At 46.8% G+C, this 72,089-nt stretch overlaps 1 protein-coding gene across 1 annotated transcript; it reads left to right on the plus strand.

The window, feature by feature from the left end:
* The first annotated feature begins 11,198 nt into the window (after positions 1-11,198).
* On the plus strand, positions 11,199-46,557 carry LOC141091781 (T-cell ecto-ADP-ribosyltransferase 2-like). The gene is made up of 4 exons (XM_073577500.1): positions 11,199-11,235; positions 12,340-12,421; positions 39,083-39,767; positions 44,946-46,557. The coding sequence occupies exons 2-4, from the start codon at positions 12,356-12,358 to the stop codon at positions 44,999-45,001; spliced, it is 807 nt and encodes a 268-aa protein (XP_073433601.1). The 5' UTR covers positions 11,199-11,235; positions 12,340-12,355; the 3' UTR covers positions 45,002-46,557.
* The last annotated feature ends 25,532 nt before the right edge of the window (positions 46,558-72,089 follow it).

A 72,089-nucleotide genomic window follows, 5' to 3' on the forward strand; every position in this document is an offset into this window, starting at 1 on the left:
GCCAACCGGACGGGGGCCTCTCATGCCGCCTGTAGCGAGGTGGCGCCTCCTGGGCCCGGTGATGACAGGGTTTCAGCTGTGGGAGAAAGCAGGGGGCAGTGTCCTGACCTCTGTCAAGGAATGGTCTGTCGTCGCAGCGGTCAGTGGAGGTCGTGGACCTGTCACAGCAGGGCAGGAATCAGCGGGGGTGGCTGGATGCGACCGTATGAGGGAAGCAAGCGGCCGCCGGTGAACGACTCTCAAGTCTCACGTGTCGGTGAGTCCGCAGTTTTCCTTTCACAGGCCCCTGTCGGTCTTTCCACAACACATCATCTGCTCCCTCGGCTCTCTCTGTCTCACCTGGCTTCCTGTCTGTTGTCCGGCTCCCTGTCAACTGCCACTTCAGCGTGCCCCCTGCTCCCTTTAAGCTTGCCCCACCCCCTGTTTCCCTGACAACTTCAGTCAAGTCTTTCCTTTTACTGTCCTCCAGTATCGTTCCCTCAAGAACCGTGAAGGCGGTCCCCTGGTACCTGCCCATTCAATGTCTGGGAGTCCTCCTCCCCACACTCCCCAACCCTGTAAGCTCGCCAGTCCTCGGGCGAGGGCCTTAGTCTATTGAGCTTGGTCTGTAGGGGTTTCAATGTTCGGTGCCATACGAATTGATCTTGCTCATATCGTTCGGGGGGTTTGCCGGCTGTTGACCGCTTGGAGCGCCTAAGTTCAACTGGGGTAGAATCGTCCGGGGAGATGGTGGACATCGGTGGGCTGGTTGGTGCGGGTGGGCTAATTGTGTCAGATGGTTCATTACTGCGTGGAGGGCCTCCGGGTCCTGGGAGACAATCTTCGTCGTCGTCCGGGTCCCAACATACGGAAGACGGTTCGGATGTCGACGGGGCAGGCTCCGGTTGCTTCGGGTCGGAGGAAGTACATAGGCATAACATATTACGATGCACAACACGACTGGGCAGTGTTTCATCCTCTTCAGGTTGTATTTCGTACACCGGTCCGTCTGGATGGATACGGCGTAAGACCCGATAAAGACTTTCTTCCCAACGCGGCTCCAGTTTGTTTTGGGGGTGTTGATCTAGCACAAGCACCCGGTCCCCGCTTTGGAGATGAGGAGGTGGGGTTGTATTCTTCCCTGGGTGCTCCCAGTCTCGGAGCTTGGTGTGTACAATTCAGTGAAGAGTTTGCAGCCGATGACGATGATTTCGGACCCAAGACGACACTCCAGTCCAGGGCTGAGGTTCTTCGGGGTCTAACTCCACCTCTGTGATCACTTTACCTTCTCGCCCAAACAACAGGGAATAGGGGGTATAGCCAGTCACTCGATGTACCCTATTGTTATAGACCCAGACTAATTCGGAAACATATTCGGGCCAACAGGCCTTCTTGTCACTCTCCAGAGTGCGCAACAGCTGAATCAATGTCCGATTAAATCGTTCACAAACCCCATTCCCTTGCGGGTGATACGGTGTGGTCCGGGATTTGTCAATTCCATAGAGGTGAGGTAGTTCTTCCATGACTTTTCCCAAAAAACATGCTCCCTGATCAGAATGTATTCGTTGCGGACAGCCGTATACTTGTATAAAGTTTCTACAAATTGCGGAGGCAGCTGACTCTGCGGTCTGATCCTGAGTGGGGGTGACCACAGCGAACTTAGTGAAATGATCTACCATAACGAGACAGTGTCCGTAGCCCTGGAATGTGGGCCCAATGGTCAAATAATCCACCGTCAGGAGCTCAAGGGGCGCTGAGGTCACAATAGTCTGTGTTGCGGCTCGCTGAGCGGGCGGTTTGGCTAATTCACACAACCGGCAGGTCCGGCATTTTTCGTCCACAGCAGCCGGCAAGCATGGGTGGTAAGCTTTCTGTTGCAGCCATTGCAAAGTTTTTTTTGTTCTGAAATGGGCCCCTTTTTAGTGAGCCTCCCGAGCAAATACGTGAAGTTGGGCTCCTGGCGTAACCACCTCCCAAACCGTCATCGAGGTTGTTTGTGATGTTATTTTATGATACAATAATCTCTTTCGGATAACCAACCTCTCCCATTGTCGCAGCATAAGCAACAGGTCCTGAGGCAAACTTTGCCGTTGAGAGTCAGAGGGTAATTGCCCAGCAGCGACCCATGTTCTGAGAAGACCAATCTCTTCGTCGTCTTGCTGCTGCTGTATCCATTTATTATTATTATTATTTATTATTATAGCGCCATTTATTCCATGGCGCTTTACATGTGAGGAGGGGTATAGATAATACATACAAGTACAGTAATCTTAAATAATACAAGTCACGACTGGTACAGGATGAGAGAGGACACTGCCCGCGAGGGCTCACAATCTACAATGGGATGGGTGAGGATACAGTAGGCAAGGGTAGAGCTGGTCGTGCAGCGGTTTGGTGGATCAGTGGTTACTGCAAGTTGTAGGCTTGTTGGAAGAGGTAGGTCTTCAAGTTCTTTTTGAAGGTTTCCATGGTAGGCGAGAGTCTGATATGTTGTGGTAGAGAGTTCCAGAGTAGATGGGATGCGCGGGAGAAATCTTGTATGCGATGGTGGGAAGAGGAGATAAGAGGGGAGTACAGAAGGAGATCTTGTGAGGATCGGAGATTTCGAGCAGGTAAGTACCGGAAGACTAGGTCACAGATGTACGGAGGACTCAGGTTGTGGATGGCTTTGTATGTCATGGTTAGGGTTTTGAACTGGAGTCTTTGGGTAATGGGGAGCCAGTGCAGGGATTGACAGAGGGGAGAGGCGGGGAATAGCGGGGGGACAGGTGGATTAGTCGGGCAGCAGAGTTAAGAATAGATTGGAGGGATGCGAAAGAGTTAGAAGGAGGTTGCAGTAGTCAAGGCGGGAGATGATGAGGGCATGGACTAGGGTTTTTGCAGATTCTTGGTTGAGGAATGTACGGATCCGTGAAATATTTTTGAGTTGAAGTCGGCAGGAAGCGGAAAGGGCTTGGATATGTGGTTTGAAGGAGAGATCAGTGTCAAGGATAACCCCGAAGCAGCGAGCTTGTGGGACTGGAGAGAGTGGGCAGCCGTTTACTTTAATGGATAGGTCTGTTGGGGGGGGTCACGTGAGATGGGCGAAAGATGATTAATTCTGTTTTGTCCATATTAAGTTTTAGAAATCTAGCGGAGAAGAAGGATGAAATAGCAGACAGACATTGAGGGATTCTGTTTAGTAGGGAGGTGATATCTGGTCCAGAGATGTAGATCTGTGTGTCATCAGCATAGAGATGATACTGAAAGCCATGAGATTCTATGAGCTGTCCGAGGCCGAAGGTGTAAACGGAGAAGAGCAGGGGCCCTAGGACTGAACCTTGTGGGACTCTGACGGATAGGGGGCGCAGTGAGGAGGTGGTGTGCGAATTGGAGCCTCTGAATTTCCGGTCTGCTACGTATGACGCAATCCAAGATAGGGCCAAGTCTGTGATACCAAGAGATGAGAGGGTCTGTAGTAATAGGGAATGGTCCACTGTGTCAAAGGCAGAGGACAGGTCCAGGAGGAGGAGGACAGAATAGTGTCGCTTGGCCTTGGCAGCTAGTAGGTCTATGGTGACCTTAGTTAGGGCAGTTTCAGTGGAGTGGTGTGGCCGGAAGCCGGATTGCAAGTGGTCAAGGAGGGAGCAAGAAGAGAGGTGGGAGGATAGTTCAAGATGGACGTGTTGTTCCAGTAGTTTTGAGGCATAGGGGAGAAGTGATATAGGGCGATAGCTAGATACAGAGGATGGGTCAAGAGAGGGCTTTTTGAGGATAGGTGTGATTGAGGCATGTTTAAAGCTTGAGGGGAAAACACCAGTTGTTAGTGATAGGTTGAAGAGATGGGTTAGGGTTGGGATGAAAACTGTGGTGAGGTTTGGGATGAAGTGGGATGGGATCGGGTCAAGTGCACAGGTAGTGAGATGTGATCTTGAGAGAAGAGTGGAGAGTCGATCTTCTGTAATGGTGGAGAAGTTGGTTTTGGGGGAGGAGGGCAGGGCAGGTAGGAGGATGGGCACTGGGGGTTGTTGACCAAAACTGTCTCTGATGTTATCAATTTTCTCCTTGAAAAATGAGGCAAAGTCTTCAGCTGAGATGAGTGGAGAGGGAGGAGGTGCTGGGGGGCGGAGGAGAGAATTGAAGGTGTTGAATAACTGTTTAGGGTTGTGAGACAGGGAGGATATGAGAGATGAGAAGTAGGTGTGTTTTGCTGCAGCAAGTGTGGCCTTGAAAGTAGTGAGGGACTGTTTGAATGTGATGAAGTCCTCTTTGGAGTGGGATTTTATTATTATCCCGGGATTGTTCCAGTATGCCCCTTGGGGTCTCAGATGAAGATATCGTTTATTGTCAGTTGTGAGCACGGTAGCAGTAAGAGCGAACGGGATTTCCTCCCCTTCCAATTCTTCGTCTCGATTTTGCCCTGGAGATGTATGTCGAATCCTGGAGAGGGCGTCTGCATGGACAGTCTCGGCCCCTCTTTTGTAGATAATCTTATAACTGTACTTCGCCACCCATCGTTGTTCCAGAGCCCCCAATTTGGTATTTTCCAGATGAGCCAGCGGGTTGTTGTCAGTTCGCACTACCACCTCGGAGCCCGCTAGGTACTCCGCGAATCTCTCTGTCATAGCCCACACCACTGTGAGGAGCTCGAGCTTAAAAGAGCTTTAATTGTCAGGGTTACGCTTAGAGTCATGGAGTGAGCAGCTTCCATATGCGATCACCCTCTCCCGGCCATCCTGAACCTGTGACAACACAGCCCCCAGCCCGTGAAGACTCCCGTCAGTGTGCAAGATGAACGGTTGAGAGAAATCCGCATAAGCCAACACTGGGGCATCCGAGAGTGCAGCCTTGAGGTCTTGGAAGGCCTCTTCCTGAGGCTCTGTCATAGCCCACACCACTGTGAGGAGCTCGAGCTTAAAAGAGCTGTAATTGTCAGGGTTACGCTTAGAGTCATGGAGTGAGCAGCTTCCATATGCGATCACCCTCTCCCGGCCATCCTGAACCTGTGACAACACAGCCCCCAGCCCGTGAAGACTCCCGTCAGTGTGCAAGATGAACGGTTGAGAGAAATCCGCATAAGCCAACACTGGGGCATCCGAGAGTGCAGCCTTGAGGTCTCGGAAGGCCTCTTCCTGAGGGTGTTGCCACTGGATTTTGCGTCCATTGGCCCCAGCGGGAGCCCCCTTCAGTAGGTCGTGCAGGGCTCGAGCTCGACATGCAAAATTCTTTATGAAGCGGCGGTAATATCCGGCTAACCCCAGAAAAGCCTGCACATCTTTCACCATCTCGGGGGTAGGCCATTCCTGGATAGCAGCAACCTTCTCCCGGGATGGCCTCACACCCTCTGCTGAAACGACATGACCCAGATACTCAATCTGAGAGCGAAATAGGTGGCATTTCTGAGGCTTCACCTTCAACCCGTACTTTTGCAACCGGCTGAGTACCTGTCCCAACCACTTCAGGTGGTCCTCGAAGGTGGCGGCATAGACAATGATGTCATCCAGGTAGATCAATGTGGCCTCAAAATTGAGATCTCCTAGACATCGCTCCATCAATCGCTGAAAGGTCCCGGGGGCATTGGCCAACCCAAAAGGCATCCGATTGAACTCAAACAGTCCCATGGGCAATATGAACACCGTCTTGGCCCTATCTTCTGACATGGGCACCTGCCAGTACCCACTGGCCAAGTCCAGGGTCGAAAAATATGCTGCCTTTCCCAAGGCGGACAGGGATTCTTCTATGCGGGACAGTGGGTATGAGTCCTTAATAGTGCAAGCATTCAGTTTACGATAATCCACACAGAATCGTAGTGTACCATCTTTCTTCAGGACCAACACGATTGGGGCCACCCAGGAGCTTTGACTTTCCCGTATCACCCCCTTTCGCATCATTTTGGCCAGCAATGTTTTCACCTCTTGATAGAGTTGTGGCGGAATCTATCGATATCATTCCCGGATAAGGGCCGCTCCTGCTGTGGGGATTTCATGAGTGATGGCGGTGGTACACCCAAAATCGTCCTCATGACTTACAAATACTTCATGGTACTGTCCCAGCAATGTTTTTATCTGTGCGAGTTGGGCTGCAGTTAACCCAGAAAGCTTGGCCCGCACCTGCCCCAAAATATTTCGGCCCTTCTCTTGGGCCGAGACTTCGTGGACCTGTAAGGTTCATATTGTTACTTCCCAAGGATCCTCAGGGTGTACTCGTAATTGAACCGCCGGAGCTGGAATCACTTCTTCTAAAGGCCTTACTAGTTTGGCCAGTACAGTCCGTGCTTTCAGAACGGTGTCTCGGTCTTCAAGGTTAACGCAGCGTACCAGGACGGCTCCTTTTTGCATGGTAGCCAGGGAACAGGCGATTAGTATGCCAGGAGGTAAGCGCTTCGAGTGACACAGCTCCACCTGCACCTCCACACCCTCCAAGGGTATTGGGGCTCGAATGGGCAGGGCCACCACAGTCTGTCCAGGAGGTAACACAAGCAGGGGAGTCGCTGGCGTGATGACCTTACCCAGAGCCTGGCGGTCCTGATGTACCCTTGCTCCCCGCACCAGCTGCTGGAATACCTGCCCTTGGGCTGTGCGAGAACCCAACTGCTTCAGTATCCTCTGTGTAGGTTCATTGAGCAGTAGGTTGCCGAACTCTCGTAGAACATTCATGCCTAGGGTAACGTGGTGTTGCTTATCAGCTTCTCCATGAGTCACTACCACCCCTCTGCGACCAAGGGATTTACCGCACAGCGTCACTTGCACCCACACCACCCCGGCAACTGGGACCGGCAGTTGGTTGGCAGCTACTAGTCTGATCACGGGCCCCCACTGAGGCTTTGCTGCTTCCGGGAAGTTCTGTTGAAAGTACATTGCGGGCATAGTTATTACTTGTGACCCCGTGTCCACCAGGCACCGGACGGCCCGGCCCTCCACTTCTGCCCCATCCACCGGACATTTTGCTGCCAAATCTTCGGGACTTCCACCACCCCTAGTTGTGGTTTTTGGCTCCGAGCGGCGTCCCCCCAGCCCGGAGCCCTTTAGTTTAATGGCCCCCGGGGTGGGTATCTCCCACACCGCGGACACTCTCGGGCAAAGTGGCCTGGTTCTCCACACTCAAAACACCGGGCCTGTGTAGACTGACCACGCCACGGGGAGCGCGATCCCCAAGAGCCGGGGTTAAAACTAGGTCGTCCAGTCCCGGTCTCGGTTCTTCTCTTTACTTCGGCCAACTCGCCCTTAATACTTTTCAGCTCTTGCTTCATCTCTTCCACCCACTAAGGCTCCTCGACTACACTCACGGAAGCCTCCACACCTCGGACTTTCCCCACAGGGACCGCCATCCCCTGCTCCTGCTCTCGAGCAAGTGCCTGACTCCTCACCTCTGAAAAATCTATTCGGGGATTCATCCTGATCTGTTCCCGCAGTGCCTGTTTGACTAATGGATCTCGCAAACCAGTCACCAGTAGGTCACGTAGGGTAAGGTCCTGCCCCTACCCCGTCCTTTCTTTCTATAGCCGTATGCAATTCTTGAAGGACATTCATATACTTTGTGATTGTCTCCCCCTCTATTTGCATCCGACTAAACAAACAGGTTCTTAACTCTTCCTCATTAGTAGGGTCCCCGTGGGTCTGTTCTACTATCTGAAACACTTTTTCAAAAGTGTTGCGGTGCCCCGGAGGTTTCAACATCACTGACCTCTGCGCCTCCCCGTCCAGTGCCATGAGTGCCACCTCGGCCTCCATATCAGGGGTCATTGGGTGCATCCAAAAGAGCCCCCGCATCCGCTCTATCCAGCTCCATAACATAGTATTGGAGCCAGAAAATCTAGGCAGGTTGTTCAGCATGGCCCCCAATGATATGCTGGTACGGGGACCCTCATCATTTGTAGAGTTTACAGCTCTACCCTGATCTGGGGCACCACTGTCTGTGCTCGGAGACTGCATCCTGCCAACTACGCCAAGTGTAGAGTTCAGCAGGTTCGCAGGATGCAGTGATGAGACACGAGATTGAGTATGGTTTGTGGAATAAACTTTTATAAACTGTAGCCGCTGGGGCTATCTTGAACAAACCAAAAGCTTTAACAAAAACTAGTCCACGCAGGGACTCAACAATCCTACCAACACTTTCTTATTGCAATGCGATTAACCCGGTTTGCCCGGGTGCTATAGGCCATGTATGACCAAACTACGGGTCCTTAGCTCCTATATTAAACTTATCCTTCCAGGGGGTCTGTTAGGATCACAAGCGTGGCTGCGTTGAGATCGCTGATGCGGCTGCCTTGACACCTCGATATTCCGGGACGGAACTGGGCTCGACAGGCCCTGAAGAAACAATGCCGGTGGGGTGAAACAGGCCCTGAGGAAACGATGCCAGTTGGGCCCCACCGGAAACGATGCCGGCGGGGCACAGCAGGCCCTGAAGAAACGATGACGGTGGGGCGCAACAGGCCCTGAAGAAACGATGCCGGTGGGGCGCAACAGGCCTTGAAGAAACGATGCCGGTGGGGCGCAACAGGCCCTGAAGAAACGATGCCGGTGGGGCGCAACAGGCCCTGAAGAAACGATGCCGGTGGGGCGCTGCAGGTGTCTCCTTGCGGCTCTTGTCCCACCGCAGAGTTATGACGCAGTCTCTAAATATAGTCGTTCACTAACCTCTGCCTGAGGCCCCTTAGCCAACCGGATGAGGGCCTCTCCTGCTGCCTGTAGCGAGGTGGCACCTCCTGGGCCCGGTGATATCAGGGCCGCAGCTGTGGGAGAAGGCAGGGGGGCAGTGTCCTGACCTCTGTCAAGGAATGGTCTGTCGTCGCAACAGTCAGTGGAGGTCGTGGACCTGTCACAACAGGGCGGGAAGCAGCGGGGGTGGCTGGGTGCGACCGTATGAGGGAAGCGGCCGCCGATGAACGACTCTCAAGTCTCACATGTCGGTGAGTCTGCAGTTTTCCTTTCACAGGCCCCTGTCGGTCTCTCCACAACACACCGTCCGCTCCCTCGGTTCTCTCTGTCTCACCCGGCTTCCTGTCTGTTGTCTGGCTCCCTGTCAACTGCCACTTCAGCGTGCCCCCTGCTCCCTTTAAGCTTGCCCCGCCCCCTGTTTCCCTGACAACTTCAGTCAAGTCTTTCCTTTTACTGTCCTCCCAGTATCATTCCCTCAAGAACCCTGAAGGCGGTCCCCTGGGTACCTGCCCATTCACTGGGAGTCCTCCTCCCTACACTAGTATGATTGGCCCTATCCTGATCCTGGTATGCATGGTTCCATCCTTATCCTTGCATGATTGGCTCCTGAATATTCATTTCTCTTAAGTATCAGCACACGTGACCGCCGGTAGCAGCAGGAAGCCGGTGGCTGACACTGCGCACTATTGAAGAGCAATGAATACTCACTGCTCTCTATGATGAACAGTCCCGGTGATTATTCTGGCAGCTGTGCTCTGCTTGTGAGCAGCACGTGACGTCCCTGCCATGCACTGCTTACAAGCATTAAGCAGCTGCAGGTAACAGAGCAGGACACTGTGAGGAAGCGGAGGAAGGTACGTGTAATTGTTTTTTTTTTAATCTTTTTTGATGGGGCCATGCATACCTGGAACGGGATGGGGCCAATCATACCAGGATAAGGATGGGGCCATGTGTACCAGGACTGGGATGGGGTCAAGCATACCAGAATAAGGATGGGACCAATCATATCTTGAATGGGATAGGGCCAACCATACCAGGATGCCAAAAAGAAATGCCCATGGGCGTGGAATGCAGTGAATATTCATTTCTCTTTAGCAGCTGGCACAAGAGTTAGCCACAGCCACCAGCTCCTGCCTCTGTGACTCGCTCTGCCGAAACCGCTCCCCCACCTCCCCACCACAGCCAGAGCCGGTACATCCGGACTATAAGATGCACTTCCCACTTTCCTCCATATTTTGAGTGGAAAAAAGTGCGTCTTATAGTCCGAAAAATATGATATACGTTAAATTTCTCAAAGTATCCCCATTTTACTCTCATGACAACTTTACACACAATTGACATTCTCTCTAGCAGCTTGATTAGGTAGTCACTTGGAATGGCTTTCCAACAGTCTCAGAGGAGTTCCCAGAGGTGCTGAGCACTTGTTTTCAGCTTTGCTTTCACTTCTCATTTTAACTTATCTCAGTTGGCTTTATGTGAGGTGATTGTGGAATCCCCACAATCCCCACATGTCCATCTGATGCAGCACTTCATCCCTTTCCTTTATGGTTACATAATCTACATAGCCTGGAGGTGTGTTTTGGTTCATTGTCCTGTCGCAATGCAGAATGCTGAGGCAGCCATTCTGGGCAAATGTGCCTTGAATTTGGAAAAAATCACCAACAATGTCATCATCAACGCTCCCCCAAACTTTCACATCCTCCTCTATGCTTCACTGTGGGCACTTCATAAGTAGAATCCAACTGCTCACCTTTTCTAATTCTCACAAAGACATGGTGGTTTGTACCAAAAATTCTGACCAAATGAGACCACAATACAGATTTCCACTGATCTAATGTCCAATCCTTGTGTTATTTGACTGAGTTGGAGTTGGTTGGAGTCCTCAGTAGTGACTTCTTTGCACCAATTACATCATCTTATGGACAGTTGATTTTGATGTGTCTCCTACTTTATGTCTGTGCTTCATTTATGATGGAGAGAATATTGTTTAACCAGCAGCCCCTACATTGGCATATTCAGCCCAGGAACTGGTTTGGATCTATCCATGCACTGCACCTTATCTGGCTTTCCTCTTTCATTAATGATTTTTCCTTTCCTCATGTTATTTTGATCATTTCTGAAGTCTCTTAGCTGAGGTGCTGTCAATTTGCAGTTTCTGAAGCTTATAAAACTGAAGAACTTATCCTCTGCCGCTTGAGAGAAAGCCAAGGGTCTCAAAAACTGTCATTAGCAGAGTATAGATAGAGGCTGAGGTGGGGGGGTTGAGGAATCTAAGTTTTAACACATGTTCTCGTTTGTGTCCCTTCATGGTTTTCTGCTTTCTGTTAGAATGTCTGAAAATATTTCTCCAGGGGCCAGTGAAAAACCATTAATTTAGTCAATTATAATGTTTACCAAATTGCAAACATCAATGGTGGTTATAATTTTTCAACAGAAATTGCTATTCTATCAGCTCTGTGGCTTTTTCACGATTTAATCACTTTTCTTCAGAAACTTATAACAGTTTTGTGTTGGGACATTGTCTGAATGAGGAAGTAAAATGATTTAAAAAGCGAATAGGCCTAGAACTAAAGTACCAGACCCAGAGAGAAGACCAGAGAATCAGAAATCCCATCAGGTGAGGCGGTTTATCTAAAAGCTTAGAAAAACTATGTAAGAATAGTCTTTACCTAAATATATGAACTATATAATTACTATTATTACTACTTACATTTTCTGCAAAATTATGGTCCTATTTTCAATGAGCTAGCTATTTGCAATTGATCTCTAACGATGCAGCGTAAAGTGACTGTAAAGTTTAGTAAGTTTCAGCAAATTTACAAAAAAAGTAAAAAAGAAGCACAGTCGTCATGAGATTTCTATAAATCTTATCCACTTTGCTGGAACTGTAAGATGTGGCGCTTTGGACGCAGTATCAAAAGCTAATCGTGGAAATATGGCCTAAAGCAATTTGCATTACTATCAAGATTAGTTATATGTTTATGCAAGGCTTTGGGTCTGTGAATAAATCGGACAGTACTCAGATGCCATTTTTGTGCTGCTTTTCAAAGACTGCTTGATAGAAGAAACTTGAGAAACCTCCATAATTTTTTATTGCATACTTGAAAAACTAATGAAACTCTGATGGTAAAGATGGACACACTAACCAAGAATTGTTGAATTTCTGATCAGAAACACTGATGAAACTCCAACCAGTTTTTTGCATATGAGAAAAATCACTGATGCCTTAGGCTGGGTGTCCATGATCATGAACTAGCAGTCCTGAGATTGAATGCTGGTAAAACTGCATGTGTTCACTGAACCATGCGGATTTACCGCATTCAATACATTTCTATTGATGCAATTTCTCTCGTGGAAATGCTAGAAATTGACATGCTGCGGTCTTGATAGATGCACCGCTTGTCAGTGTCCACGGGTGATCCGCAGGCGACTGTACAAGCATAGTGGACATGGCATTTCTAGTAATCCTTCCACTATGCTGTAACATCTGGATGCTGCCGGTTTGACACTACATAAATACACAGCATCATACCTGCAGCAGTTCCTGATCAAGGCCACGTACCCTTACTGAGCCCTTACTCCTCTATCCCTTTATAAAAAATATTTGAGGAAAAGCCATTTTACCTTATACAGACCTCAACATGGCTGTGCATGAATTAATATATACTATGAATCTAATAAAACTTTAAGAGAAACTTCTGACTGTACCATTCTTTTGCAGATATAAAGAATATAAAATGATTGAGTGGAAAATATTTGTGCTCATCTTCCTTACTTTTCACATGAAGATGCTTCTGGCACAGGTATTGTACCAAATAGGGTAAAGTGTGGTAGCACTTTCTGTAAGGCACAGTATATTTAATGTCACATCACAATGTAACAACTAATGCAGGAAAATGAGAGGAATATGTTAAAGAGGGAGAACTTTGTACTGACATATATACCAAAAAAAAAAAAAATCACTTTTTTTGATTACAATTAAGTAATGTTATCACACCTTCTAATCACACATACTAGATACTGTTTGTATACTAGGCTATAATTAACCAGTTGATATCTTTGGTGTCAATGCGTGTTGACCACCCTTTAGCAGTTTACTGGTTGTCTTTCCATAGGCCTTATTTTGTAGATACCAATCAAAGCATAACGGTTATTGAATCACAAAATTAATTATTTTAGAGAGGATTTGATTCAGCCATCTACACATTTCAATCAGAAATGTCAAAGTCACCATGATCCTTACATTTGCCCTTTTTTCTGCTTCCAGTGCATCAACTTCAAGAATTGACTATTCATTTACAGAATAATTTGTTCCACTCCTTGATAGGCGTAATCAGAGGTGGACCTAAGTTTTCTGGTATTAGGCTGGGTTCACATTTGCAGATGAGCGAGCTGCGGAGGGCTGTGGACTTGCTCCGTGAAGCTCCGTCCACTGCCACACCTCCTCCGTTCAGCTCCGCCTACGTCCGCATACTTCTGCATGCGGCCTGCGTACCCTATCTTTAACATTGGGTACGCAGGTCGTGTGAATGTATGCGGAGGCCTCCGCATGCGTCGTTTTGACGATGCGGCGACCCGCGTCAAACGCAACATGTTGGAATTTGATGTGACCGGAGGAGGTGGGCAGTGGGCAGAGCTTCATGGAGGAAGTCCGCAGCTCCTCCATATGCAAATGTGAAACTAGCCTAAGAGAAAAGAACTCAGTTTTGTGCCCCCCCCAATACCCAGCTTAAGGGATTTAGTAGTCAACAAGTGTCCGCTCATATGCGACTCACATACTTACAAATCCGTGCAGACTAGCTGATCTTCATAATTCTCTCCAATTTCAATTAAATACTTCAGCTCCACCTTCAAAAGCTGGAAGAGAAGCTAGTCACTGTAAGTATGAAATTCACATATGAATTGTCACATGATGACTGCTGGAACTGGCAAGCAGAGCTGAATCCTGACAGTGAATATATTACATGCTGTTAGGTTTGGACATGCTACATCGCTTACTTTGATAATAAAAGGGGTTGTCAAAGTTCGTGATGGAAGTCTGAAGTCACATACTCATATCTATGTTAGGTCACTTTCACATTTGCATTTAAGGCCGCAACGACGGCCTGCGCACGGCCGCCGCTAAGCCCCGCCCCTGCCGCGCCTTCTCCGGTAGCTCCGCCTACCAGCACATGACGCTGCATGCGTCCCGCGTCCCCTATCTTTAACATTGGGTACGCAGGTCATGCGAATGTATGCGGAGGCCTCCGCATGCGTCGTTTTGACGATGCGGCGACCCGCGTCAAACGCAACATGTTAGAATTTGATGTGACCGGAGGAGGTGGGCAGTGGGCAGAGCTTCATGGAGGAAGTCCGCAGCTCCTCCATATGCAAATGTGAAACTAGCCTAAGAGAAAAGAACTCAGTTTTGCGCCCCCCCAATACCCAGCTTAAGGGATTTAGTAGTCAGCAAGTGTCCACTAATATGCGACTCACATACTTAGAAATCCGTGCAGACTAGCTGATCTTCATAATTCTCTCCAATTTCAATTAAATACTTCAGCTCCAACTTCAAAAGCTGGAAGAGAAGCTAGTCACTGTAAGTATGAAATTCACATATGAATTGTCACATGATGACTGCTGGAACTGGCAAGCAGAGCTGAATCCTGACAGTGAGTATATTACATGCTGTTAGGTTTGGGCATGCTACATCACTTATTTTGATAATAAAAGGGGTTGTCCAAGTTTGTGATGGAAGTCTGAAGTCACATACTCATATCTATGTTAGGCCACTTTCACATTTGCATTTAACCCATTCAGACATCTTATCCAGATCATTTTGCAATATTGTTGTCATGATCCAGGACAGGGTTTGTTCCTATCCCGTCCTGGTCAGGGTAGGGTTAATTGTCTCTGCCTCTTTCTGATGTAGGGACGGCTATTTAGTTGTGAGATGACCTAGATTCTGTGTCGGTGATAGTTCCAGTCCCTCGGTTAGAGCATCTGACCTTGGTTACTCTGTGGGTAGTCACTTGTTTCTCTGTATGCTTGATCTCTGGTGTGTATGACCCGGTTTGTTCTCTGACTTGCGTTTCCATCCTCCCATTAGGTACTGTCCTGTCCTCTCTGGTTTTCCTGACTCCCCGGCCTGTTTTTGACTAGGCTTCCGTTTTCTCCCTGGACACTGTGCTCCCGTCTGGCTTCTGACCCCCAGGGTCCTCCCCAACTATTTTTTGTCTTACCCTCCGTTGCCACGTTCTGACCGGCCTCCGTCTACCCAACTTGCTGCTGATGCCGTCCTCATCGTCCCTGCAGGCGCCGCGTGGCTGGCGGGTCCTTCCCAACTTGCTTGCATGCCTCGATGCGACACCTGTGTCGCTTTCCAGCAGGTCTCCGCTCATGGAGAATGGCTGCCTTTCGCACTGCAGCGCCACCTAGGGAGATCTCCTGCGTGGTGATCGAGCACTGCATTACATTTGTAATGTCAAGGTGAGATTTTAGCATCCTACATAGTTTAGTGTTGTCAGCAAAAACTGACACTTTACTCTCAATCTCATCTACAAGGTCATTAATAAAGAGGTTAAAAATTATCTGTCCTAGCACAGATCCCTGCAATCCCCAGTGCTGACTATATCCCATTTAGAATATGTACCACAACTCTTTGCTTCCTGTCATTTAGCCAATTCCTTACCCATCTGCATATAGTTTCCCCCTTCCTTGCCTCTGTACCTTCAGTATAAGGCTGTTATTTGGTACAGTATCAAATGCCTTTGCAGAGTACAGATAAATCACATCAGCTGCATTACCAAAATCCAGATTTGCACTTACCTCCTCATAGAAACCTAACATGTTGGTTAGACACGATTTATTCTTCATGAATCCACACTGGTTGTCAGTTATTAACTACAATATATTTCTGAAGGTCTTTTATTTTAATGCCCTCCAAAATTTTGCACACTACTGATGTCAGGCTTACTGGATGGTAGTTAGTACAATAGAAAGGATTTGTAGACCCATAACATATAGGGAGATTAACCCCTTTCCGACATCGAGCGTAAATTTACGCCGATGTTGGACTCCCTCCCTTTGATGTGGGTTCCGGCGGTGAGCTCACATGTTTCCCGGCATACGTCAGCTGTTTTGAATCCCGATCCACCTGCGGCTATTAACCTGTTAAATGCCGCTGTCAAACTCTGACAGCAGCATTTAACTCACGCTTCTGGCCATCTTGCCGGAAATCCACCCACCAGTGACCCCCGTCATGTGATCGGTGGTCGGCGCTAATAGCAAGTCAGTAATTCTGCTACATACAGGTGATCTGATCATCGCCAATATGTAGGAGAGCTGATTGGGTTATGGCAGCTTCTAGTTTCCCATGGAGACTATTGAAGCATGCAAAAAGTAAATAAAAATGTTTTTAAAAATATAAAAAGTAAAAAAAAATATAAAAGTTCAAATCACCTCCTTTCGCCCCATTCAAAATAAAACAATAAAAAAAATCAAACATACACATATTTAGTATTGCTGGGTTCAGAATCGCCCGATATATCAATAAAAAATGGATTAACCTGATTGCTAGACAGCGTAGCTAGAAAAAAAGTAAAAACGCCAAAATTATGTTTTTTTGGTGGCTGCGACATTGCATTAAAATGCAATAACCGGTGATCAAAAGAACAGATCTGCACCAAAATGGTATCATTAAAAACGTCAGCTCGGCATGCAAAAAATAAGCCTGAGATCACGAAAACTGGAGATGCTACGGGTATTGGTGGAATATGACGCTTTTTTTTTTTTAACAAAGCTTAGGATTTTTTTTTCACCACTTAGAAAAAAAAGAGTTTAGGCATGTTTAGTGTCTATGAACTCGTAATGACCTGGAAAATCAAAATGGCAGGTCAGTTTTAAAATTTAGTGAACATGGTAAAAAGAAATCCCAAAAAACAAGTGTGGGATTGCACTTTTTTTTGTAATTTCACCGCACTTTGAATTTTTTTCCCATTTTCTAGATATGTTAAAACCAATGGTGTCGTTCAAAAGTGCAACTCGTCCTACAAAAAACAAGCCCTCAAATGGCCATACTGACTGAGAAAAAAGAGAGAATAGGAGCAAAAAATGAAAACGCAAAAACGAAAAAAGCTCCGGTCATGAAGGGGTTAATAATATGTGGAGGTAACCACTCAAAGAATCATTTACTACTAATACCACCACTTTGTTACAGTAGTAAAAATATTGAAATACTTAAAATAATCTTTATTATATAAATCACACAGTGAAAGAGAGCAGTACAAAAAGACCCTAAAAATCCCCTTACACAAATGAGCAGCAAGTAAAACCACACTGACCAGCACCCCAGCTGATGAAGCTACTGTATACGTGAAATCCACATTGGGGTGCTGGGCAGTGTGGTTCTATTTAAGGCTATGTACCCATGTATGCAGAAAATTCCTGACTGAAAACCAGACTCCTTCCCAGAAAACGCGCTTTTTTTCCGCCCCTTTTCAGCCTTTTTTTTGTGCGATTTTTGTGCGTTTTTATGCGTTTTTTTACGGAGCGTCCCCAGTCTCATAGAAATTAGTTAGGAATGTGTATTTTTCCATGACATTAATGAGCATGCTGCGTTTTTTACCGCAATGCGTTTTTTTTGCGGAAAAAAAATGCATCAATATGCACAAAAAGTGCAGAATTCATTAAAATGAATGGGATGCTTCTTTTAAGCGTTTTTAAGCGTTTTTGCTGGTAAAAATGCTTAAAAAACGCGGAAAAAACGCTTACGTGCGTACACACCCTTAAAATGGCACAGAGTCTGTATTTCTGAGCTTCATACATTGTATATTTTACTTGCTGCTCATTTGTGTAAGGGGATTACTGCCAATAAAGAATCCTGATCATAGCAAGCATAGTCCTATGATCTTCTTTTGCATATGCCATTGCTTTTTAATAGTCTAGCTTCGTCATCTATAATTATATGTGGCACAGATTGTCATAAATATTTAAGATATGTTATACATGCCTGCTTTTTCATATGTGTATGAACCACACTGCTCTAACCTTTTTTAAGGGTCTTTTTAGGGGCTTTTTGTACTGTTGTCTTTCACTGTGTGATTTTATTTTAAAGATTATTGGTTTAACTAATTATTTCAATATTTTTTCTACTATAGCAAAATGGAGGTATTATTCAGAAATTAGGTGTTAGTCAGAAATGATTACAGAATGGTAGTTGCCTGGATCCACCTTCTTACCTTTCTGGGTACCTCATGAGCCACCCTCCAATCTTGTGGCACCAACTCTGATATCATGCGGCCCAAGGAGCTGTCCGGGAGACGCTACTCCCTTCTTCATATAGTGAAATGTATTTGTGTCTAAAAATGTGAATACATTTGAAGACTGCTGCACTGGTACTGTCAGACCCGGCCCCAACGTGCAACGGCATGATGACATCAGCACACAACTGACCTCATTACACTGCTGCCAGCTCTGGGGCCGCCAAACTGGTGAGGACACGGTGGGCACTGGTAGGCGCTCCGTGGAAGAGCTGAAAATGAAACGAGCTTTAATTTAAATCAGAGAGATGGGAGAGGGTAGGTAAGGATTGGGGCTACTGTGAGTATACATTATGGAGCACCTTATGGGGCAATTGTAGGATTGTGAAAGGAGGCATAGTATAGTGAAGGGTGATAGTAACATTATGCAGAGAGGTATTGTGGGGGAGATATGGAAAGTGGCAGTATTGGATGATATTTTGGAATGGGGCAGTGTGTGGGGATGATATTATGAAAAGGGGCATCGTGGTAAAATATGGAAAGGGGCAGTTTGGGGTGATATTTTGGAAAGGGGCAGAGTGTGGGGGGTATTTTGCAGAGGGGCAGTGTGGTGGGGATATTTTATACAGGAAGTACAGTGAGGGGGCAATTATTTATACAGGGGAACAGTATTGGAGATATTTTTATTTATGGGGCAGTATAATGATACTTGTATTTTTAAGGCCAAAGAAGGAGAATGACTCCAATCAGAAAAGATGTCATCAATCAGGTATCTGAATGTAGATGTTTGTGATATGAACTATGTCTTATCAGTACTGTATGGTCCATAGTCTATTGATGAGGACACATTGGGTATAGTGATGAGCGAGTATACTCGTTGCATGCTCGGGTGGTCTGAGTATTTTGGCGTGCTCTGAGATTTAGTTTTCGTCGCCTCAGCTGCATGATTTGCGACTGCTAGACAGCTTGAATACATGTGTGGAATGCCTGGTTGTTAGGGAATTCCCACATGTATTCAGCTTGTCTACAAATCGCAAATCATGCAAGTGAGATGACGAAAACTAAATCTCCGAGCATGCCAATATACTCGGAGATCACCCGAGCATGCTCGGGGAGACCTGAGCAACGATGCTGCTTGCCCGTCACTAATTGGGAATTATAGGTTAGGTTCATGCGATACAATTGTGTATGGGGCTGACCTGACATTGCAATTGATCACTGTACCAATCTTGGTGTTATGTACATGTACTGACGAAGGTTGTGGTGCTGCATTCATATACTGATGGTGGTTCTGATTTTGTACACATGTAGCAATCCACAATGTGCTTCATGGCAATGTTAAAACTTAAAACTTCTCATAATTTAGAGATTTAAAATTAAGAGGACCATATGGCAAGTTTCTGCTTGCAATACTCAGTTTAAGATAGCGTGAGTTTTTGGAGCAGAAACTCTCCAAATCATCCTCAAATTCTCAGAACTTCTGGTGATGTAATAATGTATTGGCTATGGTTTGGGGAATGTATTAATGTAAGTACCCATGTAAATTTTTTGCAACCCTTACAATTCAGTATGGCAATGTGGCTCTTAGACCAAAAAATATGGTTCACACCTGGTGTACATGATCAAAAGCAATAACAGTACAGGAATACATCACCGGAACCACCAGCAATACAGAAATACATAACTAAAACCCTTTTTAGTACAGAAATACAGCATCACAACCTCCATCAGTAAAGAAATACATAACCAGAACCAGCATCAGTACTGGAATACGTCACCAAAACCACATCAGTTCAACAATACAGCACCAAAACCATCTTCAGCACAGAAATACATTACCAAACCACATCACCAAAACCAACAGCATAACAGGAATACATCTCCAAAATCATCATCAGTACAAAATTGCAACACCATAATCACCATCACTATAGACGATATATATAAAGGTTGCAGACAGAAAACCATTACAAATCATTAAAATTTTAGTGATATATGTGTACAGCCCATAGTTCTGATATGACACATTCTCTGCAAACTGTAAAATGTGAATAATTAGTCACCATATTCTGTATAAGTTTCTTCAGCTTTAAAAAAAAGTCATGATGCATCAAAGTTTTTATGGATCGTGAAAAAACTGTTGCATTTTTGCATTTTTATGGATTGTCAAGGAATTTCTGAATGGCTCGCTACCCTGGTAATCAATGTTATTCATCTCACCTGTTTGTGGTTCAAATGTTATGATAGATGAGTGTGATAGATGAGTGTATGAAGTTTCATGCACACATGGGATACAAAATTTGATAAAAAGCTATATTAATGTAGAATTCACATACACAAGCATAAATCACGCCTTTCTTCAACTAAATACTGAAAGGATAGTTGATTAATGTCTGATGGTTGGATGTCCCATGGCTGACTACCAGTCACTAGAATTGGTGTCTTAAGTTATCGGTACATCTTTAGTACATGATTCAAGTGGCCTGTACTCTAATGAGTACAGTAATCAAATGTCTCACTTTGATGTTGGAGCAGATGGTTACATGCGTGATCATTAGAGTTGAGCGAAACGGGTCGAAAAGTTTCAAAAGTCGCCGACTTTTGGCAAAGTCGGGTTTCATGAAACGAAACCCGACCCTAGGATGAGGTCGGCCACGAGGTCGGCGACTTACGCGCCAAAGTCGCGTTTCAAAAGTTTGTTTTGCGCTCTTTTTCAGCCAATCAGGATCCACGGACACTGTGGGCAACGTGATGACATAGGCAGGGGTCACCACCATCTTTCAGAAGGGCATGCAAGTGATTGGCTTGCTTTGGTGGGCGTCACAGGGGGTATAAAAGGGCGTGCACGCCGACCGCCATCTTACTTCTGCCGATCTCAGTATAGGGAGAGGTTGCTGCTGATTCTGTAGGGAGAGCGTTAGGCAGGGAAGAAGACAAAAAAACTGCTTCTGCTGCTAGCGATTTGGCCTGCACAACACACCAGTCACTGTGTGTGCAGTGCAAGGGGAGGCTATATTGTGGTGTATCAGTGGTGTTGGTTGTTGGGCTGCCTTCTAAGGCTTCCTGACATTCCTGCATTGCTGTTTACCCACTGCTCCGCAAACTGCTTTTTTAAAAGCAATCCCAATTTTTTTTTTTTGTCCTGCTGAGAAGAAAAAAAAACTGCTTCTGCTGCTAGCAATTTGGCCTGCACAACACACCAGTCACTGTGTGTGCAGTGCAAGGGGAGGCTATATTGTGGTGTATCAGTGGTGTTGGTTGTTGGGCTGCCTTTTAAGGCTTCCTGACAGGCTGGCATTGCTGTTTACCCACTGCTCTGCAAACTGCTTTTTTAAAAGCAATCCAATCTCCCTTATCCTCTAGTCACTTTTGTCACAGCTGTGCCATCGAGCCTGTCACATAGCGCTCAGATATCAGTGGGCCTCACACAATCCAAAAGTGTCCAGTGTCCAAAAGTGTGTGCAGAGATTCAAAATCTCCCTTATCCTCTAGTCACTTTGGTCACAGCTGTGCCATCGAGCCTGTCACATAGCGCTCAGATATTCATTGGGCCTCACACAATCCAAAAGTGTCCAGTGTCCAAAAGTGTGTGCAGAGATTCAAAATCTCCCTTATCCTCTAGTCACTTTGGTCACAGCTTTGCCATCGAGCCTGTCACATAGCGCTCAGATATTCATTGGGCCTCACACAATCCAAAAGTGTCCAGTGTCCAAAAGTGTGTGCAGAGATTCAAAATCTCCCTTATCCTCTAGTCACTTTGGTCACAGCTGTGCCATCGAGCCTGTCACATAGCGCTCAGATATTCATTGGGCCTCACACAATCCAAAAGTGTCCAGTGTCCAAAAGTGTGTGCAGAGATTCAAAATCTCCCTTATCCTCTAGTCACTTTGGTCACAGCTGTGCCATCGAGCCTGTCACATAGCGCTCAGATATTCATTGGGCCTCACACAATCCAAAAGTGTCCAGTGTCCAAAAGTGTGTGCAGAGATTCAAAATCTCCCTTATCCTCAGGTCACTTTGGTCACAGCTGTGCCATCGAGCCTGTCACATAGCGCTCAGATATTCATTGGGCCTCACACAATCCAAAAGTGTCCAGTGTCCAAAAGTGTGTGCAGAGATTCAAAATCTCCCTTATCCTCTAGTCACTTTGGTCACAGCTGTGCCATCGAGCCTGTCACATAGCGCTCAGATATTCATTGGGCCTCACACAATCCAAAAGTGTCCAGTGTCCAAAAGTGTGTGCAGAGATTCAAAATCTCCCTTATCCTCTAGTCACTTTGGTCACAGCTGTGCCATCGAGCCTGTCACATAGCGCTCAGATATTCATTGGGCCTCACACAATCCAAAAGTGTCCAGTGTCCAAAAGTGTGTGCAGAGATTCAAAATCTCCCTTATCCTCTAGTCACTTTGGTCACAGCTGTGCCATCGAGCCTGTCACATAGCGCTCAGATATTCATTGGGCCTCACACAATCCAAAAGTGTCCAGTGTCCAAAAGTGTGTGCAGAGATTCAAAATCTCTCTTATCCTCTAGTCACTTTGGTCACAGCTGTGCCATCGAGCCTGTCACATAGCGCTCAGATATTCATTGGGCCTCACACAATCCAAAAGTGTCCAGTGTCCAAAAGTGTGTGCAGAGATTCAAAATCTCCCTTATCCTCTAGTCACTTTGGTCACAGCTGTGCCATCGAGCCTGTCACATAGCGCTCAGATATTCATTGGGCCTCACACAATCCAAAAGTGTCCAGTGTCCAAAAGTGTGTGCAGAGATTCAAAATCTCCCTTATCCTCTAGTCACTTTGGTCACAGCTGTGCCATCGAGCCTGTCACATAGCGCTCAGATATTCATTGGGCCTCACACAATCCAAAAGTGTCCAGTGTCCAAAAGTGTGTGCAGAGATTCAAAATCTCTCTTATCCTCTAGTCACTTTGGTCACAGCTGTGCCATCGAGCCTGTCACATAGCGCTCAGATATTCATTGGGCCTCACACAATCCAAAAGTGTCCAGTGTCCAAAAGTGTGTGCAGAGATTCAAAATCTCCCTTATCCTCTAGTCACTTTGGTCACAGCTGTGCCATCGAGCCTGTCACATAGCGCTCAGATATTCATTGGGCCTCACACAATCCAAAAGTGTCCAGTGTCCAAAAGTGTGTGCAGAGATTCAAAATCTCTCTTATCCTCTAGTCACTTTGGTCACAGCTGTGCCATCGAGCCTGTCACATAGCGCTCAGATATTCATTGGGCCTCACACAATCCAAAAGTGTCCAGTGTCCAAAAAGTGATTCAAAATCTCCCTTATCCTCTAGTCACTTTGGTCACAGCTGTGCCATCGAGCCTGTCACATAGCGCTCAGATATTCATTGGGCCTCACACAATCCAAATGTGTCCAGTGTCCAAAAGTGTGTGCAGAGATTCAAAATCTCCCTTATCCTCTAGTCACTTTGGTCACAGCTGTGCCATCGAGCCTGTCACATAGCGCTCAGATATTCATTGGGCCTCACACAATCCAAAAGTGTCCAGTGTCCAAAAGTGTGTGCAGAGATTCAAAATCTCCCTTATCCTCTAGTCACTTTGGTCACAGCTGTGCCATCGAGCCTGTCACATAGCGCTCAGATATTCATTGGGCCTCACACAATCCAAAAGTGTCCAGTGTCCAAAAGTGTGTGCAGAGATTCAAAATCTCTCTTATCCTCTAGTCACTTTGGTCACAGCTGTGCCATCGAGCCTGTCACATAGCGCTCAGATATTCATTGGGCCTCACACAATCCAAAAGTGTCCAGTGTCCAAAAGTGTGTGCAGAGATTCAAAATGTCCCTTATCCTCTAGTCACTTTGGTCACAGCTGTGCCATCGAGCCTGTCACATAGCGCTCAGATATTCATTGGGCCTCACACAATCCAAAAGTGTCCAGTGTCCACAAGTGTCTGCAGAAATTCAAAATGTCCCCTGTCCTATAGACACCTTGTACCTTGTTTTACATTACTATATAGTTTGTTGGATTTTGTCTACATTTCTACCAGAAATGAGGAAGGCTGGTGGAAGAGGCCGTGGAATTGGGCGGGGGTTGGCAGCTGGTAATGATGGTGTTGGTGGTGGATCTGATGGTAGTGGCAAGAGCAAAATAGGACCGAATGCAGGAGGTGTTGAGCCTGCGTCATCGTCTGGCTATATAAGGCCTCGAACGCTTAGTTTTCTAGGAGTTGGCAAACCGCTTTTAAAGCCAGAGCATCAGGAAAAAGTTTTGTCTTACATTGCTGACTCAGCCTCCAGCTCTATCGCCTCCTCTTCTTCAGTTGTAAAAAGTAAAAGCACTGAGTCGTCATTGGAGGCTCATGTTCATGAACCACACCTTTCCTTGTGTCCTTCACCCCAACCAAGATTGAAGGATGACGCAGGCCATACTACTGATTACTCCATGGAGCTGTTTTCACATACCATGCCTGGATTATCAAGTGAAATGGTGAATTACCCAGGCCAAGATGAATCTGACATGGAGTGCACTGATGCACAGCCGCTGATGGATGATTCTGCTGGTACATTCACTCAGAGCACTACATTGTCCTCACAGTGTACAGAGCCAGATTCTGACCCTGATGAGACTCAGGTGCCCCTTCCCGCACAATATACCACCATACACGGTGACACAGAGGAAGGTGCACATGACATAGAAGAGGAGGTGATGGATGACCCAGTTGTTGACCCAGATTGGCATCCATTGGGGGAAGAGGGTGCTGCTTCCAATAGCTCAGATGAGGAGCATCCACAGCAGACATCGACATCGCAACAGCTGTTATCTGGCAGGCCCGGAGCACTCCAAAGACAGGTTCCAAACATCAAAAGAGTTGCTGGACAGCTTGTCCAGAGGGTCAAAAGATCACAGCGTGCTAGGCCGCAAAATGTCTGCCAAAGTAGGAAGAGTGCAGTGTGGAACTTTTTTGAACAAAATCCTCATGATCAGGCCAAGGTTATCTGTAAGAAGTGCGCAAAGACCTTTAGCCAAGGGAAAAATCTGAAAAATTTGAATACCAGTTGCATGCTTAGACATTTAACCAGCATGCACTTGCAAGCGTGGACACAACACCAAACCTCAAGTGCCACATGTGCAACTGATCACAACGAAGGTAGTCATCAACGCTACATTGTTTCCCCCACTGTAAGCCCACCGGTTAGCACAGCAGCAAATGTTGAGGTGTCGTTGCAAGGCCACAGCAGTCAGGGAATCCCACTGTTATATCAACGAAAGACTGATTCTAGGCCATCAGAAAGAACACCAACTCCATCACCATCATCAACCCTCTCTCAGTCCGCCCTGTCCACCGCTACTTCCACCATATGCAGCTCTCAAGTCCAGCTCACCCTCCCAGACACTATGAGTAGGTCAAGAAAGTACTCAGTCTCTCATCCACGTACACTGGGTTTGAACGCCCACATTGCCAAACTAATCTCGTTTGAGATGATGCCCTTTCGGTTGGTGGAAAGCACAGCTTTCCGCGAACTCATGGCCTATGCAGTACCACGCTATGACCTACCTAGTCGCCACTTCTTCTCTCGCAAAGCCATCCCAGCCCTCCACCATCATGTGAAAGACCGCATTGTCCATGCACTCAAGCAGTCAGTGAGCGGAAAGGTGCACCTCACAACTGATGCATGGTCCAGTCGGCATGGCCAGGGCCGTTACGTGTCCATCACTACGCACTGGGTTAATGTGGTGGATGCAGGTTCCACAGGGGACAGCGGTGGTGGGACAGTGCTGCCTAGCCCACGGTATAGGAAACAGTTGGCTGTAGGCGTTCGACCCTCCTCCTCCTCCTCCAGAAGTGAAAGCTCGTCCACAGAGCGCAGTCGTACGAGCACTCCATCTGCAGCTGCCACTGTTGCACACGATGTGTCCCCTTATCGAGCAGCTAGTGGAAAGCGTCAGCAGGCTGTGTTGCAGATGATGTGTTTGGGCAACAGACACACCGCCGAGGTGCTGGCCGAGTACTTGAAGCGACAAACTGAGTCATGGCTGGGCAGTGTACATCTTGAGGCAGGCAAGGTAGTTAGTGATAACGGCCGTAATTTTGTGGCAGCCATAGCCCTTTCAAAACTCAGCCATATACCTTGCTTGGCTCACACCTTGAACCTGGTGGTGCAGTGCTTCCTCAAAAATTATCCGGAGTTAACAGCCCTGCTCCAGAAGGTGCGAAGACTGTGCGCGCACATCCGCCGGTCGCCTGTACACTCCATTCGTATGCAGAAGCTGCAGCGATTGCTCCACCTTCCCAACCACCGCCTCATTATCGACATTGCAACAAGGTGGAACTCCACCCTGCACATGGTGGAGCGGCTGTGCGAGCAGAGGCAGGCCATAATGCATTTGTGGGAGGATACACGGCCAGGCACTTTGAGAGCAGACATGGAGTTGACAGGTGTGCAGTGGTCGAAGCTGAAAGACCTCTGTAAAGTCCTTCAGTGTTTTGAGGAATGCACACAGCTGGTAAGCGCAGACGACGCCATCCTAAGCATGAGCATCCCACTTATGCGTCTGCTCATGCAAACTTTGACGCACCTTAAGGAGCAGGCGTCTGCAGCCAATGTTGATGAGGAGGAAGAGGAGGAGGGAATCCTTGATGACATTCAGCCATTGTCTGCTCAGGGACCTCTCCTGGACGAGGTGGAGGAAGAAGAGGAGGAGGAGGAGGATGATGGGGATGATTACTTAGGGGAGGAGGATGCATCTCGTGGGGCAAGTGAAAATGTTGGCGTGGCAAGGTCTGGTACAGGGTTTGTGCATGACTGGAGGGATGTGGATTTGCCAGAAAGTGCTCCTCCAACCAGCACTCGCAGTGCATCATTGACACCGGGAACATTGGCCCACATGTCAGATTATGCCTTGCAGATCCTAAAAAGGGACCCACGCATTGCCAAAATGATGAACGATGACGACTACTGGTTGGCCAGCATCCTGGATCCACGCTATAAAGGCAAATTACAAAACATCATGCCACAGGATCACCTTGACCTAATATTGGCTAATAAACAAGCAACTCTGGTAAATCGGTTGCTTGAGGCATTCCCAGCACACAGCAGCTGTGATGGTTCTCACACGAGCCGTACGGGCCGGGGGCAGCTTGGCAGAGGTGTTCGTGGTGCACACAGCAGAAGTGGCGTTGGAGACAGGGGTTTCATGACAATGTTGTGGACTGATTTTTCAAGTACCGCTCACACAACTGGTAATACTGCATCGATGGAAAGTGACAGGAGACAGCAGTTGTCAACTATGGTTACAAACTACTTTTCCTCCCATATCGATGTTCTCCCACACAGGTCATTCCCCTTTGACTATTGGGCCGCTAAACTGGACACCTGGCCTGAATTGGCACAATATGCCTTACAGGAGCTCGCTTGCCCAGCTGCAAGTGTGCTATCGGAAAGAGTCTTCAGTGCAGCTGGATCAATCCTGACAGAAAAAAGGACCCGTCTGTCAACCCAAAATGTGGATGATCTAACCTTCATTAAAATGAACCACGCATGGGTTTCCAAGGATTTTGTCCCACCTTCCCCTGATGACACATAGGGTGACAGAAAAATGGCTTGCTTTGGTCCACCTCTTCCTGGGACTTGACCTATTTCACCTTTTGCATCAGCTGAATGTCCAACATCAACATATGCCACTTTCTAAAACTCCCTAACTGTGCTGCCTCCCCCCCCATGGCCGGGGTCACCACCTAGCGCACGACACCGTGCGAGTGCCGTTGCCCTGGACAGGTGGGTAGGCCGACTCTTGGGCGCGGGCACTGGTACAGGGTCCTTCATAGTGCAATCAAGTGTCTCTGACGGTGGTGGTGCACACCCGCCGTCAGACACACCGCCGTACTATGAGGGGCCCAGTGCCAGTACCGACGCCCACGAGTGGGCCCCCCTTGCTTGGGCAGGGCCCCAGCATTTGCAATCTTTACCTCTCCCTGCTCCTCCGCTGTGTAGTCTGGGCCGTCAAATCCATACTGTGCCTGACACCGTCTGAGCCTGCCTCCTGATGTATAGACATATATTTTGAATGTGTACGCTATCCATACATGTTATCCGGGGAAACGGTACCCTTTCTAACCTTTGTGCAATCACGTGCAATCCATACTGGGCCTAACACCGTCTGAGCCTGCCTCCTGAGACATATATTTTGAATGTGTACTCTATCCATACATGTTATCCGGGGAAACGGTACCCTTTCTAACCTTTGTGCAATCACGTGCAATCCATACTGGGCCTAACACCGTCTGAGCCTGCCTCCTGAGACATATATTTTGAATGTGTATGCTATCCATACATGTTATCCGGGGATACGGTACCCTTTCTAACCTTTGTGCAATCACGTGCAATCCATACTGGGCCTAACACCGTCTGAGCCTGCCTCCTGAGACATATATTTTGAATGTGTACGCTATCCATACATGTTATCCGGGGATACGGTACCCTTTCTGACCTTTGTGCAATCACGTGCAATCCATACTGGGCCTAACACCGTCTGAGCCTGCCTCCTGAGACATATATTTTGAATGTGTACGCTATCCATACATGTTATCCGGGGAAACGGTACCCTTTCTAACCTTTGTGCAATCACGTGCAATCCATACTGGGCCTAACACCGTCTGAGGCTGCCTCCTGAGACATATATTTTGAATGTGTACGCTATCCATACATGTTATCCGGGGATACGGTACCCTTTCTAACCTTTGTGCAATCACGTGCAATCCATACTGGGCCTAACACCGTCTGAGCCTGCCTCCTGAGACATATATTTTGAATGTGTACGCTATCCATACATGTTATCCGGGGATACGGTACCCTTTCTGACCTTTGTGCAATCACGTGCAATCCATACTGGGCCTAACACCGTCTGAGCCTGCCTCCTGAGACATATATTTTGAATGTGTACGCTATCCATACATGTTATCCGGGGAAACGGTACCCTTTCTAACCTTTGTGCAATCACGTGCAATCCATACTGGGCCTAACACCGTCTGAGCCTGCCTCCTGAAACATATATTTTGAATGTGTACGCTATCCATACATGTTATCCGGGGATACGGTACCCTTTCTAACCTTTGTGCAATCACGTGCAATCCATACTGGGCCTAACACCGTCTGAGCCTACCTCCTGAGACATATATTTTGAATGTGTACGCTATCCATACATGTTATCCGGGGAAACGGTACCCTTTCTAACCTTTGTGCAATCACGTGCAATCCATACTGGGCCTAACACTGTATGAGCCTGCCTCCTGAGACATATATTTTGAATGTGTACGCTATCCATACATGTTATCCGGGGATACGGTACCCTTTCTAACCTTTGTGCAATCACGTGCAATCCATACTGGGCCTAACACCGTCTGAGCCTGCCTCCTGAGACATATATTTTGAATGTGTACGCTATCCATACATGTTATCCGGGGATACGGTACCCTTTCTAACCTTTGTGCAATCACGTGCAATCCATACTGGGCCTAACACCGTCTGAGCCTGCCTCCTGAGACATATATTTTGAATGTGTATGCTATCCATACATGTTATCCGGGGAAACGGTACCCTTTCTAACCTTTGTGCAATCACGTGCAATCCATACTGGGCCTAACACCGTCTGAGCCTGCCTCCTGAGACATATATTTTGAATGTGTACGCTATCCATACATGTTATCCGGGGATACGGTACCCTTTCTAACCTTTGTGCAATCACGTGCAATCCATACTGGGCCTAACACCGTCTGAGCCTGCCTCCTGAGACATATATTTTGAATGTGTACGCTATCCATACATGTTATCCGGGGATACGGTACCCTTTCTAACCTTTGTGCAATCACGTGCAATCCATACTGGGCCTAACACCGTCTGAGCCTGCCTCCTGAGACATATATTTTGAATGTGTACGCTATCCATACATGTTATCCGGGGATACGGTACCCTTTCTGACCTTTGTGCAATCACGTGCAATCCATACTGGGCCTAACACCGTCTGAGCCTGCCTCCTGAGACATATATTTTGAATGTGTACGCTATCCATACATGTTATCCGGGGAAACGGTACCCTTTCTAACCTTTGTGCAATCACGTGCAATCCATACTGGGCCTAACACCGTCTGAGCCTGCCTCCTGAAACATATATTTTGAATGTGTACGCTATCCATACATGTTATCCGGGGATACGGTACCCTTTCTAACCTTTGTGCAATCACGTGCAATCCATACTGGGCCTAACACCTTCTGAGCCTGCCTCCTGAGACATATATTTTGAATGTGTACGCTATCCATACATGTTATCCGGGGAAACGGTACCCTTTCTAACCTTTGTGCAATCACGTGCAATCCATACTGGGCCTAACACTGTATGAGCCTGCCTCCTGAGACATATATTTTGAATGTGTACGCTATCCATACATGTTATCCGGGGATACGGTACCCTTTCTAACCTTTGTGCAATCACGTGCAATCCATACTGTGTCTAACACCGTCTGAGCCTGCCTCCTGAGACATATATTTTGAATGTGTACGCTATCCATACATGTTATCCGGGGATACGGTACCCTTTCTAACCTTTGTGCAATCACGTGCAATCCATACTGGGCCTAACACCGTCTGAGCCTGCCTCCTGAGACATATATTTTGAATGTGTACGCTATCCATACATGTTATCCGGGGAAACGGTACCCTTTCTAACCTTTGTGCAATCACGTGCAATCCATACTGGGCCTAACACCGTCTGAGCCTGCCTCCTGAGACATATATTTTGAATGTGTACGCTATCCATACATGTTATCCGGGGATACGGTACCCTTTCTAACCTTTGTGCAATCACGTGCAATCCATACTGGGCCTAACACCGTCTGAGGCTGCCTCCTGAGACATATATTTTGAATGTGTACGCTATCCATACATGTTATCTGGGGATACGGTACCCTTTCTCACCTTTGTGAAATCACGTGTAATCCATACTTGGCGTGAGAACGGCTGGCGAGCTGTTAAGCAAGCTACAGCACCTGTGGTTTGCACACGTAAGTTTTTCATTTTTTCAGGAATGACGGTTAGGCCTAATTCCGGAACTGCGGTTGACCTGCACTTACTGGGAAATCATTGTTCGCGGGTAATAATTGTAATCAGTGATCCCCATCACTAACGTTGTTCAGCGGGTTATCTGCACCTGTAAGCGACAAACGCTGGCCTTTTCAGTGTAGCGCACATGCAGCCACGGACATGTAAGGGCATGACACACCAGTTATTGGCCAATCTCATGTGCCAGAGCCTCACGTGTCCCTCTAGTAAGCCGGACTCGGATCGCGGGGCATGACGGAGTCTCGTTCGTTAACGGAATTAAGCTTGCAATGTGTGCATCTGTTCTGTAGCTGGCATGGTTGAGGTTTCCCAGGTGGAGTCGAATTTAACCGTAGGCTCCACTCCTGGTGGTGCCCTTCTGGACATTCCTTTAAGGTTCAGCTTTGCAACCATACTGCCCACGTAAAACAAACACTTTGCCTTCATGAACGCTGTTTGGAGGGTCATGACTCGTGGGAATAACGCCGCCCAATCAGTTAACCTGCTAGAGAGATCCTTCGTTGCTCCCAAGCATGACATCACACTCCCTAGGAAGAAGGTAATGCCACTGTGGCGACCGTACTCCTGGGGGCGACACAAGTGCACTGATGCCCAGCCACTGCTCGATGAATCTGCTGGTACATTGACCCAGACCACTACATTCCCCTCGCACGCTACACGACCTGAATCTGACCCTGATGAAACTCAGGTTACCCTTCCCATATACAGTTCCATCTTACACGGTGACAAAGAGGAAGCTGCAGATGAAAGTGCAGGTTCGGCCCACCCGCCATCAGACACACCACCGTACTATCAGGGGCCCTGTGCCAGTGCCGTCGCCAACGAGTGGGCCCCCCCTGCTTGCCCAGGATCACAGCACTTGCAAAGTTGAAATACTGTGCAGTGAGATGGAAGATGGGGACGACGAGGAATCCTGACAAGTACAGGGATTCCCTAGCGAGGAGACTTATTTGATTGTTTTCAATGTTGGGACAGCAATTTTTGGGGAGCACTATACTCTGGAGAATGATAGATGGGGCCCACCATACACTGGAACATTCCAAAGGTGGACATCAGACACTGGAGCAGCATTTACAGGGCCCATTATACACTAGAGCATTAGAAATGGGGCCCATTATGTTTGGAGCATTATTTGGGACCATAAGACAGTGGAGCTTCATGCATGGGTACCAACATATACTGTAGCATTATGTGGAGCTCATCATATACTGTTTCAAACATTATATGGGACCAATGATTCTGTATGGAGAAATAGATGGGCCTCGTCATGAGATGTAAAAAGTGAGGTATTTTTCATTGTACTATACCGCTATTTCTCTGCCGTATCGCAGCATGATGAGTTGTGGTATGTGTTAAAGGGGCGCTCTTTCGCCCAGGGCACATGAAAACCTGCAACCAGCCCTCCCCCCCACAACTTTAGCCAAATAACCCCCATTTTTCAGTGCGTAACTTGTATTATGAAGTTAATTAAGGTTGACAAGCTTAAGTAAGAAGAATTGATGCTTTTGGCATTCAAATGGGCACTGTAGGTGTGTTTCCTGTCCTCCTCTCACTGCCGACTTTTATTCCCCATTGACTTACATTGGGTTTCGTGTTTCGGGACGACCCCGACTTTTCCCTATAATCGGACGATCTTGCTCGACCCGACTTTTGGAAAAGTCGGGTTTCACGAAACGAAACGCGACCCTAAAAAACCAAAAGTCGCTCAACTCTAGTGATCATTACTCCATTTAATCTGCTCTTCAATGTGATTACTGTATTTGTAAAGAATGGGGTTCACATTGTAATGATTGTTGGGTCCCAGTCAGGGCTGCCACTAGGAATTTCTGGGCCCCATACTGGCAACATTTTTGGGGTCCCCTTGAGACTCTGCCCAGGCTACACCCCAGCCCAGCCTACACCCCTCGAACTGTCCACAGTCCCACCGCTATCTCTTGGAAAAACTTCACTTCTCACCAATCACACATTAACAGTTCCACCAGATCACACATATAGCCAGCAGCTTTTGTTTTGGCCAAAAGATTTTTTAAGCCGCCACCACAACAAGGTAGACTCTTTTGACCAGGCCCTACTCTATTCTAAACATTTGTTAAAATATCCAATACAATTTAGGTATGTTTTTATTTATTTTTCAATTTTTAAAATGAATATCACAAACAAGGGTCAAATACCACTGCACCATGACTAGACATCATATTACCACCACATAGTGACCTATATTATCACATACAAGGAACAAATACTGCCACACCATGTCCAGACCACATATTGCCACCACAGTGACCGAATAATATCACATACAAGGGACAAATACCACCGTACCATGTCCAGATCATATATTACCATCACATGGTGATCAATAATACCATATACAAGGTACAAATACCACTACACCATGGCCAGACAACATATTACCACCGCATAGTGACCAAATAATAGAACAGACAAGGAACAAATACCGCCACACCATGGCCAGACAACATATTACCATCTCATAGACTGAATACTACACTGATCATTAATAAAAAAAAACACAATACTAATATCACCATAAGTGTCATTATACACAGGATATCTGTACTTAGTATGCAGTGTCTGTGTAGAGGTAATACAATGATTACCGGTGACATTATACAAAGGAGCTATGTATACAGTATTAGTGTACATGTAATACAGTGATCAACAGTGACATTATACACACGATCGCTGTATATATTGTACAGGTTATACAGTGATGTGATCAATGACATTATACACAGGAGCTCTGTATATAGTGTCAGTGTAAAGGTAATACAGTGATCACTGGTGACATAGTACACAGGACCGCTGTATATAATAATAACAATAATAATAATAATAATAAATTTTACTTCTATAGCGCTGACATTTTCCACAGCACTTTACATTTCAGAGGGGACTTGTACAGACAATAGACATTACAGCATAACAATAATCACATAGATCATAACAGATACCAAGAGGAATGAGGGCCCTGCTCACAATTTTACAATCTATGAGGAAAAAAGGTAGACACGAAAGGTGGGTGGTAACAATTGCCCTGGTTGTATGGACCAGCCATAATGTTAAGTGTGTAACAGTACAGACACAGAGGGCTAATGGAAGCATGTGGGAACATGATGCGGGGAACCTGGTTATGGTAAAAACTTTTGGCTGTGCCACACAGGGATAGATTAGGTTAATGTGCTAAGGCAGTAGGCCTTTCTGAATAAATGCGTTTTCAGGGCACACTTAAAATTGTGGGGATTGGGGACTTATTGTATTGACTTGGGAAGTGCATTCCAAAGAATTGGCGCAGCACGTGTATAGTCTTGGAGACGGGAGTGGGAAGTTCTGATTATTGAGGATGCTAACCTTAGGTCATCAGCAGAACGGAGGGCGCGGGTAGGGTGATATACTGAAACAAGGGAGGAGATATAGGGTGGTGCTGAGCCATGGAGAGCTTTGTGGGTGAGGGTAATAAGTTTGTACTGGATTCTGGAGTGGATGGGTAGCCAGTGTAATGACTTGCACAAGGTAGAGGCGTCGGTGTAACGATTGGCGAGGAATATGATCCTGGCTGCAGCATTCAAGACAGATTGAAGGGGGGAGAGTTTGGTAAGAAGGAGACTGATTAGAAGAGAGTTACAATAGTCGAGACAAGAATGAATAAGAGAAACAGTAAGAGTTTTTGCGGAGTCAAAAGTAAGAAAAGGTCGAATTCTTGAAATGTTTTTGAGGTGCAGATAACAAGAGCGAGCCAGTGATGCGATGTGCTGGGCAAAGGAAAGCTCAGAGTCAAGTATGACCCCAAGACAGCAGGCATGTTGCTAGGGTGTAATAGTGGAACCACACACGGAAATGGCAATGTCGGGTATAGGTACATTAGTAGAGGGAGGAAACACAAGGAGTTCAGTCTTTGACAGGTTCAGTTTCAGTTATAGTGAGGACATGATGTTAGACACAGCGTTTAGACAATCGCTGGTGTTTTCTAGAAAGGCAGGCGTGATGTCAGGAGAAGAAGCATATAATTGGGTGTCATCAGCATAGAGATGGTACTGGAAACCAAATCTACTGATTGTTTGACCAATAGGGGCAGTGTACAAAGAGAAGAGGAGGGGGCATAAGACTGATCCTTGAGGAACCCCAACAGTAAGGGGAAGATGAGAGGAGGAGGAACCAGCAAAAGATACAGTAAAGGTCAGAGAGATAGGAGATGAACCAGGAGAGAACAGTGTCCTAGAGGCCAATGGAACAGAGCATAGTGAGGGGGAGCTGATGATCCACAGTGTCGAATGCTGCAGAGATCCAAGAGAATTAGCATGGAGTAATGACCATTTGATTTAGCTGTTAGTAGATCATTAGAGACTTTAGTGAGGGCAGTTTCAGTAGAGTGTAAAGAGCGGAAACCGGATTGGAGAGGGTCGAGAAGAGAGTTATCTGAGAGATAGCGGATAAGACGGGAGTGGACCAGGCGTTCCAGGAGTTTAGAGATGAAGGGAAGATTAGAGTCAGGTCTATAGTTAGCGGCACAGCTTTGGTCAAGGGATGGTTTTTTAAGTAGTGGATGTATGTTGGCATGCTTAAATGAGGAGGGAAAGATACCAGAAGAGAGATGTTAAATATTTTAGTTAGGTGAGCGGTGACAGCAAGGGAAAGGGACTGGAGTAGATGTGACGTCACTGGTGCAAATGGTTGGGTGAGAAGATGCAAGGAGCCTGCTTAATTCTTCTTCTGTGACTGGTTCAAAATCAGAGAGTGAGCTAGATGCAGTGAGGGAGGGAGGACAGTGCATGGTATGAGGTGATTGGAAGATAATTTCCTGTCAGATCTGGTCAATTTTTACTTTGAAGTAATTCGACAGATTGTCAGCTCGAAGCTCCGTGGTTGGGGCCTGTACACTTGGGTTGAGTAGAGAATGAAAAGTGTCAAAGAGACGTTTAGGGTTATTGGACAGTGAGGTGATGAGGGTGTTGAAATAGGTTTGTTTTGAGAGGTGAAGGGCAGTGTTGCATGTTCTAAGCATAAACTTATATTGTAATGGATGAAATCTTCATGTAGATTGGATTTTCTCCACAGACGTTCAGCGCACCTGGAGCACCGCTGCAGGAAACGTGTTTGCAGGGGTTGCCACGGTTGTCGCCGTCTGTGCCTAGTTGATCTATGTATAGGAGGTGCAAATTCATCCAGGGCACTTTGAAGTGTTTCATTGTAATGCTTCAATGCAGAATCAGGACATGAGAGGGAGGAGATAGGGGCCAATGAAGACTGCAAGTTCTTCATAAGTTTCTGCGTGTTAATGGCCTGTATGTTTCTATAAGTATGGACAGTGGGGGTGATCTGAGCGGCCTGGCAGTTCTTGATAGAGAATGAAAGAAGGTTGTGGTCAGAGAGCGGGAGAGGGGAGTTTGTATATAGTATACAGTGTATAGTGTCAGTGTACAGGTAACACACTGACTAATCAGTGATGTCTCAAAGTGAAGTTCTTCATCTTCGCTTTTCATCTTCATCCAGCACAGATCTCCATCACTTCTTCCAGCCAGGGCTCATCTCTGCAGGAAAAACACAGTTATCTAGAGCATCGCTTGCAGAACACATTACTTAATTTTTTCCCAACTTCTAAACTACACCAGATGAAGAAAAAAAGGTGACATAGTGTTGATCTGCAAAGTAACAGGACCACCTCCCCCATTTAAAACAGTATCCTCAAAAACAAAATAAATACATCACAGCAGTAATAATATCCCTTAATTAGCCCCTATGGTAATATCCCCCATCATGGCCCCTCTGTGTCTCATTCCTGGCTCCAGCCATATGTTCTCCCATCCTGGCCCCATATGTTCTCCCTTCCTGCCCTCATGAGTATCCGCCCTATGTGATGTTCCATCCTGCCCCATATGATCTCCCCATTCTGCCCCATCTGTCTCCATCCTGCCTCATCTGTCCCATGATACTGCTCCATCTGTCCCATGATCCTTTCCCATCTGTCCCATGATCCTGCCACATCTGTCTCCATCGCATCCATCCTACCTCATGATCCTGCCCCATGTGTCTCCATCCTGCCCCATCTGTCTTCATCCTGCCCCATCTTTCCCATGATCCTGTCCCATCTGTCCAATGATCCTGCCCCATCTGTCTCCATTGTATCTATCCTGCCTCATGATCCTGCCCCATGTGTGTTCATCCTGCCCCATGATCCTGCCTCATCTGTCCCCATCTTTCCCCATGATCCTGCCAAAACTGTCTCCATCCTGCCCCACCTGTCTCCATTATGCCTGATGATCCTGCCCCATCTATCCCCATCCAGCCCCCTGTGTCTCTATCCTGCCCACGTGTCTCCATCCTGCTCCCTGTGTCTCCATCCTGCTTCCCGTGTCTCCATTCTGCCTCATGATCCTGCCCCATCTGTCCCCATCCTGCCCCCGTGTCTCTATCCTGTCCTCGTGTCTCCATCCTGTTCCCCATACCCCCATCCTGCTCCACCTGTCTCCATTCTGCTCCCAGTGTCTCCATTCTGCCCTGAGTCTCCATTCTGCCCCATGTCTCCATCCTGACCTGTGTCTCCATTCTGCCCCGTGTCTTCATTCTGCCCCTTGTCTCCATTCTCCCCATGTCTCCATTCTGCACAATGTATTTACATACTGCCACCATGCCTCCTATCCTGCCCCATGTCTCCCATCCTGACCCCGTGTCTCCATTTTGCCCATGTGTCTCCCATTCTGCCCCATCTCTCTTTTCTGCCCCATGTCTCCCATCCTGCCCCCCATGTCTCCATTCTGCCCCATGTCTCCATTCTGCCCCATTTTGCCAACGTGTCTCCATCCTGCACCGTGTCTCCATCCTGCACCATGTCTCAATTCTGCTACATGTCTCAATTCTGCCCCCATGTCTCCATCCTGCCCCCGTTTCTCCCATCCTGTCCCCATGTCTCCATTTTGCCCCCATGTCTCCATTCTGCACCATGCCTTCATTTCTGCACCGGCAGAATCCTGCCACTGGGGTCCGATGAGCAGAAGAGATGGAGCCTGATGTAGGTCCTCTCTGCTCATCAGGCCCATACGCCAGTCAGGGCAGTAATGCACTGATGGTGTTTCTGGTCCCAGTGGTGGGGTAACAATATTCAGACTTATACTGTGGGAAAGTAATAATATTCTATTGTGGGATAATCCTTTTAAAGGGAATGAGATATTCAGCTAATCATAGTATAAAAAGGATTACACCTTATAAAGTAAAGGCCACCATAAACATTATGTAAAAGTTTAGTAGAGTATAAGGGATATGAAACCATTAAACAAGTGGGAGTGTCCTCAGAAAAGGACCTAAATTATGTAGAAGAACCTTTGGCACAATAAGTAAATTTACAGTAAATGTGATTTATTTATAGCAGGCACACTTTAGCATGAACAAAAAAAGACCAACTTTTTGGCCTATATTGGCCTTTGTAAATGATTATCTTTGTTATGAGAATGTGGAGCCTGGAGGACGCCTGCATGTGGGTGGCATGTGTATTATTGTTATTGAAGGTGGTTCGGCTAAAGAAAGACCAACCATCTAATGTGTATGATGACATCAAAACTGTCCCTGACATTTCCTGGAATTTAAGAATCGGGCGTTTGGACTCCAATCGCTTGATTATTTTCTTTGGCAGTGAGATAAGCCACTGCCAGATAATTCTAGCAGCAGATCTCTCATACAGAGCATAAGTACACTTGGCTGAGATGGGTGCTCCGATGTAGTGGCTAGTTAGGAGAGAGAACTGTCTGTTGGGCAAAAGTTTGGCCAACAAAAATCTCATGGGTATGTCCAGCTGATGTTTTCCTATGGGAATATAGTGGCAGCTTTACAGCCTTAAGAGGGGTATCCCAGTTTGGTTGATCTCATGGTTGTTGTGAATATTAGCATGATCTATTGTTATTAACCAGCATAGGCAGGGTACTTCTTTTACCCCCATTCTTATTTACTTTATTATTTTATTTCTCTTGTAGACCTTTATTCATTTTTATTTTATTTTATTACCATAACATTTCTATAAAACAAGATTGTTCTATGTTATAAACACAGATCCTAAGATACATCTGAGACCTGTCAGCAGAGGTAGATACTCATATTGAAAAATTAAAGATCCCTTTTTCTTCTATCTATCAGATAACACTGAATGACAGTCCTAAGATGTTTGATGATCAATATAAAAGTTGCAGACAGAAAATGAATAAGGTCATCCCAGACATATTAAAATCTGAAATGCAATCCAATGAGGAATTTAAAAAATCCTGGGAGGATGCAACGAATCGTTGGAAAGTAATCAAACCAACTATGAAGCTTTCAAAACATTTTAAAAATGAATATGGAATTGCAGTGATTGTTTATACAAGTAATATGTTTACGGCTTTCAATAAAGCAACAAGAGATGTCGGTGATTCATTAACAAATTACAAGAACGTATACCATTTCAAGGCCATGCACTACTACTTGACTATGGCTGTGGACTTATTAGGCGACAAGAAAAAATCAACTCTGGTATATAGAGGCGTGAAAAGCATACATTTTGTACCTTCTAACAGTTCAAGTGGTCTCATTCGATTTGGCCAGTTTACCTCAAGCTCTAAAGATATAAATGTAGCGAAAGGATTTGGCAACGAGTCATTCTTCAAAATGCAAACACGTTATGGCGTTAACATAATGAAATTCTCAAAGTTTCCCAATGAAAAAGAGGTATTAATCCCTGGATATGAGTTATTCAAGGTAAAATCGTTCAAAGAAAAAACTCACAAATTCACCCTAATGAGTACCGGAAAAACTAAAAATCTCTTTAACTGTGCCTATTTTAAAGGTAAGATATATGAGGATAACCTCATACTCATTTTAATGTTTCTGTAGATGTTAAATGCATATTTTTTGTGTGGGATGAGCTGTAATTTTTCTTGGTATCATTATGGATGACATATGAGTTTTTGATTGTATGGCAGCTTGCACTTCTGAGTTTCATTTTACAGGCTTGCTCACATGAGCGTATATATCAGACGAGTGCTATACAATATTTTATGAATAGACTCAATGTTATTCTATGGGTCAGTGCTGATGGCAGTGAAAAATATTGGAGCATACTGTGATTTCACGTTGAAATCTGATGCCACTCACACATTCAAATCTGAGTGTAGTCTTATATCAATGGACTCACACAATGGAGAAAATGGAGAAGTTTTGTTATACAGCTTGCCCTAGTCCAAGAGAATCGGATCACATTATGCTGACACTCTGATCAAACTCTGATCAGAGTTTGATCAGAGTGTCATTAGCATAATCGACCCAATTCTCTCAGATCAGAGAATGTACGGTCGTATGTGTGAACCCTAAAGCTGAGAATCTCAACTTCAAAATGATCACTAAATTACCGCTGTAGCTGCGATCTTGGCTGAGATACAGATTCTAAATTGCTCCCACTTCCCCCTGACTTTAGCTAGTGTGAATGTGGAGTGGAAAGACTGTGGGACAGCTGACCGGCTGCAGGAACAAAAGAAAGATGAGGTGTGAGCTATTCCTATAACCTGTGGAGTAAAAAAAAAATTGAAAAATTAAACAAAAATAAAAAACTCTAACAAACGAAAATAACAATTTAAGAAGAAAAACAACAACATATATTTGTAATTGTTGGGACTGCAACTAACTGAACTATAAAATTAGCTTGTCGCTTGGCTCTCCATGTAAACATCATTAAAAATAGCTAGAATTGTTGTATTTTTTGTTACTTCGCATTAAAAATTTTATTCTAAAAAAGTGATAAACTATACATTTTTGAGATCACTGTGTCTGCAACAACCTAAACTATAAAAATGAGCAAGCTATTTATCCTACTCAGTGCACACCATAAAAAAACATAACAAAACAATTTCAAATTCGCTGCTTTAATGTCATGTTGTCTCACAAAAGATGAAATGAAATTGACCACATGCATCCAAAAGCAATAAAAACTTCAGCTTTTCCTTCAAACAATAAGACTTCATACAACTCATATCAACATAAAAATAACAAGACAATATAATAGGTGAAGGGAAAAAGGAAAAATATTCAGCTCACCAGTATTTTGCAGGTCTCTTCTGTTGAAGACGCATGGAGCCGCCTTGATCAGAGGCGTAGTCCACAATGAGGAAGGAAAAAAGGAGAAAGTGCCTCCAGCATGTGATCCAATAAAATAAATTTCATTATTCAAGACATGTTAAAATAGTAGTACTGGCTGTACATTCATGAAAAAAGGATAGGGTCCCCGTGACAACCAACGCGTTTCAACCTCTTGCGGTCTTAGTCATGGTATGATACCATGCCATAATTTTAACATGTCTTGACTAAATAAATTTATTTTATTGGAACACACACTGGTGGCATTTTCTCCTTTCTTTTTCTTCCTAAAAATAACAAGGTTATGTGTCTCATAATATGACAACAGAGATATATTTTTGTTTCTTACAAGGTATTTTTATTGTGGAAACATAATAAAACCTAACTAAAACTATATAAATTGAGTATCTTGTTATTGCACTTACCCACAGAATAAAATTAGCATCTCACTCACTAATGCTGAACAATGAATGTAAAAAAAAACATCCTAATTGGCAATAAAATGACATTTTATCTTTTGGCATCTACAGCGCATTAATTTCCCAAAGACACTTTGAAGTTGAGGGGAATGATTTCCAAAATGGGGTCACTTCTGGAGGTTTTCCCTGTATTGCAAATACAATACGATGATAGGAAGCCATTCCAGCAAAATCCGGGAACTACATCTCAATGAAAAACATGCAATTTTGTCAATTTTTATTTTCACTTGCAATAGTTCATAAGAAGCACCTGAAGAGTTTAAAAAACTTTCTACTTATTACTTTGAATACTATAAAGAGTGCATTTTTTAAAATCATCTGTTTTTTTGGGGGGGGCTTCTGCAGTAATACGAGTTACATTGGGAATTTATAGGCATCTCAGTGCTGAATCGATTCTTAAAAACATACGTTTCTGAAAGTTTCTTGAAAAATTGCTGAGAAACTTATAAACTAAATAGACTTTTAAAATGCAATGTCATCATAAAGTAGACATTTTGGAAAATATTAATTATATTATTAACTATTTCATGTTATATTACTATTTGTTTTCAAGGTAGACACTCTCAATTAGCGGCAAATTGCTTTGCTGCAAATCAAATTACGGGAAAAAATTTGGAGAAGTGTGATGAAGTTCTAAATACTACAGTCATATGTAAAAGTTTGGGCACCCCTATTAATGTTAACCTTTTTTCTTTAGAATAATTTTGGTTTTTGCAACAGCTATTTCAGTTTCATATATCTAATAACTGATGGACTCAGTTATATTTCTGGATTCAAATGAGGTTTATTGTACTAACAGAAAATGTGCAATCTGCATTTTAACAAAATTTGACTGGTGCAAAAGTATGGGCACCCTTATCGTTTTCTTGATTTGAACACTCCTAACTACTTTTTACTGACTTCCTGAAGCACTAAATTGGTTTTGTAACCTCATTGAGCTTTGAACTTCATAGCCAGGTGTATCAAATCATGAGAAAAGGTATTTAAGGTGGCCACTTGCAAGTAGTTCTCCTATTTGATTCTCCTGTGAAGAGTGGCATCATGGGCTCCTCAAAACAACTCTCAAATGATCTGAAAACAAAGATTATTCAACATAGCTTTTCAGGGGAAGGATACAAAAAGTTGTCTCAGAGATTTAACCTGTCAGTTTCCACTGTGAGGAACATAGTAAGGAAATGGAAGAACACAGGTACAGTTCTTATTAAGCCCAGAAGTGGCAGGCCAAGAAAAATATCAGAAAGGCAGAGAAGAATGGTCAGAACAGTCAAGGACAATCCAAAGACCACCTCCAAAGACCTGCAGCATCATCTTGCTGCAGATGGTGTCACTGTGAATCGGTCAACAATACAGCGCACTTTGCACAAGGAGAAGCTGTGTGGGAGAGTGATGCGAAAGAAGCCGTTTCTGCAAGCACGCCACAGAGTCGACTGAGGTATGCAAAAGCACATTTGGACAAGCCAGTTACATTTTGGAAGAAGGTCCTGTGGACTGATGAAACAAAGATTGAGTTGTTTGGTCATACAAAAAGGCGTTATGCATGGAGGCTAAAAAACACAGCATTCCAAGAAAAACACTTGCTACCCACAGTAAAATTTGGTGGAGGTTCCATCATGCTTTGGGGCTGTGTGGCCAATGCAGGCACCGGGAATCTTGTTAAAGTTGAGGGTCGCATGGATTCAACTCAGTATCAGCAGATTCTTGACAATAATGTGCAAGAATCAGTGACGAAGTTGAAGTTACACAGGGGATGGATATTTCAGCAAGACAATGATCTAAAACACCGCTCCAAATCTACTCGGGCATTCATGCAGAGGAACAATTACAATGTTCTGGAATGGCCATCCCAGTCCCCAGACCTGAATATCATTGAACATCTGTGGGATGATTTGAAGCGGGCTGTCCATGCTCGGCGACCATCAAACTTAACTGAACTGGAATTGTTTTGCAAACAGGAATGGTCACAAATACCTTCATCCAGGATCCAGGAACTGATTAATAGCTACAGGAAGCGACTAGAGGCTGTTATTTTTGCAAAAGGAGGATCTACAAAATATTAATGTCACTTTTATGTTGAGGTGCCCATACTTTTGCACCAGTCAAATTTTGTTAAAATGCAGATTGCACATTTTCATTTATTAGATATATGAAACTGAAATAGCTGTTGCAAAAACCATAATTGTTATAAAGAAAAAAGGTTAACATTAATAGGGGTGCCCAAACTTTTACATATGACTGTATTTTAAAAATAATAAAGAGTGCACTTTTTAAAATTATCTGTTTTTTGGGGTTTCTGCAGTAATATATCGGCAATTCATTGGCATCTCAGTGCTGAATCGATTCTTAACATACGTTTCTGAAAGTTTCTTGAAAAATTGCTGATAAACTTATAAATTAAATAGAGTTTTAAAATACAATGTCAACATAGAGTAGACATATGGAAAATATTAATTATTAACTATTTCATGTTATATTACCATTTATTTTCATGGTAGACACTTTCAATTAATCATTTTGCTGCAAATACAATTTTGGGAAAAAATTTAAAGAAGTTGGTAAAATTTTAATTTCAAAAGACTCGCTCATCTCTAGTTAAAATTTGATTCAAATGGACAAAAAATAAAGGGCTCTCCCCTAATCAAACAGAAAACCGATAAAGAACAAGGGAGTGATGGCTATGGGTGCACCAAATTCTTATTTTTATTGATTCAAAAAAGGTTAAAGAAATATTAAAATCACATTAAAAGAAAATGTCAAACACAGGCATAACCACACCGTGTACCACAACAATAATTGCAGCTAAATTGACATAGACAAGTAATGATAATAATAAAGTTAGAATTGCATAGGCACAGAAAAAGGGGTAATACATCAAAATTGAATAACAATATTGTGGATTAAGATCCTACAAAAAAAGGAAAAGCACCCTTTATAAAAAAAAAGTGTTACTGATAAATATAACCACTAAAGGAGAGGAGTAAGATCTAAAAGGCATATAAATAAATACCAGATAATATTAATAGAGCTCCCTAACATATCTCTCATTAGTGCAGAATGCAAAAATGAATATAGATGGACATAAAAATCACGTGAACCATGTCTATGTTGTCATATGAAAAAACAAAGTAGCTAAAAAGTGTAGTACAACATGTGTGGTGGTCAGAGAAGCACACCTGACGCGCATTTCGCATGCTGCCTTCTTCCAAGGGGTGCAAAAATTTAAATTTCAAAAGATTCACACATCTCTTGTTAAAATTTGTAAGCAAAAGACGTAGAATTGACTGTACATGAAACATTAATTAACGTCATCAGATTATCCTGTCAAATTGTGTTAATACTGAATAACACTTGAAATATGATGGTATATTTGATACAACCTTAATTGTAACTGACACTAACATTCTGTTTTTAATCTGCAGCACAAATGGATGAGCAACTGTATAATGTCACCTTGCCCATGCCGTTAGAGCAATAGTCTGTGACAAGATGAACGCCTGCAAAATGCATGACGAGAAAAGCATAAGAAGAATCCAAGCAAGCTTTCAGTGTACGCCTGCGCACTTGCTTTCTAATTTTGCATCCTTGTCATTTATGGGTTTTCTGGTTGCAAGCAAATAACTTTCCAATATACTTTGGAGGAATTTATTAATAGAGGTTTTTCAGAGCTGCATTTCTAATAAATTTGGTGCATCCTTGGCTGTACTTGCACGATAATTTTCATATAGCAAATTTTAGTGCAAATATAGCCTGGCCCATAATTTCCATCTTTTCTTTGCCGCTAGTGACACAAAGCCTTTGATAATGTCTTATCCAAATATTTTGATTTCTCATCAATTTTAAGATCTCTGCTTGATGTCAGGGAATGAGGACAGTCTCATTTCATCTGTTTTAGTACAGACCTACTTCTCTTAGCTAATAATAATAGTAATAACAATAATAATAATAATCTTTGAATAATAACCTGATAATTTGCTACAGTGTAGGGATTGTATGAACAAATTAATTCAGTAATGCAAATTATAGTGTATCTATAGTTATGCCTATGTGATAACTCTCAGGGCTAGGCTAGATATTTATTTTAGTGATATCAGCTACTAAAAGTTAATCTGATGGATATTAAAATGATCATGTTATGAGTAGGGATGAGCGGACCCATGGATGTTCGATGGGTTCGAGTGAATTTTATTCCAAAGCTCGGTTTCTACCTGACCTTAAACCTGAACCTATGTCTCTGTTTAGTGTTTGGGTTCACTCATCTCTAGTTATTAGACCAAATCTAGTTTATATTAGTATTAGGATTAAAAAGCGATTTCAATGTAAGTTTTCAAAGTAAATACATCAAAATTCATCAGGATTTCATTAATACAGATAGTATTGTGAAGTCAAGTTTACTGCACCACTCCAGTGGTTTTTTTTTTATTCAGCACTGGAAAGGTGCTACTAACGAAAGGTCCCTGCCCCTAGTATTATACTTACAAGACGTCGTCTTCGAGCTCTTCCTGGCGCAACTCTGGTCCCACGCCACTATCTTGTGACCACAACTTGTGAGTGGCCAGAAGTCAGAAGTAACAATCACAAGCTCTTAATGCAAGTCTATGAGAATCAGAACAAGGCTTACCTTCGGGTCCGAATAGGGATCTCCCACTTACCCAGAAACTGCTGAAGACCGACTGAAGTGGCGTAGATAAATGGTGAAGATGGTGGCTGGTAAGTATGTGTAGAGACAGGGAACTTACATTGGAAGCACCACTCCAGTACTGAAATAAAAAAGCTGGATTGGTGCTTTAAGTCTATGTTGTTTTTAGCCTATGGATAGTAGCAAGAAGGCTGTTCCAAGGCAGGACACAGAGACCCTAAAATGGTGTGGAATTAAATCAAAAAGTATTTTAGAAAGTTGCAGATTGGTACTTTAGGAATATTCCAAGTTTTTGTTTTACATAAAACTATAAAACTATTATAAATACGTGTAATACTTTGCCATGCTTTTTAGCACTTTGCAAAATCTTTTTTTTTTTAAATGTCACATTGTGATGCTATTAAAACATTTGCAATAAATATATGTTCTTATCATTCATTCTGGACCAGAAGAAAGTGAACTGAAAAGGACACTGAGGAGAATAATTCACGCATTAGCAAAACAATTAACAAATAAGGCCCAGATTCATCAAGACCAGCAGTTTTCTCTCCAGTCTTGATCAGGGGGCATGAAGGAGTCAGATGCTCTTGATTCATAAACAGATGCACGCCTCTTAATAAATCAGGAGCGTCTCACCATTGAGAAGCGCCTCTGTGTGCTACACCAGGAATCCAGTGTAATATTTCTGACATAAGTAACACCACAGCTTATCATGAATTAGATGAGCAGTGGCATCACATCTCTGCTGTGCCGACATCCTGCCCCAGTTCCACCTGTTTTGACAGAGCTGGGAGAATCTGGTTTAGGCTACTTTCACATTAGCGTTTTTTTGCGCAGCGCATCATGCATTTTTGCATGTGTTTGCGTTTTTTAGGCACATGCGTTTTAACCATTTTCTATCCATTTTAACTATTAAAATGCATGCTTTTTCAAACCCAGGTGTACGCATGTTCAAGCGCACGCCTGCGTTCCCAAAGACTGTAATGCGTTATTTTGTCGCATTCCATGCGCAAGCTTTTTTTGACGCCTTTCAGCACACCAAAAAATGCAACTGGTTGCTTCTAGCGAGCCTAGGCGCACACCGTAAAAAACGCATGTGCACGAAAACGCATATGAACGCGTGCAAACGCAAGACCATGCGCACGCCATGTTAAACATAGGTGCGCATGAAGCAAGTGCATGGATGCGCACGAAGCGCTGCGCTAAAAATCCGCTAATGTGAAAGTAGCCTTTAAAACACCAAAAGTTACTACATTTTTGCAAAACTCTAAATTGCAAACATTTTTCAAAGAAATAGGAAGCACTGCTAATACCATCACTATGTAAACACCCATAAAAAATAGTTTAATTTAAAATGGAAAGTCAGAGACTTTTTTGTTGCAGAACAAGTTTTTTTTTCTCATGCAAAGACACAACCAGATAGTGGCTACTGTCACTTTAATGACAGTAATGACACTTTAAAGTTACAAACACTTGGTGGTAAATTGCACACACATGAGGTATATTGAACACACATATACCTCAGTCCTAAATAAGAAGGTCTCTTTATTAAAGAGAACCTGTCAGTAGGATTTAGCCCTATAGACTAAAGGCATGGCAATAATGGCACTGTAATGCTGAGTAATATGATACCTGATGTGATGGGATCCCCTCAGTGGCAGCCGAATACTCACCTTGTGAAGTTTTCAGAAAATGATGGCTCCTGTGCTCCAGTTTCCTTCATGTCAGAATATATGGGCAGGGTCTTCTTCTCATTCTCCGCACCCCACCAGTCTCCTCTGTTTCTTTTGTGTAGCAGTCTGTGTATGTTTTTTAACTATTTAAATAAATAAATTTAACCCCTTCCTTACATTGTACGTACTATTCTGTCCATGTGACCATTGACCTAAGTCCCATGGACGGAACGGTACTTCACACGCGATAGAAAAAAAGGGTCTTACCAGCTCACTTGAAAGCAGCCTGTTGTGTGTGGGAGCAAGGAATCACGTCGTCCAGCATGTAGTTACTCCAGAAAAAAAGAAAAAGATTCCAGCTGCTATAAGATCCATTTATTGAGTGAAAAGTAAGACAGAGTTCATATGATTGTCTCTATTTGCTTTTTTGATAAAGAACACAGTGTGGGTGTTCGAAACGCATAATAGAGACAATCATGTGAACTCTGTCTTACTTTTCACTCAATAAATGGATCTTATAGCAGCTGGAATCTTTTTCTTTTTTCTGGCATCACACGTGATCACAGCTGAGACCCGGCACTATGTGCCAGGGGCAGTAACGGATTGCCCCCAGCACATTAACCCCTGGCACGCTGCAATCAAACATGATCGCAGTGTAAGGGGGCACAGGGAAGAATTGTGCAGGGAGGGGACTCCCTGCGCGCTTCCCTAAGACCCTCGGAGCAGCGGCGGTGATCACGGAGGGAACTCCGCTGATCATGGCCAGGTATTAGCTGATTTTCACAGCTGACACCCAACACTATGTGCCAGGGGTGGTCACGGACCGACCCCGGCACATTAAACCCTGGCACACTGCAATCAAACATGATCGCAGTGTACTGGGGACACAGGGAAGAATCGTGCAGCGCCTCTGCAGCGCCTTTCAGATAGCTGATCTGACACAGTGCTGTGAAAAGTGTCAGATCAGCGATCTGACACTATATTGTAATGTCCCACACTAGAACAATATAATAAAGTAAAAAAAAAAAATCATGTGTACAAATAATTAATAAAAAATTCAAAAATAAATTAAAAAAAAATCCCCAATAAATTATTTTTTTGGGAAATAAAAAAACAAACAATAAAAGTATACATATTTAGTATCGCTGCGTCCGTAACGACCTGCCCTATAAAACAGTCCCTCTAGTTAACCCCTTTAGTGAACCCCTTCAAAAAAAAAAACAAGGCTAAAAACAATGCTCTATCACCATACCGCGTAACACAAAGTGCAATTACACGCGATCAAAAAGACAAATATGAATAAACATGGTACTGCTGAAAATGTCATCTTGTCCCGCAAAACACGAGCCTCCATACAGCATCATCAGCGAAAAAGTAAAAAAAAGTTATAGCTCACACAATAAAGCATAAAAAATTGCTTTTATTGTATAAAAACGCCAAAACATAAAAAAATATAAATGAGGTATCCCTGTAATCGTACTGACCTGAAGAATAAAACTGCTTTATCAATTTTACCACACATGGAACAGTGTAAACGCCCCCCCAAAAGAAATTCATGAAATGCTGGTTTTTGTTCATTCTGCATCCCAAAAATTGGAATAAAAAGCGATCCAAAAATGTTACGTGCCCGAAAATGGTACCAATAAAAACATCAACTTGTCCCACAAAAAATAAGACCTTGACTGAGTCTGTGGGTCAAAATATGAAAAAATTATAGTTCTCAAAATGTGTTGATGCAAAAACTATTTTTACAATAAAAAGCACCTTTTAGCGTGACAGCTGCCAAACATAAAAACCCGCCTCAAATAGTAAATCAAACCCCCCTTAGTTACGAAAAATAGTAAAATTAAAAAAAAGTATTTATTTCCATTTTCTTATTGGGATTAGGGTTAGGGTTAGGGCTGAGATTATGGTTAGGGGTGTGTTGGGGTTAGGGTTGGAGTTAGAATTGTGGGGTTTCCACTGTTTAGGCACATCAGGGGCTCTCCAATTGCAACATGGTGTCTGATCTCAATTCCATCCAATTCTGTGTTGAAAAAGACAAAGGATGCTCCTTCCCTTCCAAGCTCTGCCATGCGCCCAAACAGTGTTTTACCCCAAATATGGGGTATCAGCCTACTCAGTTCAAATTGCACAACAACTTTTGGGGTCCAATTTCTCCTTTTAACCTTGGGAAATTGAAAAAATTTGGAGCAAAAATATCATTTTTGTGGAAAAAAATATTTTTTTATTTTATGGCTCTACGTTATAAACTTCTGTGAAGCACTTGGGGGTTCAAAGTGCTCACCACACATCTAGACAAGTTCCTTGGGAGGTCTACTTTCCAAAATGGGGTAACTTGTGGGGGGTTTCTACAGTTTAGGCACATCAGGGGCTCCCCAAACACGACATGACACCTGCAGACCATACCATCAAAGTCTGCATTCCAAAACGTCACTACTTTCCTTCCAAGCCAGAACGTGTGCCCATACAGTAGTTTTCTCCCACATAAGGGATATCAGCGTACTCAGGAAAAATTGCACAACAGCATTTGGGGTCCAATTTCTCATGTTACAATTGGGAAAATAAAAATATTAGGGACTAAAAGATCATGTTTGTGGAAAAAAAATATGATTTTTTTTTATTTTCACGCCTTGGCATTATAAACATCTGTGAAGCACTTGGAGCTTCAAAGTGCTCACCACACATCTAGATAAGTTCCTTGGGGGGTCTAGTTTCCAAAATGGGGTCACTTGGGGGAGATTTTCACTGTTTAGGCACATCAGGGGCTCTCCAAACGCGACATGACACCCGCAGACCATTCCATCAAAGTCTGCATTCCAAAACGTCACTACTTCCCTTCCGAGCCCCGACGTGTGCCCATACAGTAGTTTTCTCCCACATATGGTGTATCAGCGTACTCAGCACGAATTGAACAACAACTTTTGTGGTCCAATTTCTCCTGTTACCCTTGGGAAAATAAAAAAAATTGGGGACTAAAAGATCATGTTTGTGGAAAAAATATGACTTTTTATTTTCACACCTGGGCGTTATAAACTTCTGTGAAGCACTTTGGGGTTTAAAGTGCTCACCAAACATCTAGATAAGTTCATTGGGGGGTCTAGTTTCCATAATGGGGTCACTTGTGGGGGGTTTCCACTGTTTAGGCACATCAGGAGCTCTCCAAACGTGACATGGCGCCCCATCTCAATTCCAGCCAATTTTTCGTCAGTGCTCCTTCCCTTCCGAGCTCTGCCATGTGCCCAAATAACTTTTGGGCTCCTGTTTCCCTTGAGAAAATAAAAATTGGGGGTGAAAAGATCATTTTGTCATGTCCGCCATGTCTGTTATGTCGCAAGTTGCCTGGAGCAGTGTGCACGCGCGCCTTACCTCATGGCTGCACGCTGTTGCTGGGTAACCATCCGTCTCTGTCTGACTCTGCAATCCGCTGTACTCCTGAAACCCCTGATCATGTGACCTTTCCTATGTTCCAGCCCTGCTCTGGTTCTGCAATCCGCTGTATTCCTGGAAACCCCTGATCATGTGAGCTTTCCTATGTTCCAGCCCTGCTCTGGTTCTGCAATCCGCTGTATTGCTGGAACTTCTGATCATGTGACCTGCTCTATGGTTCTACCCAGGCTGTTCTAGCGATGCTCTCTATGATCCTGGAGGATCTGAACCCAAAGTCCCTCTCTGGTCTTGACCCGGAAATACTGGTGCTATGGTGCTATATCAGACCGCCCCTCCCTATGGTCAGGGCCTGAGTATTGTGTTGCTTCCCTGCATGGCTGCTTGGTCTGCTGGGTCGCTCCCTGTATTCTGTGCCCCTGCACTCTGCCCTGATGTGCGTCTTTGCACACGCTCCGTGCTTGTACTCCATCTCTTGTCCCGTGTCTTGTCTTATGTTTGTCCGTTGTGCCATGTTTCGTCCTTGTCCTGCTTGGACTTGTTGTCCTTCCATTGTTCTCTGCCTTGCCTGTTTCTGCCATGTCTTGCTTTTGCTATGCTCTGCCTTGTGTTCATTCCCATGTTCTCGGTCTTTGCTTGTTCTGCCTCGCTCTCTTCCTAAGGTGCTCTGTAGTGCCTCCTGGCACACGCACCATTCCTCCTCTCTTACCTTTTGTGCTCTCTTGCACATTTCTATGTCTAGTGCCATCTGCCTTGGCCCGGCTCTGGGCTTCGGCCTACGCTCCGCTGCTAGACCCTGTCCTCTGATGCTCTCTAGCACACTCCCTGACTAGTCCCAAGGCTCTGCCTTGGCCCGGCTCTTGGCTTCAGCCTACGCTCCGCTGCTAGCTCTGTTCTCTCTCTGACCTGACTCTGTGTTTCTAACTATGTTCCTCTCCGTGTTCCGTTCCCTGCCTTGTTTCTTGCTTTGCCTTGTCTTGTTGCTTCGTGTGCCCTTTGCATGCGCCTGGCCTTCCTAGCCTCCTGTTTGTGCCTCAGCCGTGCTCGCCCTAGTCGTGCCCTCCTGCTTGTGCCTCAGCCGTGCTCGTCGGTCAGTGACAGCTGTGTCGCCTGCTATGCCTCAGCCGGGTTAACTGGAGTCTTGCCCATCTGTCAGTGCTGCAGCCTGTCCAGCTAGCCAGTGCCCCAGCCATGCTCTCTGTGCTTCCTTGCACCTCACGCTGTTTCTGCACTGTGCTCTACGTGCTCTTTAAAGCACGCGCAGGTCCTCGCCTGCCCTTTGGCATACCTCCCCATGCTTCTGTAAAAGTACGCACAGGCTTTGCCATGTACCCTGTCGTGCCCTCTTGCACGCACTGGACCTAACCCTGCTCTCGAACCCTGACCCTGGCGTGTCTCTCTGCACGCGCAGGCCTCCATCATTGTACCTGTCCCTGGCGTGTCCCTCTATATGCGCAGGCCTCCGTCCTTGTACCTGTCCCTGGCGTGTCCCTCTACACACACAGGCCTCCGTCCTTGTACTTGTCCCTGGCGCGCCCTCTGCATGTGCAGGCTGCCATCCTTGAACCTGACCTTGGCGTGTCTCCTAGCACGCACCCTGCTTCGTATCCTGGTTCGTCTGCCGGATTCCTGAAGACTGCCGACCGCTGCCAGAGGTCCGGAGCCAGATGACTTCATCCTGATGCCTGGATCCTGTCAGACCTTGCCAGTCGTCCGATGCCTTCGCACCCGCCTTGGACCCTGGCGTGTCTTCTTGCATGCACTCTGCCTTGGACTCTGGCATGTCTCTGAGCACGCACCTTGTCTTGGACTCTAGCATGTCCTAGCACGCATCCCTCCTAGGAGCTTTGGTGTGACCCCTAACACGTACCCTGCCCTGGACTCCGGTATGTTTTCTGCACGTGTTATGTCTGCAACATTTGGCGTACCCTTGCACGCACTTTACCGTGTTTCTCCGTTTGTGCGCTGCATCTGATTCTCTGTTTTTGCCTTGTATCTGATTAAAGTGTGTAACCACGTTTGCTGAAGAATCCCTGTGACCTTGCTTATGTTTCATATCCTGTTCGCTCTGTTGCCAGGCACTCAATAGTGTCTCCCTGAGCCGGCCGTCTGGTCCAGCTGCCGTGGTGGCTCACCCCCTTGGTCTTGCCCCTGACACTCCCTGTACAGGGGATGGGTTCTCACTAGGTCAGCTCGCCCTAGGTGGGTGGGTGCCATGGTCCAGAGGGGCCACTCTAAGAAGAAAAACGGCTCAGCGCAAGCTGATGCTCGTCACACTTTTTTTTGAAAAATTATGATTTTTTCATTGTACGGCTGAACGTTATAAACTTTTGTGAAGCCCTTGGGGGTTCAAAGTTCTCACCACATATCTAGATAAGTTCCTTGGGGGGTCTAGTTTCCAAATGGGGTAACTTGTGGTGTGTTTCCACTGTTTAGGCACATCAGAGGCTCTCCAAATGTGACACGGTGTCCAATCTCAATTCCAGCCAATTTTGCACTGAAAAAGTCAAACGGCGCTCCTTCCTTTTCAAGCTCTGCCATGCGCCCAAACAGTGGTTTACCCCCACATATGGGGTATCAGCCTACTCAGCACAAATTGCACAACAACCTTTGGGGTCCAATTGCTCCTTTTACCCTTGGAAAAATAAAAAATTGGGGCAAAAGTATCATTTTTGTTGAAAAAAATATGATTTTTTTTAATTTTTATGGCTGTACGTTATAAACTTCTGTGAAGCATTTGGGGGTTCAAAGTGCTCACCTCACATCTAGATAAGTTCCTTGGGGGGTCTAGTTTCCAAAATAGGGTAACTTGTGGGGGGTTTCCACGGTTTAAGCACATCAGGGGCTCCCCAAACGCGACGTGACACCCGCAGACCATACCATCAAAGTCTGCATTCCAAAACGTCACTACTTTCCTTCCGAGACAGTAGTTTTCTCCCACATATGGGATATCAACATACTCAGGACAAATTGCACAACAGCATTTGGGGTCCAGTTTCTCATGTTACAATTGGGAAAATAAAAAATTGGGGACTAAAAGATCATATTTGTGGAAAAAATATGATTTTTTTTATTTTCACGCCCGGGCATTATAAACTTCTGTGAAGCACTTGGGGGTTCAAAGTGCTCACCACGCATCTAGATAAGTTCCTTGGGGGGGTCTAGTTTCCAAAATGGGGTAACTTGTGGTGTGTTTCCACTGTTTAGGCACATCAGTGGCTCTCCAAATGTAACATTGCATCCAATCTCAATTCCAGCCAATTTTGCATTGAAAAAGTCAACCGGCACTCCTTCCTTTCAAGCTCTGCCATGCGCCGACACAGTGGTTCCTCCCCACACATCAGGTATCAACGTACTCAGGACAAATTGCACAATAACCAATTTTTCCTGTTACCCTTGGTAAAATAAAAAAAATTGGACCTGAAGTAATTTTTTTGTGAAAAAAGTTAAATGTTCATTTTTTTAAAACATTCAAAAAATTCCTGTGAAACACCTGAAGGGGTAATGAACTTCTTGAATGTGGTTTTGAGTACCGTCAGGGGTGCAGTTTTTAGATTGGTATGACTTTTGGGTATTTTCTATCGTATAGACCCATCAAAGTGACTTCCAATGTGATGTGGTCCATAAAAAAATGGTGTTGTAAAAATGAGAAATCGCTTGTCAAATTTTAACCCTTATAACTTCCTGACAAAAAAAATTTTGGTTCCAAAATTGTGCTGATGTAAAGTAAACATGTGGTAAATGTTACTTATTAAGTTTTTGTGGGCCATATCTCTGTGATTTAAGGGCATAAAAATTAAAATTTGGAAATTTGCAAAATTTGCAAAATTTTCGCCAAATTTCAATTTTTTTCACAAATAAACGCAAGTTATATCAATGAACTTTTACCACTATCATGAAGCACAATATGTCACAAGAAAACATTGTCAGAATCACCAGGATCCATGGAAGCGTTCCAGAGTTATTACCTCATAAAGGGACAGTGGTCAGAATTGTAAAAATTGGCCCGGTCATTAACGTGCAAACCACCCTTGGGAGTAACGGAGTTAATAAATGGCGTGCGGTTCCCCCCCATTTTAATAACCCGGCTTGCTAAAGCAGACAGCTAGGACCTGGTATTCTCAGTCTGATAAGGGGCCATGGATATTGGCCCCCCCAGTCTAAAAATAGCAGCCCGCAGCTGCCCAGAAAAGGCGCATCTATAAGACACCCATCCATTACTAATCCTAGAGTTATATGGTAAGTGAAGACACAGTCAGAATAAAGTATTTTATTTGAAATAAAACAAAACACTTTTACTTTTTTATTTGAAAATAACAAACACAGTTATACTCACCTAATGCCTAATTCCACTGCATTCTGTTAATTCCTCCTAAACAAAAAGCATACTCCTTCTTCAATAACACTTCTCCAATCAATCAATCAAATTTATTATCGCCAAGTACATATTACATATATACAAGGAATTCTTTGTGGCAAAGAGGCAACATAATACGTGTATATAACAACAGATACAACAAGTAACATCTAACAAGACAGATACAGTATATAGTCTACACATGACGATTTAATTGTTGAACAGAGAGTGGATAGAAGCTGTTCATATGGCGGTTGGTGCTGCATTTGGGGACTCTGAAGCGACGTCCTGAAGGGAGTAGTTGGAATGAGGAGTGTCCCGGGTGAGAGGGATTGGATGAAATTTTCAATGCGTGGGATCGAATACTCTTATCATAAAGATCCTGGATTTTAGGTAGGGGGGAACCTATAATTCTCTCTGCTGTTCTGAAAGTCCTTTGTAAGCGGAGTTTGTCATGCGCAGTGGCTCCCCCATACCAGACTATCAGAGAGGAACAAATCACAGATCTGATGACAGCATTAAAGAATAAGATCAGCAGATTCTTAGACAAACTATATCTTTTCAGCTGACGCAGGAAGAACATCCTCTGTTGTGCTTTTCTTATAACAGCATCCACGTTTTTCCCCCATTTAAGATCATGAGAGATGATAACACCAAGGAATTTGGTCTCTGTGACCCTAAGAACCACTTCGTCATGGATGTAGATTGTAAGTATCTCATGTTGATCTTTCCTAAAATCCACAACCATCTCAGCAGTTTTTTTAGTGTTGAGTACAAGATTATTGGCTTTACACCAGTCACATATTCTTTTCACCTCACTCCGATACAAGTCTTCAGCATTTCCCCTGATGAGACCAATCAGTGTCATATCATCGGCAAATTTCAAGATTTTTACTGAGTCTGCTGAAGAGATGCAATCATTCGTATAGAGAGAAAACTCTCCAACTCTCCCACTTACAAGAAACAAGTTCCTACATGCCCATTTAATGCCTTCCACCATGGACTGGCCTCTTCCAGTTAACCCTGTACACAGGATAACTCAATATTTTAATAAAGAATATACTGTATATAACTACACTTAAAATAGGTCAATGAATCACATTCATACAAATGTTTTTTTCAGAAGGGGTGCGCTCTCCCATTTTTTTACAAATGACCAAAAGAGACAGAACATTCTAGGAAATGAGCAGAGGAGATGTAAACCCTAAGGCAATGAGCAGGGCAGGCGCAAAGATTCCTAGTAAAGGACTTGAGGTGGCACATACCGTATTTTTCAGACTATAAGACGCACTTTTTCCCAAAAAATGTTTTGGGGAAAATGGGGGTATGTCTTATAGTTGAAATATACTTACAAATACTATGGTAGCAGCAGGAGTCAGGCGATTCTGTGGCGGTCCCGATCCGAAGCTGCAGGGAGATGATCACACTCCCTTCCCAGGCTGGTGTGGCTGGTGTGGGAGGTTCGGCTGTGGTGCTCTGTGGTGCGGAGGGGCTCCCCCGGCATTTTGTGAAAGCCAGAAGGCCCCCGCACGTCCATTGCTATGATGCGGGTTTGGTTTGCATGCACATCAGTGGAATAAGCAGTTGTGTCACCCGCAGCCCAAAAAGTAGGGTGCTTTGCTGCCACGTGCCTGATCATGCTGGTGGTAGTCAGGCTGGTAGTTTTGCTACCCCTGCTGATGATGGCCTGGCAGGTAGTGCAAATTGTCACGCTCGCACCTTGGCTGAATGGTGCGAGCCGGGGGGTTGTGGCCCCACTGTGCCACAAACCAGACTACCCTGGAAGGGGCGTAACTACAGCAGTTACCTTGGTCTTCACTGGAGCCTCTGATGGTGAGGTCAGGCTTGTGCGGCAGGTAGCTGCTGGGTGCCACTCCAGGGTGGTGTCTAGCTGTGGCTGCTGATCCCACTCAGGAACAGGACACCTGGACAGGTGCGAGTGACAAGCAGGCTGAGACGCAGGGCAAGCCGGCATGGCTTGGAGACACAGGACAGGCGGGCACGGCTTGGAGACACAGGACAGGCGGGCACGGCTTGGAGACACAGGACAGGCGGGCACGGCTTGGAGACACAGGACAGGCGGGCACGGCTTGGAGACACAGGACAGGCGGGCATGGCTTGGAGACACAGGACAGGCGGGCACGGCTTGGAGACACAGGACAGGTGGGCACGGCTTGGAGACACAGGACAGGCGGGCATGGCTTGGAGACACAGGACAGGCAGGCACGGCTTGGAGACACAGGACAGATTGGCGTGGTATGAGAAGGGGCAGGTAGGGACCTGTTCACACAGCAGGTGTAGGCAGGAGGGAGTGGTGTATGATGGAACAGGATTTGGAGCTGTTCACACAGGAGGTGCAGGTATGGATACAGGCAAGAGTATGGAGTAGGCTGGCCGGTAAGAGAGCCAGGCAGGCAGAGCGGCTAAGGAGCCGAGCAGGCAGAGCGGCTAAGGAGCCAAGCAGGCAGAGCGGCTAAGGAGCCGAGCAGGCAGAGCGGCTAAGGAGCCGTGAAGGCAGAGCGGCTAAGGAGCCATGCAGGCAGAGCGGCTAAGGAGCCGAGCAGGCAGAGCGGCTAAGGAGCCGCGCAAGCAGAGCGGCTAAGGAGCCGTGCAGGCAGAGCGGCTAAGGAGCCGAGCAGGCAGAGCAGCTAGGGAGCCATGCAGGCAGAGCGGCTAGGGAGCCGTGCAGACAGAGCGGCTAGGGAGCCGTGCAGACAGAGCGGCTAGGGAGCCGTGCAGACAGAGCAGCTAGGGTGCAGACGCACAGATAGGGAGGACACAAGGAAAGACACGGCAGAGAAGGAACCACAGACAAGGAGACTGACAGACAGAGGTAAAACTGAGTTCAGACAGAGACTCAGGGACAAAGACACAAGGACCAGGATATTCTGCCTCCTGGCAGGCGGACAGAGTACAGACAAGGTACTGGGAACAAGACTCAAGGGCCAGGATATTCTGCCTCCTGGCAGGCGGACAAGAGACAAAGAGTATTCCTACAGAGAAGGAGATACACAGAACAGGGCCTGGCTTCCTCAGCAGCAAGATAATGTTAGGGTCGGCGGAACGCACCAGATATAAATAATAGGAGGTGCGTTCGCCGCCCGGGGTCCACCGTGCGGTAGGTGACAAGACCGCTGCTGAGTAATGGCGGATGCACCGAAAGGTGAGGTACTGCGCTCGGGTTAACGTCACCCGAACGTTAAGTACGGCTCTGTTCACACACAGAGTCGCTAAAACAACAGAGTTGTATGAGGACGCTGGCCCTGTTTACTTCACAGGATACCCAGCGAATGACGCTGCAACCGCAGACGCCTAGAACGCTGCAACCGCAGCGCGGCAATAACTATCTCTGCTGAGCGATGGCGCCGGAACGACCGAGCACCGTCGGACGTTAGTGTGTCGTGCAGGAGGCACAGTGGCGTGTAGCTGGCCACAACCTGGAGCTGACTACCCAACAATCTGTCACCATTCGTAATAACCGAGGGAAGGGATTTCAAATGAGTCAATCACCAGTCCATGCATCCATCACCATACACACACAGCATAATATGCTACACTAGCGCATGGCCGGGCCGCCATGCGGGCTTTTTATAGCCATGCGCTTCCGGGACCTTCCAGTACTATAGGAAGGACCAATCAGATCCGACATAGGACCTGCACATGTGACCCCTGCTCTCCACTGAGAGGACAAGTTGTGGGCATGCCTAGTAGCACGGCATGAGGACTTAGCCTCGGGAGCAGTTCCCTGCAAAGCAGGTTGCGTCACCATTGCCGCACCAGAGGTGGCAGCAACATCCAGGCTCACAGAACGAGTCAGAGGGAGATGCCTGGCCAGCTGAGATTGCTGAGCAGGAGTCCGAGCGGTCGGAGAGGAATGGGAGACCGCAGGATGTCTGGCTCTGGATTCCCGCTGTGCAGTGCCAGGAATTCGACGCCTAACCTTACCTCACTGCGCTCAAAAGCCGCGATCAGGAGAGGTGCGTGAATGTTTTCCACCGGCTCCCAGGTCCGAGCCTCGGGACCATGACCCTTCCAGTCCACCAAATAAAATTTTTTGCCACGGACAAACTTGCGCCCCACGATGGCATTAACCTCAAACTCGTCAGACGATAAGTCTGATGACCCGGCAGATGGCTCGGAAAACCGGGCCATGTGAACTGGTTTGAGGAGGGACACATGGAACACGTCCGAGATGGCCAAATGTGGGGGAAGAGCCAGACGGTAGACCACCGAGCTAAGTCGCTCAAGGACCTTGAATGGGCCAATGTATCGTGGCGCGAACTTGGGCGACTCAACCCGCAGTTTAATGTTTCGGGTAGAGAGCCATACCATGTCGCCAGGGGAGAAGCTTGGAGCAGGACGCCGGTGTGCGTCAGCGGAGATCCTCATTCTCTCCTTGGAAGCTCGGATAGCATCCTGGGTGCGATCCCAAATGTCACGTGCCTCCACCGTCCAGTCTGCCACCCTGGAGTCGGTGGAAGACACGGGCATGGGCACAGGAACGCGCGGATGCTGACCGTAATTTAGGAGGAATGGGGTTTGACCGGTAGAGTCGGCCACAGCATTGTTCAACGCGAACTCTGCCCACGGCAGCAAGGATGCCCAGTCGTCCTGCCTGGCTGAGACAAAATGTCAAAGATATGTTATCAAGGTCTGGTTGGCTCTCTCTACCAACCCATTCGTCTTGGGATGATAGGCCGAGGAGAGATTCAGCTCAATGCTGAGTAGAGAACAGAGCTCTCTCCAAAACCGGGACGCAAACTGAGGACCTCGGTCACTGACAATCTTGTCCGGCATGCCGTGCAGGTGGAAAACGTGCTTGATGAACAAGACTGCCAGGCCCCGCGCTGATGGTAACCGGGAGAGAGGTACCAGGTGCACCATCTTAGAGAAATGGTCGGTGACAACCCAAATGACCGTGCTGCCGCTGGACTTGGGTAGGCCCACCACAAAGTCCATACCGACCATCTCCCAGGGCCTGTCTGCTATCGGCAGAGGGAAAAGAAGCCCAGCGGGCCGCTGCCGAGAGGACCTATTCCGGGCGCAAGAGACGCATGCCTCAATATAGTCCTTGACGTCACGGGCCATATGTGGCCACCAGTACGTCCTCGCCAAAAGGTCGGAGGTCCGTTTTGTCCCAAAATGTCCACCCACTCTGGACGAGTGAGCCCAAGAGAGGACCTCCGGTCGCAGACGGGCAGGGACAAATGTCTTGCCCGGAGGCACAGACTCAAGGGCAACCGGAGCCACAGTTCTCAGGCTTTCGGATGGGACGATCAGCCAAGGCTCTTCCTCCTCTTCCTCCAATGACACCACGGAGCGGGAGAGAGCATCGGCCCGGACGTTCTTCTCCCCGGAGAGAAAGTGGATGGTGAAATCGAACCGGGAAAAGAACAAGGACCATCTAGCCTGGCGAGAGTTTAGCCGCTGGGCTGTTTGTAAATACACCAAGTTTTTGTGGTCGTGAACACCTGGAAAGGGTGACGAGCCCCCTCCAGGAGGTGTCTCCACTCCGAGAAGGCCAACTTCATCGCTAGCAACTCCCTGTCCCCGATGGCATAATTCCTCTCCGCCGGTGTGAAGGTCTTGGAGAAAAAGAAGCATGGATGCTTCCGACCTTGCGTGTCCTTCTGGAACAGGACTGCTCCAGCACCGACGGAAGAGGCATCCACTTCCAGAATGAAGGGCTTGTCTACATCGGGGCGATGTAGAATGGGAGCGCTAGCGAAATGGGACTTAATGGTGGAGAAGGCCTTGGAGACCGGTTCCGACCACAACTTGGGATTTGCACCCTTCTTGTTGAGGGCTACCAAGGGTGCTACCAAAGTTGAGAAGTCGGGGATGAATTGGCGATAATAATTTATGAACCCCATAAAGCGCTGCACCGCTTTGAGAGAATGAGGTTCCTGCCAATCCATCACCGCCTGTAGCTTGGCAGGATCCATGGCCAATCCCTGGGCCGAGATGATATAGCCCAGGAAAGTCAAGGACTCCTGCTCAAACACACACTTCTCCAACTTGGCATAGAGGGAGTTCGCCCGCAGGCGATCGAAAACTTTGCAAACTTCTCTCCGGTGGGAGTCAATATCTGGAGAGTAGATGAGGATATCATCCAGATAGACTACAGCCGAGGTGGTAAGCATATCCCGGAAGATATCGTTCACAAAGTCCTGGAAGATGGCCGGGGCATTACAGAGCCCGAAGGGCATCACCAGGTATTCATAGTGCCCATCCCTGGTGTTAAATGCCGTCTTCCATTCATCCCCATCACGGATGCGAATCAGGTTGTAAGCCCCCCGCAGATCAAGTTTGGTAAATACCCTCGCTCCTCGTAGCCTATCAAACAGTTCTGATATCAGGGGCAGTGGATATTTATTCTTAACGGTGATGGCGTTAAGACCCCTGTAATCAATGCAAGGACGTAGTTCCCCACTCTTCTTCTGGACGAAGAAGAATCCCGCCCCCGCTGGTGACACTGACTTCCTAATGAATCCTCTTGCCAGATTCTCCCTGATGTACTGGGACATGACCTCAGTCTCCGGGAGAGATATGGGATAGACGCGACCCCGGGGAGGCTCAGCACCAGGCAAGAGGTCAATAGGACAGTCATAGGGGCGATGCGGTGGAAGGGTCTCCGCCGCCTTTTTGGAGAACACGTCTGCATACTGCCGATAGTGTTTGGGGAGTGAGGAGAGATCAGCGGGAACCTCGGTGGAGGCAACCTGAACGCACTCCCTCAGACATCTACCCTCACATGACTTACTCAACCCAATAATCCTCCCTGAGGACCACTCTATATGGGGGGAGTGATACCGCAGCCAGGGAACCCCTAGAAGTACCTGGTCAATACCCTCGGGCATGACGAGGAGGGATATCGTCTCCTGATGAGACAGAGCCACAGAGAGTACCAAGGGGACGGTCTGGAGAGTTATCTGCGAGGGTAGAGTGGTGCCGTTTACCACTCTGACGGTGACTGGTGTAGACATCATAACCAGAGGTATAGCGTGCCGTTGGGCGAAGGCTGACGACATAAAATTGCCCTCCGCCCCGGAATCCACGCAAACCTCCACCGCCAGAGTGGAAGAATTAAACCCAAGAGTCCCCTTAAAGGACAGCTTGGAGGAAAACGTCGCTGGCTTTAGTGCGCCGCCTCCTACGGCCACTAGGCGCGAGCGTTCTCCCTGCTGCTGTGGGCAGCGGTTGGTGAGGTGACTGGCCTGCCTACAAATATGACAGCTCACAGGAGCTCGAGCGAACCAGAGTCTAGATCCCTCACGGGAAGCCCCCAGACGCTCGGACGCCCGATCGGGGGATTCCAGAGGTCTAGAAAAACAAGGTGCCAACCTAAACCTCTGCCTACACTGGTCCCGTTCCAACCTTCGCTCGATGAAGCGAAGATCGATTCGGGTGGAGACAGAGATAAGCTCCTCCAGTGTAGCGGGAATCTCCCTGGTGGCCAGAGCGTCCCTCACATGGCCAGCCAAACCTCTCCAGAACGCCGGAATGAGGACCTTATCTGGCCACTCTAATTCTGAGGCCAGCGTCCGGAACTGGATGGCGAAGTGACTGACCATGGACGAGCCCTGTGACAGTGCCAGCAGCCGGAGCGCGGTGTCATGGGTGACTCGTGGTCCCAGGAAGACCTGTTTCAGAGTGTCTAAGAACCGCGAAGCACCCTGCACCACATGATCACCACGCTCCCACAGCGGTGTGGCCCACTCCAAAGCCCTGCCCGACAGAAGGGAAATAATAAATCCCACTTTAGCCCGCTCGGAGGGGAATCGGGCGGCCAGCAGCTCCAGCTGTATAGAGCACTGGCTTACGAAACCCCTACAAGCTGCACTATCACCCGAGAACTTTTCGGGCAGCGGGAGGTGGGACAAAGTTGGGGCAGGGATGGCAGTGGTCACACGGGAAACAGCCTCTGTGGCTGCCTGAACAGCGACTGCAGTAACATCCGCAGCTGAGGCTGAATGCTCGAGAGCCGCCAACCTGCCCTGCAGCTGCCGGATGTGCTGCAGCAGTCGCTGTTCATCCGCCATTACTAGCCAGACCCTGGCGCTAGTGTAATGTTAGGGTCGGCGGAACGCACCAGATATAAATAATAGGAGGTGCGTTCGCCGCCCGGGGTCCACCGTGCGGTAGGTGACAAGACCGCTGCTGAGTAATGGCGGATGCACCGAAAGGTGAGGTACTGCGCTCGGGTTAACGTCACCCGAACGCTAAGTACGGCTCTGTTCACACACAGAGTTGCTAAAACAACAGAGTTGTATGAGGACGCTGGCCCTGTTTACTTCACAGGATACCCAGCGAATGACGCTGCAACCGCAGACGCCAAGAACGCTGCAACCGCAGCGCGGCAATAACTATCGCTGCTGAGCGACGGCGCCGGAACGACCGAGCACCGTCGGACGCTAGTGTGTCGTGCAGGAGGCACAGTGGCGTGTAGCTGGCCACAACCTGGAGCTGACTACCCAACAATCTGTCACCATTCGTAATAACCGAGGGAAGGGGTTTCAAATGAGTCAGTCACCAGTCTATGCATCCATCACCATACACACACAGCATAATATGCTACACTAGCGCATGGCCGAGCCGCCATGCGGGCTTTTTATAGCCATGCGCTTCCGGGACCTTCCAGTACTATAGGAAGGACCAATCAGATCCGACATAGGACCTGCACATGTGACCCCTGCTCTCCACTGAGAGGACAAGTTGTGGGCATGCCTAGTAGCACGGCATGAGGACTTAGCCTCGGGAGCAGTTCCCTGCAAAGCAGGTTGCGTCACCATTGCCGCACCAGAGGTGGCAGCAACATCCAGGCTCACAGAACGAATCAGAGGGAGATGCCTGGCCAGCCGAGATTGCTGAGCAGGGGTCCGAGCGGTCGGAGAGGAATGGGAGACCGCAGGATGTCTGGCTCTGGATTCCCGCTGTGCAGTGCCAGGAATCCGACGCCTAACAGATACTAACTGAGTATAGACATTGCACAGGCCATGTTTCAGTGGGAGTGGCGAAACTAAATAGTCAAGGGCTCCAGGTGATTGGTAAGGGACATATTACACAGGTACACCCTGACTGCATAAGAACCAGAGAGTTCAGGCACCGCCCCCCTATACACACAGTCTGGAAACATGGAGAGCAGAGGCACAGAGCTGGCAACAGACAGAATTCACAGCATGGCTTGAAGCAGAAAGTAAGTTGGTGTGCGGGGCATGGGAGGCCATGCAGTGATGCCAGCAGGGTTGTTACAGTACCCCCCATTTATGGCCCCTCTTCCTCAAGCCTGCCAGAATGACCAGAAGAAGGAGTACGGGACCACACACAGTCCAGGTTGACACGACATCCTTCAGGTAGGGTGGAATACGTGTGCCATCTGGAATCACCGAGTGCCAAGTTTCTTGGTGCCCAACAGTTTCCAACACAGAGGGTACAAGGACTTCTTCCTCCTGATTGGCAGAAGGCAGGGACCTGGAAGCTTCAGACTTGACCCCTACATCAGCCGGCAAGCTAGAAACAGAAGACAACTTCAGTCCAACATGCCAGAAAAATTGGACCTCCTCCTCCCGGTTGGTGAGAAACGGAGATACGTAGGTCACTGTTCCAACCTCTTCACCCACCTGCCAAATGGAAGCTGGAGGCATACATACAGGGAGCCACTTCAGCCTGTTACCCTGAAAAAACTGGACCACATCTTCCTGGTTAGATGATGAGTGAAGCTCTGTCTTGGGACCTTCACCCCTAGGCCACAGGGGAGCTGAAGGCATACACTCTGGATCCATCTTCAGCCCTTTATCCTGGGGAAGACAATCAAGAGGCAGGGGTGCTCTTGGGAGCAGAACACTGGTATAGTCGCTGGGGATGTGTGAGGAGACTGAGACCGCCTCCCCCTCCTCAGAGGCATCCTCACACCTTGACTCGGCGACTAGCAAACCAGGCGAAGAAGACGACCTTGCTGACTGAATGCGACGCAAGGGAACCAGACACCTCTTGTCACTTGGTTGTTTCAAGTGTGGTGCCTTGATGGGTCTCCAAACATAAATGGGCATCAGGATCTCTGGTTCGGAATGACCCATGGGCATACTAGACAGCCAATGGAAGACGAACTTCTTCGCACACAAATCTCCAACCTGGAGCTGCACTTGTCCTTGCAGGACTAGACTGTTCTCCAATAGGGCTCGGCCACCTCGAGACAATGCCAACGCCGGCTTCGGGAGCTGTATGACAGAGACCACACACTGACTCTGTAAGACTGGTGACTTAAACACACCAAAGCTCCCTGAAGGCAGAGAAACAGTTAAAGAGTTTAATGGAGAGGGAGTACTCTCGCCAGGGGCAGCCTATTCTACTGGCCGAGGGTTCTGGAGTACAGGCTTCACAGGGCAGAGGCCAGATTACGGCTGCAACTTGGCCCGCTTCTTCTTTTTAGACCTCTTGGATCTTGCACAGGAGGCCGCATCGGCAGACTGTGGAACAGGTGATGGCTGGAAGGTCATAGGTGATTGAGATGTTTCACCCACAGGTTCCTCTTGTCTAGTCTGTCTCTGGAAGCTTGGAGGGGAAGACTTTTCAGGAGCAACTGGTCGAGGCACATCAAAGACTTTACGGAAGGCCACCAGGAAGGCCCCCGGGCTCAAGACGACAGGGTCCCCTGCTTCCCAAAGGGGACAGATCCACATCAAGGCATCACCAGCTAGGTAGGACATGATGTATCCCACCTTGACCCGGTCAGAGGGGAAACAAGCTGCATTCTGCAGGATGTAGTGCAGGCACTTTTTCAGGAACCCTTGGCACTCTTTGGGGTCCCCATAGAACCTAGGCGGGTCTGCTGGGTCATGCTCTTCATAGGCCAGGAGCTGCTCATAGATGGCCTTGGAGACTATGAGTGGTTCAGAAGTCTCAACAATTGGAACCACACAAGGTGGAACAAACTCTTCCGGTGGCTCACACTGGCAGGGAGAGAGTTTATCATGCTCTGCGAGCGGAAGGACATGGGACTCAGCGGGGACCATGGCCTGTGCAAACTGTCACGCTCGCGCCTTGGCTGAATGGCGCGAGCCGGGGGGTTGTGGCCCCACTGTGCCACAAACCAGACTACCCTGGAAGGGGCGTAACTACGGCAGCTACCTTGGTCTTCACTGGAGCCTCTGATGGTGAGGTCAGGCTTGTGCGGCAGGTAGCTGCCGGGTGCCACTCCAGGGTGGTGTCTGGCTGTGGCTGCTGATCCCACTCGGGAACAGGACACCTGGACCAGGTGCGAGTGACAAGCAGGCTGAGACACAGGGCAAGCCGGCAAGGCTTGGAGACACAGGACAGGCGGGCACGGCTTGGAGACACAGGACAGGCGGGCACGGCTTGGAGACACAGGACAGGTGGGCACGGCTTGGAGACACAGGACAGGTGGGCACGGCTTGGAGACACAGGACAGGCGGGCACGGCTTGGAGACACAGGACAGATTGGCGTGGTATGAGAAGGGGCAGGTAGGGACCTGTTCACACAGCAGGTGTAGGCAGGAGGGAGTGGTGTATGATGGAACAGGATTTGGACCTGTTCACACAGGAGGTGCAGGTATGGATACAGGCAGGAGTGTGGAGTAGGCTGGCCGGCAAGAGAGCCGGGCAGGCAGAGCGGCTAAGGAGCCGAGCAGGCAGAGCGGCTAAGGAGTCGAGCAGGCAGAGTGGCTAAGGAGCCGAGCAGGCAGAGCGGCTAAGGAGTCGAGCAGGCAGAGCGGCTAAGGAGCCATGCAGGCAAAGCGGCTAAGGAGCCGTGCAGGCAGAGCGGCTAAGGAGCCGTGCAGGCAGAGCGGCTAAGGAGCCGTGCAGGCAGAGCGGCTAAGGAGCCGTGCAGGCAGAGGGGCTAAGGAGTCAAGCAGGCAGAGCGGCTAAGGAGCCGTGCAGGCAGAGCGGCTAAGGAGCCGTGCAGGCAGAGCGGCTAAGGAGCCGTGCAGGCAGAGCGGCTAGGGAGCCGTGCAGACAGAGTGGCTAGGGAGCCGTGCAGACAGAGCGGCTAGGGAGCCGTGCAGACAGAGCGGCTAGGGAGCCGTGCAGACAGAGCGGCTAGGGAGCCGTGCAGACAGAGCGGCTAGGGTGCAGACGCACAGCTAGGGAGGACACAAGGAAAGACACGGCAGAGAAGGAACCACAGACAAGGAGACTGACAGACAGAGGTAAAACTGAGTTCAGACAGAGACTCAGGGACAAAGACACAAGGACCAGGATATTCTGCCTCCTGGCAGGCGGACAGAGTACAGACAAGGTACTGGGAACAAGACTCAAGGGCCAGGATATTCTGCCTCCTGGCAGGCGGACAAGGTACAAAGCGAGACAAAGAGTATTCCTACAGAGAAGGAGATACACAGAACAGGGCCTGGCTTCCTCAGCAGCAAGATACTAACTGAGTATAGACATTGCACAGGCCATGTTTCAGTGGGAGTGGCGAAACTAAATAGTCAAGGGCTCCAGGTGATTGGTAAGGGACATATTACACAGGTGCACCCTGACTGCATAAGAACCAGAGAGTTCAGGCGCCGCCCCTATACACACAGTCTGGAAACATGGAGAGCAGAGGCACAGAGCTGGCAACAGACAGAATTCACAGCATGGCTTGAAGCAGAAAGTAATTTGGTGTGCGGGGGATGGGAGGCCATGCAGTGATGCCAGCAGGGTTGTTACACAAATGGCCTGTTTGGAGTTATCGGAAGAGTCTTTAAAATACAACCAGACTCGAGAATACCTAACAGTTGTACTGGCAACTTCCGTCGTGTTGGTGTTACGGGGAACGGTTGCCCGCCTTCTGTCTGTGGCCACCACACTGCTTCTTCCTGCGTGTTGGGGTGCTATGCCTCCCTCCCCCTGTGTGCTGCTGTCCTCGCTCTGCATGTCCTCCTGCATGTCCTAACTATATCATCCACCATCTTGTCTTCCACTTGGACCAGCGAGAGGCTCGAATTGATAAATGGAAAAGTCACCAGCTCTTCGCAGTGTCCAAGTGAAGGATCAGTTTTCTCTGGGCACTTGGTATGGTGGAAGGAAGGAGGATCAGGGTGAGGAATATGCGGTCCAGACTCACGGCTACTGAGACTTGACCTTATCCAACCAACAAACTTTTGACACTGCTCTGGGCTCAATAGTGGTGTGCTGTGGTCCCCTAGTAATTGACACAGGAAGGTAGGGTGAGAAAATGTGGGTGTTTGTTGTGGCACAATTCCAGCTTGCCCAAGCCTCGGCCTCTGCATGCACCATCACCATCACATCCAGTTCCCCATCCCTTGCCATGCACCTTGCCCCATTTAAAGGGAGGACAATATTTTCGACGTTCACTACAAATGGCTGAATTTGGAGATAACTTATATGTGATCCGTGTGACGGAAAACCACAGTTTTAAATAGCTGGCCTGTAGGTAACTATTTTTAACAACAAACTGGTGTCAATAATTTCGCTAACACACTGCAACAAAATTTAACTGGAAACCAGAAAAGGCAGAATTTTGAGCGCACTTATATGTGATCCGTGTGATGGACAAACCACAGTTTCAAATAGCTGGCCTGTAGGTAACTATTTTTAACAGCAAACTGGTGTCAATAACTTCGCTAGCACACTCATAGGGTTTGCGGATCGCACTAAATATAAATTATGATGAAGTGCGATCGCAACCTAGGGTCCACTGTGCAGTGATGTTAAGCGTCAGCTAGTGCATAATGGCGGAGTGAAGCTGCGAGAAAGAACGCCAATCACACTGAGTTTAACGTCACTCAATGTGAAGAAAGTGCAGAGTACCTAGCTCTGTTAGTCCACAGAATGGTTGTGCACAACAGAACTCATAGAGCTCTACCCTGTTAGACGACACAGGAGTAGAGCATTTATGACGCTAGTTGGGGTCCCTATCACTTAACCCCCCAGGGAAGTCTAGGTTGGTGGTTGTGCTTGCTCTAACACTCAACTGTGCTAACTGCACACATGACTCAGAGTCAGATGCTAAGCCAAGGGGGAGTTCCCACCCTACACTGCCTGCCTAGACAATCATTCGTCATTATAGTAGCAGCACCCGTGCACACGGAGTGGTAGCGTGTCCACTCTCAGACACTACACACATGATACTAGTGCACCAGCATGTGCCCAAGAGAACCATTTATATGTTCAGTTCAAATCCAGTCTGACAGGACCTTTCCCATGGGCCAATCTGGAGCTGCAGCATCACCAGAGCAGCTGACGCCCGACCACCAATGAAAGGTCGCCACACAAGCATGCTCAGTAGAGTGATTTCCGGACTTAGCCTCCAGAGCCTCTGTTTGCTGCTGCTTATTGCTGGCTACCATAGACTTGGCTAGAAGGCCAGCAGTAACCAAGTGAACAGCATGAGTCTGAGCAAGACGCTGAGACTGACGACTTTGCTGAGCAGCCTCCAGTGCGGTCGGAGCAGAATTGGAGACCGCAGAGGCAGACAATGCTTGGGATCTACCCTGTGCAGCGGGAGAATCTCAGTGCCTAACATTACCCCCGCTAGTCTTCCCTCTGCAGACGTTTGTCAAGCTCGAAAGCCGCAATAAGCTGGGGGACACGAAACTTCTCAAAAACAGAGTGCCCAGACAGGGGAAAAACCAGTCAATTTGTAAATATGAGGTAGGTATGTAGTATTAAAGAGTGAAAACCTGCTAGAGTATAAATCAAACTAGACTTTTATAGATAGTCAGCTTGCACAATGTATGGGATCTGTCAACAAGCCATGAAGAGGTCCATATAACCAGTGCAGTAATGAATAATGTAATACTAGTGTACCAAACAAGATGACAGAAAATACCCTAGGCAAGGACAACAAGGATATGTGTGCATAGATAAATATAATAAAGAGTCTAAGTAGAAGAAAGAATGCAAGATACATTACATAAAGCTGGAGCAGAAGCAGGAGCACTTGGACAGGATCGACCACACTTCACCCTCACCCCAACGCACATTTCACTGTAGCTTCTTCCCGGAGTGGTCTATGGCGTGTGCATTATAGTATATGGAGGTGTGGCGCCCCTGAGGCTTCAGTCACCACAGAGGTACTGCACCTTCTCCTAAGGTGTAGTGCCCCACCATCCAGGTAGCCTGGGAACTCCTTTCCGCATTCCAACACCTGCACCCCACACACAGGATAGTTCAGCAGGGACTCATCCGTGCTTTATGCTGGAAAGGTCATAGGGTGCCTTTTGTGGTCCCTGGCTTTGTAACATGAGAGGTGCTGGGGAGGCGGGTGGAGTTAGATATAAAAGAGAGGGAAGGTGTAGGATTTCAGGTCAGTCTGGGGTGAGTCCCAGAGAAGGAGGTGAGTCAGACGAGGGTCTGAGAGAGAGAGAGCAGGCTGACAGCAGGTCAGCCTGAGAGGAGCTCAAGACGGAGGAAGGCAGTCAGTCAGGAGAGGCTGAGGACTGGTCTTAGTGGAGCGAGCTCCCTAGGGAAGGAAGAGAAGGAGAAAGAGACGTAGACTGGAGACTACAGATTCCATAAGAGAGATAGAGCAGATCGGAACGAAGGAGAATAGAAGGACGGTGTGAAGCTGGTTGAAGAAAGATAGAGAACCCTTCCAGTCCAGAGAGCGCAAAGGCCGGGGCCCGGTCCCTGAGGTTGATTGGATCTTTATGTCTGGCAACAGACACCGGAGGAGTAGTGAGCCGCTAACGCCTTGCTCCCATCATAGACTTGGGACAGAACAGCAACCGAATAGAGAGCCGGGATGCAGTGAGGAGTCCCCGAAGCAGGCTACAGCTGTCTGTCATACAAGTAAAGACTAGGAACACCTAGAGAGAGGCATTCCAGTGTAACTAAGTACTGGAGTGCTTCGCACCTAAAGGCGCATTGGAGGAGTCGTTCAGTAAGGTACATGTTGGCGGAGTGTGGAAGGGAGAATCCTATCCTGCCAGGAGGTTGGCTGGAGCCCTGACCTGGAGAACACGGTACGGAGGCAGGCAGTTGAGTGAACTGCAAACAGTGAGTAAAGCTTTGGAACCGCATGCTATGGTGTCCTCCAGTTATTCCCGCACCACTACACCTGGGTACCAGCCTCCATACCATTCTGCGCCTCTCCTCATCCATTGCACCTACACTGCCCTGGGACTACAGCTCCAACTGTGGGGAGCTACACCATCTTTGCTGCACCACACCATCAGTCCCAGTGGATCTGCATGCAGCGTTGGCTCAACATCTTACTTGCCAAACACCACGGGTGGCGTCACAAACTATCCTACCATTAACTACATCTCCCCATTGCTTGGGTGCCCAGGGCCACGGACCAGGTCACCGCTGCTGTGACACATCCCCCTGACACCGGCCCGGTACCGAGTACCCCACAGCCCTGGGAGGGCGACCCAGAGGACTATGGGTTATAGTATTCTAAACAATCTGCCTATTCACTGAGTGATTGGACTCTTTGTGCCGGAACAAAAATCATTGTTCTCAACAGCACATCGTCCAGTGAAAACTGTAGATATGCTGCTGATAACGTGTTACTGTATGTGGAGAGACTGATCTACTA

This window comes from Dendrobates tinctorius, unplaced genomic scaffold (genome assembly GCF_039654945.1).
Source record: "Dendrobates tinctorius isolate UK_male_01 unplaced genomic scaffold, ASM3965494v1 ptg000008l, whole genome shotgun sequence".
Classification (NCBI taxonomy): Eukaryota; Metazoa; Chordata; class Amphibia; order Anura; family Dendrobatidae; genus Dendrobates; species Dendrobates tinctorius.

Excerpts from the sequence above, each read along its gene's own strand:
- LOC141091781 (XM_073577500.1), top strand. The coding sequence starts at position 12,356 with ATGATTGAGTGGAAAATATTTGTGCTCATCTTCCTTACTTTTCACATG. Across the intron at positions 12,422-39,082 it reads TGAAGATGCTTCTGGCACAG|ATAACACTGAATGACAGTCC; the intron begins GTATTGTACCAA and ends TCTATCTATCAG. Across the intron at positions 39,768-44,945 it reads TAACTGTGCCTATTTTAAAG|CACAAATGGATGAGCAACTG; the intron begins GTAAGATATATG and ends TTTAATCTGCAG.